General features: G+C 48.9%; 1 protein-coding gene across 2 annotated transcripts; it reads right to left on the reverse strand.

Annotated features, from left to right (window-relative positions):
• Window positions 1-8515: 8515 nt before the first annotated feature.
• Window positions 8516-39872, reverse strand: LOC115083680 (oocyte zinc finger protein XlCOF6-like). 2 transcript variants are annotated; one of them, XM_029587638.1, is made up of 5 exons: window positions 39738-39872; window positions 33029-33280; window positions 18652-19128; window positions 15398-15521; window positions 8516-14455 (listed from the first exon to the last, which is right to left on the reverse strand). In XM_029587638.1, the coding sequence occupies exons 3-5, from the start codon at window positions 19111-19113 to the stop codon at window positions 12654-12656; spliced, it is 2388 nt and encodes a 795-aa protein (XP_029443498.1). In that variant the 5' UTR covers window positions 19114-19128; window positions 33029-33280; window positions 39738-39872; the 3' UTR covers window positions 8516-12653. The 2 variants fall into 2 exon arrangements, with proteins under 2 accessions (XP_029443498.1, XP_029443499.1); XM_029587639.1 differs by lacking the exon at window positions 33029-33280.
• Window positions 39873-71424: the final 31552 nt, after the last annotated feature.

Raw genomic sequence — 71424 nt, forward strand, 5'->3', positions numbered from 1 at the left:
CTCTGGGCCAGCGTCACCCCCAGGAATTGCACCCAGTCTTTTGCTAGATGGAATGGTAATGTAGTCCTGATAGATTCAAAGCATTCCTGCGCCAGGGAAATATTTAGGAGCTCCGACTTATCTTCATTTACTTTGAAGCCAGAGAGTTTGCCAAAGGCCCGCATCTCCTGCAGCACGATCTGGAGGGAGGAATCTGGATCGGTCACGGTAAAGAGGAGGTCATCTGCGAACACGGAGAGTTTATAGGTAGAGGGCCCCACCTGCAATCCCCACCCCCCTTCCCCATGTCATCTGAATCATAGACTTCCTCATAAAAGCGAGTGCGAACCTCACCCACGTCATATAAAATCACCCCTGTGGCGTCCTTAATTCTAGTGATCAGGGATCGGGCTGCTCTCTCTTTAAGCTTCCTGGCAAGCATGCGCCCGGCCTTGTTACCAAATTCAAAATGTTTCTGGCGCAGCAAGTCAAGATGAAATGCTATTTTCGCTAGGTCAAGAGCTTGCAGCTTCAAGTTCAAGCTTCTTAGGGTCTAGGGAGCACATACGACCAGCAGCTAGTTTAGCAATGCGATGCATAAGGTGCAGACGCTTAGCTCTCCTCTCTTTTTTAAGTAAGCTAGCCCTGGAAATGAGCTTCCCCCGAACAACTGCCTTTAAACAGTTACAAACTAATCCAGGAGCTATATCCTCTGTGCAATTTAGGGTTAAGTATTCCTGAATATCACTAGTCAAGGACTCCACAAAGGTTTTGTCATTTAGTCGCCAATATTGTCTACCAGCAGGTCTAGTTGGGAACCGGACCTCTAACCAGATGGGAGCATGGTTTGACCAGGTAATGAGACCTTTTTCGGAATCAGTGACTAGCTCTATCATCAATTAAGGACATATAGATACAAGAATAGGATTGGTGAGTATGGGAGAAAAACGTATAGTTAAGATGGGTTGGATTCTGCAATCTGCCTGTGAGTCCGACCTCCAACCCCCATAGGACCAGTACTGTCTAAATAAGGCTACCTAGTGATGTTAAAATCGCCTCCAACTATTACTTGACCCTCTGCCCAAGTCTCCAGTAAAGAAGAGATACGGTGAAAAAAAGGACTGCTGGCCGGTGTTTGGGCCGTATAATGTAAGAAGTGTAAACAAAGTATTATCGATTAATGCTTTTAGGGCTATATATCTACCCTCAGTATCACACTGGATATCTTTCTTCTATCACTAGGGAACTGGAAAATAAGATCCCCACACCACAGAACTTCCGATGAACAGAAGCGGAAGTTAGGGATCGTTGGGGAAAGGATCTGTCCCAAAGTAAGCGTCCACCCTTTATAATAAATGGGTCTCCGGGCAAGAGATGACATTTGCTCACCCCTTTTTTGCGTCCTGAAAAAGTAATTTCCTCTTGGTTGGGGAATTCAGATCTTTTACATTCATAGAGATTATGCGTTAGCACCTGGCATAAAGGCAGGGACTCACCAAAATGGGTTGCTATAGAATAGGAAGCGTTAGGACAAATACCTCTTAGAGCCCTCACGTGGCAACCACCGGAGACGTGGAAAGTCCAGGGCCTCATAACCCTGCCCTTACAAACTACATTACAGGTCTGGGCGCAGTGGAAACATAACATTATCGGCGCGAGACGTTACTTCCATAATACCCATTTTTTTTACAATAAGAACTTCACGGCGGATTGGGATAGTGCGATTTACCGTGATTGGAAAATTAATGGCCTTACCATTTTGGGTCAACTATGGGGCAGGGATGGTTTACTACCTTATGACCAGTTAAGGGACAGGTTTCAGATTAAACATGTCCATCCTTATCCATACTACCAAATAATTCATTTTATTCAGAAAGAAGCTATAGGGGCAGAGTTATCTCAGGGTAGGGTGCAATTCGAAACCTGGTGCGAGCTGCAGATAGAATAAATGGAGAAATTACTTACCTGATAATTTTGTTTTCCTTAGTGTAGACTGATGGACTCAGGACCAATGGGTATAGTGTACTCCTGATAGCAGTTGGAGATGGATCAGATTTCAATCTGACATCAGCCCCTAGTACATATACCCCTGCAGGAAGTGCAACTCTTCAGTATTCTCCTCGAAAAGCATTGTGGATATATGTATGACTGAATAATTTGAATAACTTGATTAACTTTATAACTTGGTTAACTTAATTAATTTGAACTGGTTGAATTGGCTATAGCTGGAGACCGCCCGTGCTCTCAACCGAGAAACGTCGACACCCGGTAGGATGGTGTCCTAGATGAAGGAAAGCATGGCTTACCCGTGAATCACTCGCTCCCGGGGATGGCCCCCGAGAATCCCATGAGTAACGGCAGCCGTGGGTGGGATGCTGAGTCCATCTGACTACACTAAGGAAAACGAAATTATCAGGTAAGTAATTTCCTCATTTCCTAGTGTGTAGCAGATTGACTCAGGACCAATGGGATGTATAAAAGCTACTCACGAACCAGGTGGGAGGTTGCCCGTGACCCACTTAGTACCGCCCTTGCAAATGCTGTGTCCTCCTGAGCCTGAACATCCAGGCGGTAAAACCTGGAGAAGGTGTGGATGGAGGACCAGGTCGCCGCCCTGCAGATCTCGGCGGTGACAGCATCTTGGTTTCCGCCCAGGACACTGCCTGGGCTGTAATAGAATGGGCCTTGACTTGTAAAGGCGGTGGCTTGCATGCTTCTACGTAGGCCACCTTGATGACTTCTTTCATCCAGCGGGCTATGGTTGCTCGCGAGGCCACTTCCCCTTGCTTCTTTCCGCTGTGAAGGACGAATAGATGGTCCATCTTTCGTACGGATTCTGACCTTTCCAGGTATCAGACTAGGAGCCTACCGATGTTGAGATGGCATAGACTTTGAGCCTCTTCCTTATTCTTATGCTCATCTGGCAATGGTAGCGAGATGGTTTGGTTGAGATGGAAGTGAGACACCACTTGGGGAAGGAACGACGGAACTGTGGGTAACTGGATGGTTCCCAGGGTCAGTCTGAGGAATGGCTCTCGGCAGGTCAGTGCTTGTAGCTCGGAGATACGACGGGCTGAACAGACTGCCAGCAGGAAGGCTTTCAGTGTTAATAGTCGGAGAAACAGGCCGCAGAGAGGTCTGAAGTAGGTTCCTGCTAGGAAATCTAGGACCAGGTTGAGATTCCAAAGAGGCACCGGCCACTTCAGGGGTGGTCGGATCTGCTTGACTCCTTTCAGAAAGCGGGAGACATCCGGGTGAGAGGCTATGCTGCTGCTCTCGCTCTTGGTTCCAGAGCATGACAATGCGGCCACCTATACCTTTATGGAGTTGAGAGACAATCCCTTCTGTAGGCCGTTCTGCAGGAATTCCAAAATCGCAGGAATTTTGACCTAGCATGGTATGATGTCGCGGTCCTCGCACCAGGCTTCGAATACTCTCCAAATCCTTATGTATGTTAGGAATGTGGAGAATTTGCGTGCTCGGATTAGGGTGTCAATTACTGCCCCCGAGTATCCGCTCTTCCTTAGGCGAGTCCTCTCAATGGCCAGACCTTAAGAGAGAATCGAGCTGGATCCTCGTGGAGGATCGGTCCCTGTTGGAGCAGGTCTCTGTGTGGAGGTAGCGGCAGGGGGCTCCCTGTCAGCAGTCTTTGCATGTCTGCGTATCACGGTCTTCTTGCTCAATCCGGGGCCACTAGAAGTATTAGTCCCCTGTGTAGCTGTATCTTGAGGATGATAGCGCCCAATAGGGGCCACGGTGGGAAGTCGTATAACAGAGTCTCCTGTGGCCAGGTCTGTACCAGGGTTTCGATTCCCTGGGACTGGGGATCCCGCCTGCGGCTGAAGAAACTGGGTACTTGGGCGTTGGACCGGGTTGCCAGGAGGTCCATGGTTGGTGTTCCCCAACGGTTTACTGTCAATTGGAATGCTGTGGTAGACAGCCTCCATTCTCCTGGATCTAGACTTTCTCTGCTGAGGTAGTCCGCAGCGACGTTGTCTTTCCCAGCAATGTGGACGGCCGAGATCTCTTGAAGATTCACTTCCGCCCATGACATTAGGAGGTCTATTTCCAGAGACACTTGTTGGCTTCTGGTTCCTCCCTGACAGTTGATGTAGGCCACTGTTGTGGTGTTGTCCGACATTACTCTGACCGCTTTGTCTCGGAGTCTGTGAACAAACCTTAGGCAGGCTAGTCTGACTGCCCGGACATCTAGGCGATTGATGTTCCATCATAACTCTTCTTCGTTCCATTGCCCTTGGGCACTTAGCTCCTGGCAGTGTGCTCCCCATCCTCGTAGGCTGGCATCCGTGGTGAGTAGGATCGAGGTTGGTGAGGTTGGTCTCATTCCCTGGCTCAGATGGGCTTTTTGCAGCCACCATCGTAGTTGGGTCCAAACTCTGTCCGGGAACTGAAGCCGTACGGTGTAGTTCTGGGACAGTGGATTCCATCGTGATAGTAGTGAGCGTTGTAGGGCTCTCATGTGAGCTCGTGCCCATGGCACTACTTCCAGTGTGGATGCCATGAGGCGGAGGACTTATAGGTAATCCCATGCTGTGGGGCAAAGTTCGCTCACCAGGGTTCGTAACTGGGTCATCAGTTTTGATCTCCTTGGCGGTGTCAGGATGAACTTGTCTTGTTTGTTGTCGAACCAGACTCGCAAGTATTCCAGAAATTTGGAGGGCTGCAGGAAGCTCTTGTTTGTGTTGACCACCCACCAAAGGCTCTCCAGTAGAGTTTTGACTCTGTTGGTTGCCTGGTGGCTTTCCTCTGGGGATTACGCTCTGATCAGCCAATCGTCTAGATAAGGGTGCACGCGGATTCCTTCCTTCCTCAGTGTTGCTGCCACCACCACTATGATCTTGGTGAACGTCCGGGGTGCAGTGGCTAACCCGAAAGGTAGTGCCAGGAACTGGTACTGGCGGTCCAGGATTGAGAAGCGTAGAAAACGCTGATGCTCTTGATGGATCAGAATGTATAGGTAGGCTTCTGACAGATCCAGGGATGTAAGGAACTCTCCCGGTTGTTTCGCCCTTATTACCGAGCTTAGGGTTTCCATGCGGAAGTGAGGAATCTTCAGGTGACGGTTGACTGCCTTTAGGTCCAGGATGGGTCTGAACGTTTCTTATTTCTTGGGGACGATAAAATAGATGGAATAATAGATGTGGAAATAAATGTGGAAAAAAGGATTTGCACTCACAATGACGGGAGTAGCTGGCTTGTTACGGCGGTTACTACCCCAAACCAAATGTACCTGATACTTCACTCTCGACGCATATCCAGCATGGCTCTCTACTTCAACAGCATCGGAGAAAGACTGATACATCACGAATTTCCAGCATAGCTCTCTGCTTCAACGGCAGGGGAAAAGAAAAACTGATACTTCACGCATATCCAGCATAACTTCAACGGCAGGGGAGAAGAAAAAAGGATTCACACTCACAAAGCGGGGAGTAGCTGGCTTGTCACGGCGGTTACTACCCCAAACCAAATGTGCCTGATACTTCACTTTCGATGCATATCCAGCATAGCTCTCTGCTTCAACGGCAGGGGAGAAGAAAAAAACTGATACCTCACGCATATCCAGCATAGCTCCCTGCTTCAACGGCAGGGGAGAAGATAAACAACCAATAAGGGCTGTATAACATAATCTGGGTAAAAACAAATAAGCATGGGTGTAGCTTGCTTATTGCGGCGGTTACTACTCCTACTACCTCTAACTAATCAAGCTAGATATTTCACTTGGATGCAGCTCCTCCACCGCTCTCTACATTAATGGCGGGGGTGGAAGGGAATTAGAACCAAGAGCTAAGAGAAACAGATAAGTATGGAGAAGAAATGAGGGAAGCTTGCTGGGCAGACTGGATGGGCCATTTGGTCTTCTTCTGCCGTCATTTCTATGTTTCTATGTTTCTATGTCCTCCGGTAGCCGCATCAGTGGGAACTCGCCGCATTTGTTGGCTAGTTTCTCTAGTTTGCTTCCGAACAGGAGTGTTCCCTTGAAAGGCATCCTTGTGAGTCTTGTTTTGGAGGATGCGTCGGCAGACCAGTTTTGTTTTGGAGGATGCGTCGGCAGACCAGTTTTGGAGCCAGATTTGTCTTCTGGCTGCCACAGCAGATGACAATGCTCTAGCTGCTGTGTGTACCAGATCAGAAGCAGCGTCTACGAGGAACGATACAAGTGGTTCCAGGGCCGCCCCAGGAGTGTTGTTCCTGGTCCATACTAAGCAGGCGCGTGTCACCATCGCACAACAGGCCGCGATCCATAAAGACATAGTGGAGAGTCAAAGGACTGTTTGAGGATGGATTCCAGATGTCTGACTTGAGCATCCTTGAGTGCTGCTCCTCCCTCCATCGGGATAGTAGTGCGCTTCGAGACTGCGCAGACCATGGCATCCACTTTCGGACATACCAGGGGATCTTTGGCGGCTGGGTCCAGAGGGTACATGGCTGCCAGAGCCCGGCCCCCTTTCAATGTAGCTTCTGGGGCATCCCATTCCAGGTCAATTAGTTGCTGGACGGCTTGTAACAGTGGGAAATGGCGGGAGGTCTGATGGAGTCCCTCTAATAGTGGTCCTAGGTTCCCCTGAGATGCTTGTGTCTGGGATATCAAGCTCTTTTAAGCTGTGTGTGACCAAGTCTGGAAGCTCGTCCTTGGTGAAGAAGCATCTCATGGTTCAGTGGGGCTCTGTCCCCGGAGGGAGTTCCCCTTCCTCCAGGGGTTCTGAGTCCTCATCTGAGTTGTCCGTGTCCCCGAAGGTGGGACACACATCACCTCTGGTGTACTGAGCAGTATTGACCTGCAACAAATCTTTTTCTGGGCCAGTTTACAGCTAGAGAGTTCCGAGGCTTCATCCTCCAAGTGGTTTTGTGTATCCTCCCACTCTGTTTCCTAAGGCTGCTACATCCCTCTTGATCTCGGCCATGACACTGTGTATCTCCCTTTTTAGGCTCTCCATGTTACCACAGAGCTCCCCCAAACAGCTGATGAAATCGGTGCAGCTCGGTTTTGTGTCCTCAGCCCCGACGTTGCTGCTGTCGCTCACCTCCACAGCCGCCTGCATCTCACCCGTTTGAGCCTGCCTCCAGCTGCGCTGCAATGGCGGCAGAGAATTTCAGCAGGTCCGTTTTTTTTCGTTGGGTTGCCATTTCAGGACTGTGGGTGGCCTTCTATGGTGGGTGTGCGTGTGAATCTGCACCAGGATGAGCTGATGGGGAGAGATTATTTGTGGTTGGATTCGGAGCTCCGGACCCAGGCCGCCATCGTTAACAGTGATGTTACTTCCTCTAATCCTTACTTTATTCTGAAGCTTTAACCTCACAAAATACTAGGATTTGGTTTCACTCCAGTGTGGATCTTCTGATGACATGTGAGGTATCCTTTCTGATGAAAACTTTTCCCACACTCACTACAAGTATATGGTTTCTCTCCTGTATGAATTCTCTGATGGTATTTGAAGTGTCCTTTCTGACTGAAGCTTTTACCACATTCGATACATGTAAATGGTTTCTCTCCTGTGTGGATTTTCTGATGGCATTTCATTTCTCCCTTAGTCCTAAAGCTTTTATCACACTCCAGTTCCCGATTAAAATCCAGAACTGGACCCACCGTGGGGCACTCCCACCCTATATGATAGTAAGTGCCGATATGACCACACCCCCTCCAACACTCCTCTGAGTAAGAAGATCGAAATTTATGTAAAGCCACCGGAGTGTAGTGCCACCGATGAAGTATTTTATAACAATTTTCTCGTAGTCCTGTGGATATGGAGCACTTATGTATCAAAGCATATATAATATCCCAATCCTTATCCTCTAGGTGTGTCTTAAAATCCAGTTCCCAGACTACACGATGTCTGGGTTTGTCAGGTGGCTTACTGATGAGAAGAGCGTAAATTTTAGATATAATTCCTCTAATTACTGCAGCGTGTTTACAATAATTCTCAAATAACGTACCAGTCAGGCGGAGGATCCCCTTACACAACCCTCTGTGAACAAAATGATATAACTTAGCATAATGCAAAAAATCAATGCTGTCAAGAGAGTACTGTGCGCAAATTTGTGTACAAGACATGAGGGTACCCTGTTGCTGAACATGGTCTAAACTCGTGATGCCCGACTGTGCCCACTGCCTCAAATTCCTAGACGAATCAGAGGTAGAGTATACCGTGTTAGTAGACAGGTAAGTCATCAGGGAGTATGGTATGTTACCCACCAATGTATCTTTCCACTGTTGCCATATCCTAAAAGTAGTGTGTAATGCATAAGGAAAGTATTGATTGGGACCCCATGACGATCTGGGCTGCCAGGGCAAAGCCGCTATGGGGAAGGTGCCCAGCAACGCTTGCTCTAATCGGACCCATTGTGGTAGATCCTGAGAGCGGTGTAACCCAACTAGCGCTCGAAGCTGAGCTGCACCAAAATACCATCTTAAATTAGGAAGATTCAAACCACCCCTGGTCTTCGGTTGGTATAATGTGGCCCTGGCAATCCGAGGGGGGTGTTTGCGCCAAATGAAGCTGCATATAATTGGTTGCCATTTTTAAGCAAGGTGGTGGGCAGAAAAATGGGAATAGTGGTAAAGAAGTAGAGAAATTGCGGTAGCATATTCCTTTTAATAATGGCCAACCGTCCCAGCCAAGATGGATGTTGCTGATGCCACTTGTTGAGATCAGCTTGAATGGAGCATACGAGGGGGTCATAGTTTAATGCAAAGAGCTGCTTGGGATGTTAGCCTAATCGCACCCCCAAATATTTCAAAGAAGATGTTGCCCATTTAAAAGGGAATTTCCGGCTAAGGGCAGGCACCTCATCTGGTGGCAGAGTTAAATTTAGCAGCTCCGACTTATCGTAGTTTACCTTCATGCAGGAGACTGACGTAAACCCACTTAACTCAGACATAACTCCTTGTAAGGACACCTCCGGGTTCACAAGGGTAAACATTACGTCATCAGCAAAAAAGGATATCTTGAAATGAGAATCGCCTCTCCTTATACCCTGAACGTGGGACGCCTCCCGCACCCTGGTGGTGAATGGTTCCAAAAAAAGGGGCAAACAGCAGCGGTGACAGCGGGCACCCCTGACGTGTCCCCCGTTGCATCTCAAAAGGCTCTCCGTCCCTTCCATTCGCCTTGACTGTAGCTAGCGGCTGAGCATACAGTTTCCTCAGCCATGTCAAGAAGGAATTCCCGTGCACTAGATCGAAGGCCTTTTCTGCGTCCAGTGATAGGAGGATGGCTTGTGTATTTGAACTATGCACCAGGTCAATGATGTCAACAATGCGTCGAATGTTGGCCGCCGCCATACGGCCAGGAACAAAGCCCACCTGATCACTATGGACCAAGCCCGGCAGAACTCCATTCAGCCGGGCTGCTAAAATCCAAGCCAATATCTTCAAGTCAATATTAATTAAAGATATAGGTCTAGAAGAGCTACATTTGGTGGACGCCCTGCCGGGCTTTGCCAATACAGTGCTGCCAGCCGTATTTGAGTCCTTAGAAATCCACGCCTCCCCCAGTAATGAACTGTACATGTCAGTTAAAGGACCCACTAATGCCTTAGCGAAACAGCGGTGATAAGCCCCAGTAAATCCATCCAGGCCCGGTGCTTTGCCCGGCTTCAGCTGTTTGATAGCGGCATGCACATCCGCCGGAGTAATAGGCTTATCTAAAACGCCTGTTGGGCACTGGTAAGAAAGGGTAGTTGGACGGATTGCAGGTATCGGTCAATGTCCTCTTCATGTATAGATGTGTCACTAGAGTAAAGTCGGGAATAAAAGCCAGTGAAGGAGTCTCGTATGCCAGCAGACGTAGTAATAAAGAACCCCTATTCATTTTGGATCTTAGCTACTACAGTCTGTGCTTGAGCTGCTTTTAGACAGTGGGCCAGGTACCGCCCTGCCTTATTGCTCCCCTCAAAAAATTGTTGCTTCAGCAGGGTGAGATGGTGACTAATCGCTGAGGCCTCCAGGGATCTCAGCTTATCCTTAACTTGAATCAGTTTCTTATATAGAACCTCAGAGGGTGTGGCGCTATGTTGTTGGGTGAGAGACGCCAGCTCTGATGCCAGTAATTTATGTTGTTTGTCTCTGTCGTGATTGCAATGCGCAGCTCTAGCAATAAACAGGCCACGCATTACCGCTTTTGAGCACTCCCAGACAGTGAGAGGGGACATATCATCAACCTGATTTTCCCTGAAATAATCAGCCAAGTGTTTCATCATCTGCTCACTAAATTCGGGGTCTTTTAAAAGGCATTCACTGAGTCTCCACTGCCTATGCCCATTCTCAAAATCCGTGAGGCATATCTCCACCCAGATCGGGGCGTGATCTGTCCCATGTAATATTGTCAATGCCCACCTTATGGACCTGATTTTGCGTCAGGGCGGAGAAAAAGAAATAATCTATTCTGGATTATGTGCCATGTGGATGTGAGAAAAAAGTGTAAGAGCGTGAGTGCGGGTAATGCTTTCTCCAGATATCTATAAGACTCCATTTGTCCAAAAGATAAACGCCACTTATTCCTAAATTTGGAGGCTGGCCCAGACTTAGAGCTAGTGTCCAAGATGGGATCTAAAATGGCATTGAAATCTCCGCCTTGTGGGAGATCTCCCGCCAGGTGTTGGTGTAAGATCAGATCCAGCGTTTGCAGGAATGCCAATTGATTTGTATTAGGGAAATATACATTTAAGAGAGCGATTATGTGCTTGCCCACCCTAATTTGCAAAAGGAGATGCCTGCCTTGGGGATCCACTATCTTACAAAGTTCCTCATATACCAGGGATGAAGATAAGAGTATACCCACCCCCGCATATTTAGAGTGCTTGGTGCGAGCTGCCCAAGAACTGGAAGGGGATTGGGCGAAGCGAAGAAGACGTTCATGATGTTTGCGAACATGCGTTTCTTGTAGGTACACAATGGACGCTTTTTGCCTCTGCAGCTCTCTGGGTAAGAGAGAGCGTTTACGAGATGTGTTCAGCCCCCTGACATTGAGAGAAATGACCCTAGTCGCCATTCATGCAGTGTAAGGTCAGAGTAGAGCTGCCCACAAGTGCAGTTCCTGCCTTGACTGAGGCACGATGCCTGAACGGGCCAAGGCTGTGGCTGCGTATTATCCAGACTGATAATCTTAGGGCGTCTCTTCCCCAGCCAATCTAAAAAGAGAGTCCCATGTGTCCCTTTTACGTACCCATTCAGTCCAACAGTATCCCTCAAATGACCCTGGGGATACTTTGCCTGAGGGAGTCACCCGCATCCAATAGCGTACAGTCCCTTCTTCCCCCTGCCCCCAACCACCTAAGTGAAACACATCAGAAGCTGGAACTTAAGTAGCTGCATAACGAAATTCTTAGTGCTACATCTAAGCAAGAACCTGACAGATAAAGCAGAAAATCCTTATAGACAAACCAGGCTTTGAAGATACATGAAGCGAGTGCGTCCACATGCCCTGCTCCTCCAGGACTATAGAACACCATATAAATCATACAGTTCAGCCCTGTTCTTCAGCGTTGCTCGGATAATGCAGGGCGATGGTTGTCTGACTGTCGTCGGAGTCTTTTCCCCCCCTTTATCAGCCCGCTGCCATCTCGGTGCTGCATCCATTTTCATTGGATGCGACGGTGTTTTAGGGGCTTGAAAAGTAGTCGGGAGCTGCGCCTTGGTGAAGGCCTCAAATGCCTCTTCCATATTTTTGATTCTGTACATTACCTCCTTGGACTTGAAAGGATAATCCGAATGGATAATTCCAGCGGTACCGAATGTCATTATTCCTTAGGCTCACAGTAACGTCTCTCAATTCAAAGCGCTTCTTTAAGGTCACTGGTGCCAAGTCTTGAAAGAGCGAGATGGTTTGATTTCGCCATTTTAATTCCTTCAGTTGCCTGGCTTTTAAATACATTTGTTCTTTCACAGTAAAACTGTGAAAGCAAAGCACCAGATCTCTCGGGCGCTGGTCCCTCCTGGGACCCAGGGCCCTATGCGCACGTTCCAGCCGGACCTCTGGCGCTCCGGTCTCTGAATCAAGGGTTCCCTCCTGGGCTTGTGATAAGATATGATTGCAAATCTGTAGGGCCACTTCCGAGGCATCAGCAAACTCAGGATTGTCGGGTATCCCTCTGAAGCGTAAATTGTTGTGCCTGCTTCTGTTTTTCTAAGTCCTCTATTTTTTTCCTGTATCGCCTGCAAATCAGTATGAGCTTGTAGTGCACCGCGTATCTAAGAGATTAAGAGCATTCCCATGACTGTCAATGCGGGTTTCTAAATCGTCTACACGTGTCCCCAAGGCAGCCATGTCTTCTTTAAGACCCGCCACTGAATCCATAATATCTTGCTTAAATTGTTTTAAATCAGAGCGCAGTTCTATAAACCATTGTCTGGCCTCATCTCTAGTGAGGTGGTGATCTAAATGCGCAGTATGCCTACCCGACCTAGTGTCTGAAGTGTCCTCCGCTGCCGCGGCTTCCTCCGGGCCGGGTCCCTCGTGGTCGCCGCCATCTTGGATAGGGTCCGTTTGAAGTTTTTCATAAGAAAACTGCCGCAGGTCGGTGGTTTTGCGTTTGGCTGCCATGGAGAATGCAATGAAGGTATTCTTGCAGGTAGGAGGACTTCGTAGGGCGCAATTTCAGGTTATTTCGCCAAGTTTTAGTGGTTGTTAGGGCTCGGGGTTGGAGGAGCTTGGTAGTCAGACGTCCTTCCGCATCAGATGCTGAACAGCGCCCCCTCCTGTGTGGATTTTCTGATGGCTTTTGATGTCTCCCTTTCTCTTAAAGCATTTATCACACTCAGAGCATGTAAATGGCTTCTCTCCTGTGTGGATTTTCTGATGGCTTCTCATTCCTCCCTTAGTCCTAAAACATTTATCACACTCGGAACATGGAATTGGTTTGACTCCAGTGTGGACTCTCTCATGAAGTTTCAGTTCTCCCTTTGTCCTAAAGCTTTTATCACACTCAGAGCATGGAAATGGTTTCAATCCAGTATGGATTCTCTGGTGAGTCGTCAGGTTGCACTTATGCCTAAAGCTTTTATCACACTCAGAACATGGAAATGGTTTCAATCCAGTATGGATTCTCTGATGGATTGTCAGAGTGTATTTATGCCCAAAGCTTTTACCACACCCAATACATGTAAATGGTTTCTCTCCTGAATGAATTCTCTGATGGTGTTTGAAGTGCCCTTGCTGACTGAAGCTTTTACCACATTCGGTACATGTAAATGGTTTCTCTCCGGTGTGGATTTTCTGATGGCGTCTCATTTCTCCCTTACTCTTAAAGCATTTATCACACTCAGAGCATGTAAAAGGTTTCTCTTTTGTGTGGATTTTCTGATGGTGTCTCATCCCTCCCTTAGTCTTAAAGCATTTATCACACTCAGAGCATGGAAAAGGTTTCAATCCAGTATGGATTCTCTGGTGGATTGTCAGAGTGTATTTATGCCTAAAGCTTTTACCACACTCAGTACATATAAATTGACTTTCTACTTTGGAGATTTTCTTCTGTTGTGAATTGTCCGTCTTCCTATTCAAGCATTGTTCAGCCTGGCTGCAAGACAATGGTCTCGCATGACAATGTGTTTTTCCATCTCTTGAAAAGACTCTCTCATAACATAACATTTTACTGCATTCACTACTTGAATATGCTCTCTCTCCAGGTTGGAATTTTAGTTGTTCTGTGAAGTTTTCTTTCTGATTGAAGTTTCTGTCACCATCAGTAGACATGCATATTTCTTCTTCTCTCTGTGTTTTTTGATTTATTATTAGGCCTTGCTTTTGAATGATGTTTTCTCCACTTTCAGAAGATGAAAATGTTCTCTCTTCTGTCTCCATTTTCTGGTGATGTAATAAAGAAAACTCAGAGCTGTAAGATTCCCCATCTTGAGGGCAATGAGAGGGTCTCTTACCTGTGTGTGTACTTTGGTGTATTACTAAGGTTTCCCTGCTAGAAAAGTTTCTCTTACATTCAATACAACTGAAAGTATTCCCTTGAGTGTGGATTCTCTGGTGTAATTTCAGGGTTCCCTTCTGTTTGAAACATTTTTCACACTGAGAGCATGGAAAAGGTCTCGCTCCTGTGTGGGTTTTCTGGTGCAATACAAAATGACATTTCCTATCAAACGTTTTCCCACAGGTGTCACAGTGAAAGGATTTCTTCCTTTTGTCGTCTCGCTGGTGGAGGTCAGAAGTCATTTGAACACTCTTATTATTCTGGAAGGGTCTCTCTGCTCTCAGGTCTCCCTGGTGCTCAGGGATGTCTGTGAACTCCCTGTCACTTCTCTCACAAGCAGTGACTCCATCCGGTGACTCTCCTGCAGAGTCTTGCTCCTTCTTCTCTGATTCCTGATGACTTTGGCTCATGTCTCCCCCCTCAGTCCCCTGGGAAAGATTCTCACAGACATTTCCTGATTGTCCTGCTGTAAGTGTCAATACTATAGGGTGTTCTTCTCGATTCTCCTCCCTCTTCTCTTCCTGCATGACCTCACTGTCTGCTGGATATAAAAAGAAGGAATTAATCATGTGTCAGTGATAATGGCATGGAAAGCTATCAATGACCTCAGATATATATACATTCAATTACAAATAAAACATATAAAACAACATACGATAACATAAAATGGATAAATTAAAAACATCTTAGCACAATAAAGTTTTCAAACACTTTCTGAACTCTTAAATCACACTCCATCTTGAACTCAACTGGAAGAGCTGGAGATAGAAAAGGCCCTCTACATGTTAGTAGCAATCAGTATCCACGCGCAGAGGGAACAGAAGCAGCCCTGTCCCTTCAGCCCTCAATGATATTGGTGGCTCATAACCTCCTAACTTAGGAGACATCAAACACTTTATTTCTGAATATCACCATCAGTTTCACCTAAGAGCGACTCTGCACAGGGAGCCAGTGAAGATCCTTTAACATAGGAGTTGGGATCATACCTACCCCTGTCACTAATGTGACATTTTTATCCGAGCAGCAATAAAGCTGTGGCAATACAGGAACGCTGGAGATCACACAGGGCCCTCCTTTAGGATTCCTGTGGGGCTGGTTCCTCTGGGATTATTTATTTATTTTAAAACATTTTGTCATACTAAGCATTCCTAACATTTCCATCTTTTCTATTACATTATTTAAAGTCGTTTTCCAACCTTGCTTGTGTCTGCATAATTTACTTTCATTTTATTGAGGAAAAGCGATCTCAAATATCAGCACAGAGAGGAGATCTCAGGGATGAGGGGAAAAAGAGGATGAGGGGACCACGCATGGGGAGGGGAGGGGAGAGAGGACGAGGCATGGGGAGGGGAGAAGGAGAGAGGAGCAGGCCTCGTGCACCTATTGCTAAATCCAGCCCTGCTGAGGAGCTGACCCAGGAAAAATTGACTTTTACTACAACATCCCCTGTGCTTACTAAAAATGGAGATAATGCAATCCTTACCTACAGAGCTCAGGGTCTCATAATTCTCCTTCACATCCCTGGAAATCTCCTTCTGTCCTTCATCTAAACAACCCCCTTCCTCCTGGGAGAAAGAGACAGCGATGTCCTCAAACGTCACCGGCACCTAAAACACAAACCAGAAACGCTCAGGGACACGTGGAGGGGCTCAGCTGACTTTAATCTCATAACATTTTATCATGGAAGAGGGGACACCAGGACCCCTCATCCCCAGGAACTGCCAGACTTGTTCCCCTGGACTCAGTTTCCTTTCTGGACTTCGGGGTTTGCAAGTCTAATCCCAGAGACCCAGAATATCAAACGTCTCTGCCTGGATAAATCAGTGAATAATAAAACCCCAGATCTAACAGAGCATTATCCAGAACATCAGGAACATCTGATTCTGTCACATCAGGAGGGCTCACTGTGCTCTCATCCTCCTGGTTTGCTCAGTCCCTAACCTTGGGTCATCTTTGATGCCTCTCCCTCCTCCTGCACATCCAAAACACTGCTAAAGTGAGTCAGTTCCTCCTCTATAACACTCTTAAACCTATCCCTTCCTCTCTGAGCCAAAACCCTCCTCCCCTCGCTTACCTCCTCCTGCTTAGACTTCTGTAACTTGCTCTTTGCTGACCTCCTGCTGAATCGTTTTTCTCCTCTGCAATCTCTTCAACATTCAGCTGCATGACTTCTCATTCTTTAACCTCGCTATGATTATGTAACCCCTCTTCTCAGGTCACCATATTGGCTCTCTGTCCACTTCCACCTACAGTTCAAGCTTCTCTCCCTCCCCTACAAATGCACTCACTCTGCAGCTCCTCACTGCCTTTCTTCTCTTCTCTCTCCCTTCCTCGTGGACGCTGTTCCTCTAATCTGTGCCTTTCTCCTCCTCCACCACCTTCCGATTCCCTGCTTTCTGCCTCGCTCTGCCGAGTGCCTGGAAGAGACTTCCTGAGTCCTTGCATCTTGTTCCCTCTCTGGCCATAAGTGAATCCAGTTTAAAAACTCGCCTTATTGATGCTGCTTTTAAATCCTAAATTCTCTCTAAGACACTTCTTCCAGATTCTTGTTTGTCGTGCATGTTTGCCTTGATTAGACTGCAAGCTCCCTGGAGCAGGGACCGTCTCCTATGTGTGCATGTACAGCACTGGGTATGACTGGTAGTGCTTTTTTTTTTTTTTTAACATTTATTACTGATTGAACAACAAAACATATGCCTTACAATTGTACCATTTACAAGAGTGCAGATACAGAACATCTTACATTTATGTCCTCTTACTTTGCATACCTTAAACCCTACTAAAAGCATATAGTTTACTTTTGTTTTATTTTTCCCGTTTGACTTTATTTTATCCCTCTTCCCCCCCGTGTTTTGACCATCAATACTCAAATTCCGATTTATTAAGGGATAGTACTGTTCTTTACGCAGTCTTGCATGGTTAATGTTAGAGTAGTCCAATATTTGCTCCATATCGCATGACACTTTGCTATCGCCTCCTGGGATTTGGAATTGGCAGTCATATATTCAAACTGTAGGAGCTTGTAGAGTCTGTGTTTCCAACTATCTGCCCTTGGTGGCTCCTCTGTTATCCACTCAACCAGAATGGGTTGTAGCGCCACCAACAGGGCTTTTTTCAAAAATGTCTGGTCCCATTCTGACATTGCTCCTAAAGTGCCTTGGAAATATCGAAGTAAGCATACTTCCGGTGTCATCGGAATTGCAATCATTAACATTGTGCCTAGGGCCCTAGTCAGAACAAGGGGTCATGGGATGAGGGTGAAAGGGGGCAGACTCAGGAGTAAACTTAGGAAATATTTCTTTACAGAAAGAGTGGTGGATGCATGGAACAGCCTCCCAGTGGAAGTGATGGAGGGAAAAACATGATCTTAATTCAAGAAATCATGGAATAAGCACACGGGATCTCTGAGGGAGCAATGGGAATTGTAACGCTAAGTTATTTGGGTGGATGGGCAGACTAGAGAGTCCTATCGGGCCTTTTCTGCCATCATATTTCTATGAGATCAGAGCACCAAGGGAATTAGTATAGAGAGAGAAGAGAAGCGGGTCTAGGACAGAGCCCCGAGGTAACCAAGTGATAGTGGGATGGCAGCCGAGGAGGATCCACCAGAAGACATTAAACGTGCAATGAGAGAGGTAAGAAGAGAACCAAGACAGGAGGGAGAACTGAAATCCCAGGGAGGACATAGCATCAAGGAGGAGATGGTGATCAACAGAGTCAGAGCAGGAGATGGATCAAGGAGAATAAGGACTGAGGGAAGGCCTTTGGGTTTAGCCATGAACAGGTCCTTGGAGACTTTGGCAGGAGCTGTTTCTGGGGAATGTAAAGGACAAAAACCAGACTGGAGTGGATTGGGAATGGCTTGAGATGAAAGAATCAAGGTAGAGGCGGTGAACAGCAAGTTCAAGTAGTTTGGAAGTGAAAGGGAGGCGGGAGGAGGAAGCCGGGACGATATTTGGCAGGACAGGTAAGGAGCAGTGAGGGTTTCTGAGGAGTGGGGAGATCACAGCGCGTTTCAAAGCAGCAGGAACAGTAACAGGGGAAAGTGATAGATTGAGGAGGGGACAGATACAGCTCAGGAGCTGGCGGCAATGGGGTTAGAGGAGCAAGGACTGCAGGGGTGGCTAACTCTGGTCCCCGAGAGCCACAAACAGGCCAGGTTTTCAGGATATCCACCATGAATATGCATGAGATAGATCTGCATACAATGGATGCAGTGCATACAAATCTATCCCATGCATATTCATGGTGGATATCCTGAAAACCAGGCCCGTTTGTGGCTCTCGAGGACTGGAATTGGCCGCCCCTGAAGTAGTGAGTTTGGAGGAGGAAAGAAGATGGGCAGCCCCCGTCACTGTGACTTCAGTAAAGGAATAGAGGGTGGCGGGGGAAGGGAGAGGGTAGAGGTGACCTGGCTGGGAACTCAAGACTAAAAATGACCGAGGTTTAGAAAATCAGTTTTTGGGTTCAACTTCTTATTCCTCTATTTGTGGATCAGCAACAAAAGACAGAAAATCTTTATAAATGTAATGTTCATTAGAAAAGAAATTTGGTTAATTGGAGGAAGAGATTCCTTGGATATTTACAAAGCCTCCCCTAAATAATTATTAATCTCTTGGGAAATTTGATCATTCTAAAACATTTTTCCTTTGGCAACATTTTCTAACTTCTTAATGTTCCTACAGAGTGAAACACGATTTGAACGGATGTTGAAGAGTTTGAGAGTAAACATCCCACCTTGTTCTCCAGCGCCTGCAGCCGCTTAGCATGAGCAGAGATTTCCTTCTCCTGGGTCCCTGAGCGCAGCTCCAGCGAGGAGATTTCCCCTTGAATCCTTTCCAACTTGCTGCTCATTGTCGCTTCCAGCCGCACCAGAACCATCCACAGAGAACCCAAAGTCCTGGGCTGCAGGGGATCCAGAGCCCGCCCTGCCCCCTCCTCTGACCCCGGGGGCTCTGCCAGAGGCTGCACCGAGGAGGGATCTGGCTCTGGAGAAGGCAGAACTCCCAGTGCCGTCTTCATATCCTTCCTGTCCTGCTCCAGGCGAGGCGTCTGAGCTACAGACTGGGACTGCTGGACCCTCGCAGGTCTGGATCCCATCACTGAAGTCCCAGAGCCAACAAAGCCATCCATCGGTCCAACAGGAACATTCATAAGAGACGGGCGAGATTTTCCCTTTCTATTCGATGTACTCGGCATCAGAGACAGGTCAGGCTGAGGATGAGAGAAAGAGAGAATCTGGAGAGTTAACTCCCTCCTGTACCGGGCACTCTGGGAAGTAACACAAAACCCTGCAGAAAACACTCTCAGCACCTTTGTATCAAACCCATCACATTTAAACAGCGCTAACTCCCAAACCTCACACAGCTACAATCTAATCTATGAAACTGTAACACTGGAACGTAAGAACATAAGACCTGCCATACTGGGTCAGAGCAAAGGTCCATCAAGCCCAGTATCCTGTTTCCAACAGCAGCCAAGCCAGGTCACAAGTACCTGGCAGCATCCAAGGATTAGACAGAGTCCATGCTGCTTATCCCAAGAATAAGCAGGGGATTTCTGCAACTCTCCCTTAATAGTGGTTAATGGACTTTTCCTCCAGGAACTTGTCCAATAAGAAATTACTACTTCCCTGATCATTTCCTTTTCCTTAAGGTGGATAGATGGATTCAGGACCAGTGGGTTACGCACTTCTGCTAGCAGATGGAGACAGCGCAAACTGACGTCACAGGATTTATTCTCCTGCAGTCTCCCATGCCTGCCAGAATTGTCTTTAAAAGCAATTGTGGACAGAGCAGCAAAAGCCTTGATTAAAGCCCATAATAACCATTTCAATACTCAGCCAACATGAAATAATGAGCTCAGACAAGCAGCACATTAACAACTTACCAGTAATGCCCTGGAACACGCAGCCACTCAGGAGGAGCATCACACAATGAATTGGCAGCCGAGGGCCGGAAACTGAATCCATCTATCCACCTTAAGGAAAAGGAAGGGGAGCTGCTAAACGGAGAGGAGTGGGTCACCATTGTCCTTACCGGGAGAGACTTATTTAAAACGTTTTCATCCCTGGAATAGCAGCGGGACTCGGCTGCCCCGACCCAGAAGGAGGTCCCTCGGTCAAGTGAGCAGTTCGCGTCTGCTGCTATTAAAATCTAGCGACAGACGGCGCACCGCCGCCGTCGGCGCACGCTGCCTAAGCCGCGCGCTCCGTAAGGGGCGCGCGGCTTGGTCCGGCTTAGGCCGGCGAAGGCGAAGAAGGCGCCAGGAACTTTGCTCAAGGACTGTGGAAACCGGCTCCTACTCCTCTAAATCCGGATAACGTGTTGATTAACAGAAGCGTGAGTAGATCCCTAGTTTCATTGATAAATCGTATTGTGAAAAATGCCTCATACTAAATGCAAGGGAAAGGTCAGGCAGGACTCCTCAATACCTGCCAGACCAAATCCCACACAAGCAATGATAACTGGCTTTTACTCACCGTCGGGTCTTCCAACCCCGGAGAGGCCTATTATGGAGGCAGATAAGGAGCAAATATCTCCTCCATCAGGCGAAGTGACTCTCAGTCCCGGGGCACCAACAGTACCGACTCCCCCTCTGACTACTGGCTATACCATTGAACCTGGCTTTCTAGACATATGGAAGTCGATGTTACTAGAAAGTCCAATTGAGGAGGCACAGGGTATGAAGCCAGCTTTTGTGAGCGTGCTCGATGTAGCAGCTGGTCCATCATCAGAGGGAGAGCATAATGTCGGGGGAAATTTAAAGAAACCCAACGGAAGATCAAAAATTGCTGGAGAACTTATTTCTTCCCCACACATCGGGAACTCTGACAGACAAGAAAATATTGTGCATAACGTTTTGTCTTCAACCCCTATATTTACATTGTCACCCCCTAAACAGGTTTCCCTAGAAATGCTATGGCAAGCAATAACAGCTCTACAGACTAATATTACTAATTTAAATACGAACATTAAAGAGATGCAAAATGTGATATTAAATATAAATCCTTTGGTCACTAGTAATAGTGCTACAATAGTAAGAGTTGAAGAAGAACTAAATTCTGTAAAAAATGTACAGGCCAGTATTATTAAAGGTGAAAATATAATAACTAAGAAAATAGAATCCCTGGAAAATGAAGTTCGATACTCAAATCTTAGGATAATAAATTTTCCTAAGTGTAAGCTAATTTCATCAAGAGAACAATTAAAAAATTATTTTTTGAATGTTCTTTATCATCTGAAGATCTACCTTTAATCTCTAAAGCTTATTTTATAGGCCAGAGTAACCAAAATGGAAATATAAATCAAGAACAGCAGGATTTAACTTTAAATGTCACAGAATTGATTGAGACATCTCTTAGTGCCCAAGTGGAGAAAAGGGGTACCCTTGTGGTAAAATTTTCTCGGTCTGAGGACAGGGATAAAATTTTAAAATTTTATATGTTAAATAGGACCTCTCTCTACTTGGGCCAGAGGATCTGGATCTTTCCAGACATAGCAAGGGAAACCCAAGTTAGACAGAAAAAATTTATTACCCTAGCAAATATTGCAAAAACTTTTGGGATACGAACGGTAATAAGGTTTCCCTGTAAATGTGTAATGTGGGTGAAGGATAAAAAATATATATACTATGATCCTTCTGATTTGGAAAAATTCTTAGAAGAACAGAGGGCTCGTGAGGATGAGGATAGAAGTATTAGCCAGCAATAACTGTTTGGTTTGATAATATAGCCTGACCATACTTCTGTTATTATATAATTGAATTATTTTTCCTTAGAATTTATGCTCATTAGTAGCTCCCCAATATTGTTTGGTAAATGGAAAGGGGTGATTTGATTTATGAAATGGTCATTGTGTTCTAGGATGTTATTGGAATTATGTTAACCCCTCTCCTTGAAAATAATTTCATTGTATGAAAATTATAAGGAATGTTTTGATTTTATTTTGTGAACTAAAATCATAAATAAAGAATTAAAAAAAAAAAAAAAAGGAAAAGGAAATTACCAGGTAAGTAGTAATTTCTCATTTCCTAGCACGTGGACAGATGGATGCAGGACCAGTGGGATGTACCCAAGCTACTCTCGATTAGGGTGGGAGGCTGCTCGTGGCCCAGTCAATGCTCCATGTGCAAAGGCTGCATCCTCCCGGGCTGCACATCAGACAATAATACCTGGAAAAAGTGTGTAAGGAGGACCAAGTCGCAACTTTTTTTAAAGGAGTTAATAAACATGTGGATAAAGGCGTTTGACAAAGTTCCTCATGAGCGGCTTCTAGGAAAAGTAAAAAGTCATGGGATAGGTGGCGATGTCCTTTCGTGGATTGCAAACTGTCTAAAAGACAGGAAACAGAGAGTAGGATTAAATGGGCAATTTTCTCAGTGGCAGGGAGTGGGCAGTGGAGAGCCTCAGGGATCTGTATTGGGACCCTTACTTTTCAATATATTTATAAATGATCTGGAAAGAAATACGACGAGTGAGATAATCAAATATGCAGATGACACAAAATTGTTCAGAGTAGTTAAATCACAAGCAGATTGTGATAAATTGCAGGAAGATCTTGTGAGGCTGGAAAATTGGGCATCTAAATGGCAGATGAAATTTAATGTGGATAAGTGCAAGGTGATGCATATAGGGAAAAATAACCCATGCTATAGTTACACAATGTTGGGTTCCATATTAGGTGCTACAACCCAAGAAAGAGATCTAGGCGTCATAGTGGATAACACATTGAAATTGTCGGTGCAGTGTGCTGCGGCAGTCAAAAAAGCAAACAATGTTGGGAATTATTAGAAAGGGAATGGTGAATAAAACGGAAAATGTCATAATGCCTCTGTATCGCTCCATGGTGAGACCGCACCTTGAATACTGTGTACAATTCTGGTCGCCACATCTCAAAAAAGATATAATTGCGATGGAGAAGGTACAGAGAAGGGCTACCAAAATGATAAAGGGGATGGAACAGCTCCTCTATGAAGAAAGGCTAATGAGGTTAGGGCTGTTCAGCCTGGAGAAGAGACGGCTGAGGGGGGATATGATAGAGGTCTTTAAGATCATGAAAGGTCTTGAACGAGTAGATGTGAATCGGTTATTTAAACTTTCAAATAATAGAAGGACTAGAGGGCATTCCATGAAGTTAGCAAGTAGCACATTTAAGACTAATCGGAGAAAGTTCTTTTTCACTCAATGCACAATAAAGCTCTGGAATTTGTTGCCAGAGGATGTGGTTAGTGCAGTTAGTGTAGCTGGGTTCAAAAAAGGTTTGGATAAGTTCTTGGAGGAGAAGTCCATTAACGGCTATTAATCAAGTTTACTTAGGGAATAGCCACTGCTATTAATTGCATCAGTAGCATGGGATCTTCTTAGTGTTTGGGTAATTGCCAGGTTCTTGTGGCCTGGTTTTGGCCTCTGTTGGAAACAGGATGCTGGGCTTGATGGACCCTTGGTCTGACCCAGCATTGCAATTTCTTACGTTCTTATGCCTGAGGATCTGACCTGACAGGATTGGACGGGGCGGAGGACTGCGTCTGAAGAAAGGATTGCAATCCTTGAAAAAATTCTACCCAAGAAAAGGCAGAAGGATCCGTGCCAAAACCCAAAGGCATTTGTGCGGATCCCACTGAGCCGCCGTCCCTTGCAGAGGAACCAGTCAAGGGAGCTCCAAGGTCAGGGGTTCCTCCGGACAAGTCCTTACCCAGACCCAAGTAGACCTTGCACTCTCAATTGTGACCATCAATACAAGTGCAAGAATAAAGTGAGGTCCTGGGAAAGTTTTTCAAATTGGTTATTTATTTAATATTTTCATTGCGGCTACTCCTTATTTGAGATACAGTCCTTAGATGGAATCCCCCAACACGGTCCCGTGTTTCGCCACCCGGCTGCCTCGGGGGGGAATAATTTAAGCAAATATCTGAAAACACAAAGATACACAATACCCAGGATCTGAATTAATACCTCACGGACTCTTGAGATAAAGGTGCACAGTTTCATAAACAATTAATGTACAGATTCTCAAAGAACATACCTGTATCAAGCTGTCATGGATTCTGATCGGAGTGCACCTACAGCGTCTTGCCACAACGTTTAAAAGCGCTGCCAGTTGCAGACTCCATATTAGGACAATGATGTTGGCGCTTTAGGCCGGCGCTCATTAGACATCACAGCTGGCAAACTATTGAGGTGATTTTCGCGCTCAAAGGCAGCGCTTCTAAACGTTGTGGCAAGACGCTGTAGGTGCACTCCGATCAGGTATGTTCTTTGAGAATCTGTACATTAATTGTTTATGAAACTGTGCACCTTTATGTCAAGAGTCCGTGAGGTATTAGTTCAGATCCTGGGTATTGTGTATGTTTGTGTTTTCAGATATTTGCTTAAATTATTCTCCCCCCCCCCCCCCCCCGAGGCAGCCGGGTGGCGAAACACGGGACCGTGTTGGGGGATTCCATCTAAGGACTGTATCTCAAATAAGGAGTAGCCGCAATGAAATATTAAATAAATAACCAATTTGAAAAACTTTCCCAGGACCTCACTTTATTCTTGCACTTGTATTGATGGTCAAGTCCTTACCCAGGCCATCATCAGGCTGGGAAGAACCAGGCTTAGCAAAATCAGAGGAAGATAATTCTCCCTGAGCCTCTAAGCTGCGTTGACACATTAGAGGGCACTCCAGGCTGAGATGCCTGAATATGACAGGCAGCACAGAGAGAAAGGCGCTTAGGTTTCTTGGTCACTGGCGCCATTAATTCATCAGTACGCTTAACAGGCGACTGAAGATGTGCGTCCAGCCGATTCTCGCTGAAAACATTTAAGTGCACAAAAGTTAGGCATCTCAAGTCTATGCGCAGCAAAACTAAGCACACGGTCACCGCTCCAAACCTTGGTGCATAACCGTTGTTAGATTGTGCACACAGGCAGCGCACCCAAAAGAAACTGGGCGCATGATTCAGACCCACAGCCGGATGCACTGCGCACACCGACGGTCCTGTAGAGGGCAGATGAACGTGCAGAAAAGCGTGCAAAAACGCCACCGCAGCCTACCACGCGGTGCACAGGAAAAAGCCTAACAGCGGGGCCTAGCCCACCAGGGCTGCTCAACCTGCCAGGCTGCCCAGTTCCCTTAACCCCCACGGGTGCGGGAACGAATGTCGGAGCAGCGCGCCGAGCACAGAGATCGGAGGAAGTCCTACACAATCCCTCTACTCTGTCTCCGACTTTCTTTTTTTAAACTTATCTGAGCTCAGCCCTTCCCAGCCGAGTACAGACACGGTCTCCGGCTGCTGGGGAGAGGGTATTTGCAGTCACCACTGCGCTCGGCTTCCTTTAAGCTGTACAATCACGTAAGTCCATGCCAGCTGAAAAACCAGCTACCGGACCAAGGCCCACATCTGAAGGACCACAGAAATCACCTTAGGAAGTCTCAACTGAGAGAGGGACCATCTGGTATCACCGCAGCAGAGAAGAAAATTGGTTCTTACCTGCTAATTCTCATTGCTGTAGTACCACGGATCAGTCCAGACTCCTGGGTTTTGCCTCCCCACCAGCAGATGGAGACAGAGAAGTTTTGACAGACTCTGCCCTATATCCTGAGGTGCCACCTACAGTCTGTCAGTATTTAACTGTATGAAAGCAGAACTAGATAAACCTTTAGAACAAATGAACATCCCCACAGGAAACCGGGGGGAAGAAACCGGTAGTTAACACACTCACGGACTCTAAGATAAACAGAACCCGTGAGCGTATAAATAAGATTAATTCTGCAGAAATATTATCTTAAATAGTGAACAAGTGGACTCTCCAACATCCGAATACTGAAAAACGGGCGGGACTCTGGACTGATCCGTGGTACTACAGGAACGAAAATTAGAAGGTAACAACCAATTTTCTTTTCCCTGTATCTACCCGGATCAGCCTAGACTCCTGGGATGTACCAGAGCTCTTCCAGTTAGGGTGGGACCCTGAGAGTCCCGCTCGGATCACAGCTTCACCAAACCCCCAGAGTCTGGGGCTCAGACATCCAACCGGCAATGCCTCGCAAAGGTGTGCAACGACTTCCATGTAGCCGCCCTACAAATTTCTTGTGGCGAAACTTGCTGACACTCCGCCCACAAAGTTGCCTGCGAACAGGTGGAATGTGCTCAAAGCCCAACCTGGTGTGCTCGGCCTTGAAGCAGATTCGCCAAAGCAATAGCCTCCTTCAACCAGCGAGCAACCGTAGCCCTGGACGCCTTGTGTCCCCGGTTGTGACCGCTGCACAACACAAAAAGATGATCCAACACACGGAAACTATTAGTAACCTCCAAATAACACAAGAAAATGTGACGCACGTCCAGCTTCCTCAGATCTCTCGACTGGGGATCGGCACAATGCAAGTCAGTAAAAGACGGGAGCTCCACCGACTGATTCAAATGAAATGAGAATACAACTTTTGGAAGAAAGGATGGAACCGTTTGTAGTGCAATTCCCGTGTCCGTAATCCTCCAAGAAGGGTTCCCTGCAGGATAACGCCTGAAGCTCCGACACTCGACGAGCTGAGGAAATAGCCACATGAAAAACACAGTCTTTAACGTAAGATCTTTTAGCGTCGCCCTCTTCATTGGTTCAAAATGAGCCCCCCACAGAGCCTTGAGAACCACGTTCAAGATCCACGATGGACAAGGGTTCCTGACCGGCGGACATAAATGTTTTGCCCCTCGGAGAAAACGTGCTACATCCGGATGCACACCCAACGGTGCGCCACCAACTTTACCGTGGATACAACCGAGAGCCGCCACCTGCACCCGTAACGAACTGCATGAAAGGCCGTTCGCGAGCCCCGCCTGTAAGGAGGACAAAATATGTGAAACTGAGGCAGCAGTAGGAGCCACCCCCTGATCCATCCACCACATCTCAAAAATCCCCCAACCCCTGACACAGGCCAGGGAAGTAGAGGGCTTCCTAGACTGCAAGAGGGTAGCCACAACTGCATCCGAGTAGCCCTTGCTCTTTAAACACTGCCTTTCAAAAGCGATCTGCCTCTTCTAAACAAACGGGCCCCTGCCGAAGAAGGTTCGAGAGGTCTCGTAGCCGGAGGGGTCCGTCCACCACGAGATTGACTAGATCTGCAAACCATGGACGCCTCGGCCATTCCGGAGCCACCAAAATCACCTCCGACAGGTGAGATTCTATGCGCCGCAGCCAATCAGAGGCCATGGAGGAAACAGGTACAGAAGAACGTTCTTTGGCCAGATGAGAACCAGAGCGTCCACGCCCTCCGCTCCTGGCTCGTGGCGATGACTGAAGAAACGAGGAGCCTTGGCATTGCGAAACGTCGCAGATGAGGTCAAATGCCTCCGCCGAGAGCTCCCACTCCCCAGGATCGTGGCGATTGCGACTGAGAAAGTCGGCCTGAACATTGTCGACCCCGGCGAAATGAGAGGCTGCAATGCTGACCAAATGCGTTTCTGCCCAGCTCATCAACTGTTACGTTTCACCCGCCGCCAGTCGGCTCTTGGTTCCCCTTGTCAATTGATATAAACCACTGTAGTCGCATTGTCGGAGAGAATCCTGACTTCCCTTGCAGACTTGGTCGAAGGGCATGCAGAGCTAAATCGCACTGCTCTGGTCTTGAGACAATTGATCAACCACTGGGACTCCTCCCTCAACCACTGGCCCTATACTGACCTCTCCCGACACACCGCTCCCCAACTGGAGAGACTGGCGTCCGTGGTGACCACTGTCCAATCTGGGATCTCCAGAGATACTCCACAGCTCAAGTTGTCCTGGTTGAGCCACCAATCTAGACTGGAACAAGCAGACTCTGTAAGAGGCAGAGGAAGATGAAATTGCTCAGACACTGGGCTCCAACGGGAAAGTAACTGTTACAGTTTTGGCTGCAGTGCAACCGCCTCACCACCAGGGGTCCCTCTAGTGCTGGCTTTCCTGACAGGCCCAGTCCATCTCCTCTGTCCACTCTATGCTCTGGGTGTGCCCTTATAACCCTGCCTGACAGTTCCCTCGGGGCTTCGGCATCGAGCTCTCCTGGGCTCCCTGCTCTAGCCTTGCGCGGCCTTCGGGCCTTTCCTTGCTTTGCCCTGCGCGGCCTTCGGGCCTTTCCTTGCCTTGCGTGGCCTTCGGGCCTTTTCCTTGCCTTGCGTGGCCTACGGGCCTTCTGACCTGCCTTGCTCTGCTTACGGTGTGTGGCCTACGGGCCTTCTGTGTATGTGTGGCCTACGGGCCTTCTGACCTGCCTTGCTCTGCTTACGGTGTGTGGCCTACGGGCCCTTCTGTGTATGTGTGGCCTACGGGCCTTCTGACCTGCCTTGTTCTGCTTACGGTGTGTGGCCTACGGGCTTTCTGTGTGTGTGTGGCCTACGGGCCTTCTGACCTGCCTCGCCCCGCTTACGGTGTGTGGCCTACGGGCCTTCTGTGTGTGTGTGGCGTACGGGCCTTCTGACCTGCCTTGCCCCGCTTACGGTGTGTGGCCTACGGGCCTTCTGTGTGTGTGTGTGTGGCCTACGGGCCTTCTGACCTGCCTTGCCCTGCTTACTGTGTCCTGACCCAGCCTGAACCTAGACACTGCTTTCTGCCGCCTGCCCTGACCCAGCCTGAACCTAGACACTGCTTTCTGCCGCCTGCCCTGACCCAGCCTGAACCTAGACACTGCTTTCTGCCGCCTGCCCTGACCCAGCCTGAACCTAGACACTGCTTTCTGCCGCCTGCCCTGACCCAGCCTGAACCTAGACACTGCTATCTGCCGTCTGCCCTGACCCAGCCTGAACCTAGACACTGCTATCTGCCGTCTGCCCTGACCCAGCCTGAACCCAGACACTGCTTTCTGCCGTCTGCCCTGACCCAGCCTGAACCCAGACACTGCTTTCTGCCACCTGCCCTGACCCAGCCTGGACCCAGACACTGCTATCTGCCGCCTGCCCTGACCCAGCCTGGACCCAGACCCTGTATTAGCCATTCTTGTCTCTCTCAACCTGGAGCCACCCTTCTGGGTGGTGTTCACGACTCCTGACTGGAGCCCAGTCGTAACAGTAACACGGATTGCAGAGGTCTCATATGAGCAAAGGCCCAGGGAACCAACTCGAGGGTGAACGTCATCGATCCAAGGACTCGCAAATAATCCCAGACTCTGGAAGGATGCTTTGATAACAAATCTCGAACCTGTTCCTGCAGCTTGATGATTCGGTCCCCAGTTAGAAAGACTCGGCTTTGCTGTATGTTGAACCATGCTCCCAGAAATTCCAAGGACTGAGAGGGAAAAAGGTGACTCTTGGCGAAGCTGATCACCCATCCGAGTGATTCCAACAGCTGAAGCACCTGCTGAACCGCCGAGTGGCAAAGCAATTCCAACTTCGCCTGAATGAGCCAATTGTCCAGATACGGATGAAGGAAAAAAACCTTCCTTCCGGAGCTGTGCCGCCACCACAATCATTTCTTTGGTAAAAGTCCTGGTTGCTGTGGAGAGGCCAAATGGCAGGGCACAAAACTGAAAATGGTGGCCTAGCATGGCAAACCTCAGGAATTTCTGGTGGTTGGACTGGATGCCGATGTGCAGGTATGCTTCTGTGAGATCCAGAGACGCCAAGAATTCTCCCTTTCTCACCGACGCAATGACGGACCTCAGAGTTTCCATGCGAAACTGTGGAATCCGGAGGCATCTGTTTACTCTTTTTAAATTGAGAATGGGCCGGAAGGCGCCCTCTTTCTTTGGAATAATGGCCCCTTCGCTGTTCCACGAGAGGAACCTTTACAATTGCCCCACGTTTGAGGAGACGGTGCAATGTGTCCTTTACCGCCCGGCGCTTCTCAACATACGAGCAGGGGGAAGACGAGGAAACAATCTCAGAGGCGTTGAGCAAAATCTAATGCATAACCATGCTTTATCATATTGAAGACCCACTGGTTGGAAGTTAGAGTGGCCCATTCCTCATAAAATCGAGACAGTGTGCCTCCCACCACTGGAGCAGAGGAATAGACCAGCCTCTCATCATTGGGAGGACTTGACACCACTGGCGGACTGAGGAGCTCCTGGTCTGCTGAAGCGCCGGCCTCGAAAGGACTGGGACCAGGACTATTGTCTTCCTGATGGCTGTCGAAAGGAATATCCGGATGACCAGGATGAACAGAATCTCCGATTTCCCTGTAGCCGCGAGCAAGACGGAAAAGAGCCCCTTGATCTTGGCCTATCTTCTGGTATACCGTGTACCTTGTTCTCTCCCAAGGATTGAATCATGTCCTCCAGGTCTTTCCCAAAAATAAAGTTTTCCTTTGAAGGGCAAAGAACCCAGTTGAGCTTTAGAGGAAACATCCACTGACCAATTTCGTAAGCAGAAAAGCCTGTGGTCCGAAACAGCTGAAGCCATAGACCTGGCTGAAGTACGCAAAAGGTCATAAAAGAGCATCTGCACTATAAGCGACCGCTGCCTCGAGATGTCCTGCTTGCACCGTTTCGTCCACAGTTAGGGCGGTGCTATTTTGCAGTTGCTGAACCCAGCGAAGACCTGATCTCAAGGAGAAACTACTGCACATGGCAGCTCGAGCATCCAACACAGACACCTCAAATATCTTTTTAAGCTGCACCTCCAGCTTCCAATCCTGGAAATCTTTGAGCGCCGTCGCCCCCGTCACAGGGATAGTGGTCTTTTTTGTGACAGCTGATACCGCTGCATTCACTTTAGGGACACGGAGAAGGTCTAAGGCTTCCTCTGGTAAGGGATACAACTTGTCCATTGCCTGACCTTCAAACCCAGGTCAGGAGAATCCCACTCTTGGAACAACAAATCCGTAAAAGAGAGATGAAAAGGAAACCATTTGGTTGGACCACGCAGGCCCACCATGACGGGATCCACAGAACCCATCCGAGAATCCTCCTTAAGGGTTTCAAGTCCCAATTCTTCCAGAATGGCCAGAATTAATGAGCCAAACTCATCCCTGAGAAACAGGCGGACCACCTTTGGGTCATCTCCCTCAACAATTTGAGGACCTCTATGATTTGTAGGTAGATCCTGGTCCTCCTCCGGCTGCTTCCCCTGATGAGATGCCCCACTAGGCTTCTGAGCATCCTGCTCTGAATCCTCGGAGGACGAATCATCCCGCAGATAGGGGGATAAAGTCCGTAGCGGTCTCTTGGATTTTGGATCTCCCGCTGCAGCCGTAGGCCAGGACTCTTGACCTTATGGCTTCCTGGACAACTGGGCCCCACGTACCTTGGAACCCTCTCCAAAGCGCCTCCGAGCTGCCCTTCTGCAGCAACAATACAAAATCTGAAGAGAAGGAATCAGAGGAGGAGTCTGAAGCCCTCTCGGGGCTCTCCTCCGTCGGGCCAGGAGATTTATTTGAGTGACAGCCCCCCCTCGGGGGCTGTAGGCTGCGGGGAAAGAGGAGGAGAGGAAATCCCTTCCCCCTCCGGGAATGGTGCCAGCATGCGAAAAGTTGCCAAAATGGCCTCAGTTCCCATTCTCAGCTGGAATGGGTCTGCCGGCGGCGGTTGTAAACGCCCGGATAATGTAGAGCCCTTTCGCGACCAAGACACGCTTCCCCCGACAGACTCTGAAGAGCCTTCCCCTTCGGGAAGGCAGGCAGCACAAAGCCCACTGCGTGAAAGGCGCGCGCACATCTGCACAGGCTTTGCAGGCCGCACCGCAAGGCATCGCAAAGCGGCTGAGAAGAAATCAAAAACTTTATTTTTTTTTTAACTTTCCCGGGCGGCAGCGGCGGAGAACCTGCGGCAGAGGCAGTGAAACGGGCGCCCAAACCTGCAGCAGCGCTCTTACTTGTAAACCGAAGAGAAAGAACGGGTCCTGTCTGCCTCGGGGTGAGTGAGCTGGGCTCCCCGGTATCACCCCCGACTAAGGACCGACTAAGGCAGGGTTCTCAATCCCTAACAGCGGAGCCTCGATTCCAAGGAAGATGGTCCCCCTCAGGACCTGCCGACCCCCTGGAAGGCTAAAAGGAAAAAGCTCCTGCCGACTGACAAAGAGCATCCCCCTTTTTTTTTTTTTTAAGAAATACTAACACTGTAGATGAGATGGTTTGCAGCACTGAATACTCTGATACCGATTCCTGATATTTTAATAATTGACCAAGAATTTAATACTGTATTTTACAGTTTCCCCTCATATGCTGAAAATATTTGTTGGTAATTGTAATTTGAGGGGTATTGCCATTGAAATGTTGTAGATTGTTGTTAATTCTTGAAGAATAATGGGTATATGTCTTACATCTTCCTCTGTGAATAACAATTTCATTAGTCTCTGCTATGGCTTTGTCATCCCTAAGTTCTCCTTTTACCCCTTGATCATCTAATAGTCCAACTAACTCCCTCACATACTTTTTACCCCGAATATAATTAAAACATTTTTTGTTATGCCCTAAAGCAGCTATACAATGAGCTTTTTGTCAAATGTGAATTAGAAATGTTTTTTAAATTTATAAAAATATCTATTGGAAAACAAAACAAGCTGGACTGGTACAGATCCTTACACAACGACTAAACATTAGGTGAATCCCTCACCTGAGTCACACATGGAATATACAGACAGACCCTCACCAAATAAGGAATATCAAAATTGAAAAAAGCAATAAAAACTACAAATTAATAAACACTAAAATAAAATTACAGATTACATAGAGTACAAAGGACAAATTTTAGGTTTATGTACCTACAGTACCTGAATGTAAACCGATGTGATATCTCAGATCGAATGTCAGTATATAAAAATAATAAATAAATAAGTAAAACTGTAATGTATCAGAGGAGCCTCTCCTGGGCTAACTCCCCTCTTCTCTCTTTACCGGGGTGGTGCTTAACCCCTCACTCAGCTCCTATTCAAGCCACCTGGTCTTGTGGGGATTTTTCTTGGCAAAGCTTTTACCTCTAAACCCTAACATTTTAATGCTCAGGTTTTTTAAATCCAAATTAATGAGAAACCTCAGGGCAGCAATCAGAGCAGCTCATAAGGATGTTTGCATTTTGGGATTTAAAGACCTGAGCCCGCTTTGCTTTCCCTCCCCTGCTCCCTGTGCAGAGCCCCCTCCTATCTGGAGCTCCTCACACTCAGCGCTGCTGCTTCTGCTAGAAAATGTCACAGGGACACCGGGAAGAGAAGAAGCTGGAAAGGCACCGCTTACCCTCCGGGGCTGAGCTTCACTGCAACCGCTTATTCCTGGTTAAGGAAAGTAAATTGCTTTGTTATGAGCACGAGGTAGGGGAGAGACCTTCGTCTTCCACCTTCTGCAGGCTGCAGCCACCGTCCCCTTCTAGTGACCTCCTCCTCCTGCCACTTCTGATTGGCTACTGCTGCGATGAGTCATCAATCTGAGCCTTCTGGCTGGGGTGCTGCTTCAAGTGCGTCATCAGTCTGCGACTGCTGGCAGGGTTGTCTACAGCAAACAAAAAAGGAGCCGATGCAATAATCTGAGCGTTCAAAAACTGTGCTTGGGTTTTCAGCGCGCATTTTTAAAGCTCAGGTTACTGTTTTTTTTTTTTAACTCCAGATACAATGTTGAGATTACTTACCTGGTAATCTTGTTTTCCTTAGTGTAGACAGATGGACTCAGGACAAATGGGGATAGTATCCGCGTGCTAGCAGTTGGAGACGGATCTGACGTCAGCACAGGGGCGTGTATATATCCCCACAGGAAGCGCAGCTGTTCAGTAATCTTCCTTGCAAAAGCTGTTATGGATGTGTGTACTGACGCTCAATGAAAAGTAAAGAAAAAAGTGAAAACAGGCCTCCCCTGACCGATTGACAGTGGCCGGAGACCGCCAGCCTTCCCAACCGGAAGGCGTGGATATAGGCAGAGTGTACGCTCTTAGGAACACAAAAGTCAAAGGCGTACCCGGAATCAGTGAAACCCATGGACACAGGCAGCTGGGCGGGATGCTGAGTCCATCTGTCTACACTAAGGAAAACAAGATTACCAGGTAAGTAATCTCAACATTTCCTGGCGTGTAGCCAGATGGACTCAGGACAAATGGGATGTACCAAAGCTTTACACCCCGCCCGGGCGGGAGGCTGCCTGAGGACCATGCAGTACCGCCCTCGCAAAAGCCGAGTCCTCCATGGCCTGGACATCCAGACGGTAGAACCGAGAAAAGGTATGGAGGGAGGACCATGTCGCCTCTTTACAGATGTCCGCCGGTGACAGCATCCGGGATTCAGCCCAAGACGCCGCTTGGGCTCTGGTAGAATGAGCCTTAACCTGTAGAGGCGGAGCCTTCCCAGCCGCCACGTAGGCGGCTCTGACCACGTCTTTAATCCAGCGGGCAATGGTGGGCCGAGAGGCCGCTTCACCTTGCTTCTTCCCGCTGTGTAGGACGAACAGATGGTCTGTCTTCCGCAGGTCTTGAGTCATTGTCAGATACCTGGGCAGCAATCTGCCGATGTCGAGATGGCGTAATAAACGGCCTTCTTCAGATTTCTTCAAACCTACCGTGGTAGGCAAGGATATGGTTTGGTTAAGATGAAACTGTGAAACCACTTTAGGGAGAAAGGAGGGAACCGTCCGAAGATGGATAGACTCCGAAGTGATACGTAGAAAGGGATCACGGCAGGACAGCGCCTGTAGTTCAGAGACGCGGCGTGCGGAGCATACGGCCAGCAGGAATACCAACTTCAGGGTTAGAGACCGTAGAGACAAGCCCCGAAGGGGTCGGAAGGTGGATCCCGCAAGGAAATCCAGAACCAGATTAAGGTTCCAGAAGGGTATAGGCCACTTTAGTGGCGGACGAATATGCTTGACGCCTTGCAGGAAACGAGAAACATCAGGGTGCTTGGCGATAGTCTTGCCACCTCTCCTGGGTCCATAGCACGATAGTGCCGCTACCTGAACCTTGATGGAGCTGAGGGAGAGACCCTTCTGAAGCCCATCCTGCAAGAAATCCAACACAATAGGAATAGTGGCGGCATGTGGACTGGTGCCATGAGAGTCGCACCATGCTGCAAAGATTCTCCAGATTCGTACGTAGGTGAGGGAAGTGGAAAACTTGCGAGCCCGGAGGAGTGTAGTAATCACAGGCCCCGAGTAACCCTTTTTCTTCAGTCGAGCCCTCTCAATGGCCAGACCGTAAGAGAGAACTGAGCCGGATCCTCGTGCAGAATGGGACCTTGACGTAGAAGGTCCCGGAGAGGAGGCAGGGGGAGAGGCTCCCCTGCCAGCAGGCTTCTGAGGTCCGCGTACCAGGGTCTTCTCGGCCAGTCCGGGGCCACCAGAAGAACTAGGCCCTGGTGTGACCGAATCCTGTGGATGAGGGCACCCAGTAGAGGCCACGGGGGAAAGGCATATAGAAGAGTCCCCGGAGGCCACGGCTGGACCAGAGCATCGATGCCGTGCGAGCACGGGTCGCGCCTGCGGCTGAAGTATCTGGGTACCTGAGCATTGGACTTGTCTGCCAGTAAATCCATGGCCGGGATCCCCCAGTGATCGACAATCATCTGGAAAGCTGTGGGGGACAGCTGCCACTCGCCTGGATTCAGGCGTCCCCTGCTGAGGAAGTCTGCCGTGGTATTGTCCTTCCCGGCAATGTGGACGGCGGAGATGTCCCGCAGATTCGCCTCTGCCCAAACCATGAGTGGGGCGATTTCCAGAGATACCTGTCGGCTTCTGGTTCCGCCCTGACGGTTGATGTAGGCCACCGTGGTGGCGTTGTCGGACATCACCCTGACAGCTCTGTGCCGCAGCCGTGGAGCGAAACGAAGGCAGGCCAGTCTGACTGCCCGGGCTTCCAGGCGATTGATGTTCCATGTGGACTCCTCCCTGTTCCAACGCCCTTGCGCAGTGAGTTCTTCGCAATGTGCTCCCCAGCCGCTGAGGCTGGCATCCGTGGTGAGCAAGATCCACGTGGGCGAGGACATCCGCGACCCCCTGCTCAGGTGGTCGGACCGCAACCACCACCGCAGCTGGGTCCGAACATGGACCGGCAGAGGGAGGTGTGTGGAATAGGCTCGGTGATGGGGGCTCCAGCGAGAGAGCAGGGAATGCTGTAGTGGTCTCATATGGGCTCGTGCCCAAGGCACCACGTCCAGAGTGGAGGCCATGAGACCCAGAACTTGCAGATAATCCCAAGCTAACGGCCGACTGGTTCCCAACAGATACTGGATACGCTGCCGAAGTTTCAACTGTCTCTTGGACGTAAGACTGACCGTGTCCGCCCGAGTGTCGAACCTTACCCCCAGATATTCTATGGACTGGGAAGGCTGTAGGCAGCTCTTGCTGAGGTTGATGACCCAGCCCAAGCTTTCCAGAAGGGCGATCACCCTGTCGGTTGTCCGCAGGCTCTCCGCTCGGGACTTCGCCCTGATCAACCAGTCGTCTAGGTAGGGATGGACCAAGATCCCGTCCCGCCTGAGTGCCGCCGCCACAACCACGATCACCTTGGTGAATGTCCTCGGGGAGGTGGCCAACCCGAAGGGGAGAGCCCGAAACTGGAAGTGGCGGTCCAGAACCTTGAAGCGGAGGAAGCGCTGATGATCTGGATGTATCGGAATATGAAGATAGGCTTCGGACAGGTCTAATGCCGTGAGGAACTCTCCGGGCTGGACTGCGGCTTTGACGGAGCGCAGAGTTTCCATGCGAAACCTCGGCACCCGTAAGTACCGATTGAGGGATTTGAGGTCCAGCACAGGCCGAAAAGTGCCCTCTTTCTTGGGTACTATGAAATAAATGGAATAGTGTCCAGAATTCACTTCCCAGGCAGGCACTGGGAGGATGGCGTTCAAGGTCAGGAGCCTCGTCAGGGTGGCCGCCAATGCTGCCTTCTTGAGCGAGGAACATGAAGACTCCACAAACTTGTCCGGAGGAAGATGATGAAAGTCCAGATAATACCCCTCTCGGATAACTGCGAGGACCCACTGGTCCGACGTGATCTCGACCCATCTGGGGTAGAAGAGGGTCAACCTGCCCCCTATGGCTTCGTCCCCCAGATGAATCGGCAAATTCTCATTGTGGGATGCGACCGGGACCCCCGCCCGGCCCGTTCCCCCGTCTGCGCAGCCTGGACCGAAAGGACTGATTCCTGGCCGGAGGACGCGGCGTCTGGTAGCGCCCTCTATATGGAACAAATCGCTGTGAACCCCTGCCCCTGGAGGGCTGGGGACCGGAGCGCTGTCCCCTCCTGGACCGGTCTTCTGGTAGGCGAGGCACAGGAGAGGCACCCCAGGAAGCGACAAGCTTATCAAGGTCACTGCCAAACAGAAACGAGCCCTGAAAAGGCAATTTGGTGAGGCGAGACTTGGAAGGGGTATCAGCGGACCATGGCTGGATCCATAGGTGTCTCCTGGTGGCCACGGAAGACGAGATCCCCTTAGCCGTGGTTCGAACCAAATCCGATGCGGCATCGGTGAGGAAGGAAAGAGCGGGCTCCATGTCAGCCGCCGGAGCGTTGTTCCGGACCTGAGACAAGCAGGCACGAGTGACCACCGTGCAACAGGCCGCAATCCTCAAAGAAAGAGCTGCCACCTCAAAATTTTGCTTCAGAATGGCGTCCATCCGCCTGTCCTGGGGCTCCCTGAGGGCCAAACCCCCTTCCACAGGAATGGTAGTGCGCTTGACCACAGCGCTAATTAAGGCGTCCACCTGAGGGCATGCCAGGAGGTCCTGGAGAGCCGGTGCCAATGGGTACATGCCTTTCAGGGCCCGGCCCCCTTGAAATGAGGCCGCCGGTGCTGCCCATTCCAAATCAATGAGTTGCTGAGCTGCCTGCAAGAAAGGAAAATGGCGGGCTGTAGGACGAAGACCTTCCAGCAGGGGGTTCTGCGCAGAAGGAATCGAAGCACTGGGTCCAGTGATCTCCAACTCCGCCAGACACTGAGACACGAGGTCCGAGAGATCCTCCTTAGGGAAAAAACGCCGCATAGTCCTGTATGGCGCAATCCCCGGGGGGAGGTCCCCTTCGTCCGGGAGTTCGGACTCGTCCGGTGAAACCTCCTGGTCCGAGTGATCGGGACTGTCCAATAGCGGGAGGTCCCGCTCCCGAGAAGGCTGCGAGGGTCCCGGAACCGGATCCCTAGAGGCTGCCATCATGGTGGCAGCCGCAGTATGCGCCGGAGACGCCGCCCCCGTAGGAACCGCAGCAACCGCCGGAAGAACAGGCGCAGCAAGGACCGTAGGGGCAGGACGCGAAGCCGTCTGCATCTGGACAAAGGCATGAATTCCCTGAAAAAGATCCACCCAGGAAATGGAAGCCGCCTCAAAACGCCGGGGTACCAGATCCCCCGGGATTCCCGAGCGGTCGAGACCGCCTCCCAAATCCGGGGTAGCCGCAGGTGAACTATCAAAAAACTGCGGCTGAGACTGGTCCTGGCCGGAGGGTCCCCCGGCCGCCGCACATTGGGTACACAGGGAGTCGGGGTCAGTACCGCGCGTGGCACGCGGAGCAGAGGCCCAGAGCTGAAACGTCTAGGGCAAGTGGCGGCGCAGCTGCGGCCGCGGCTGCGAGCTGATCCATGAGCAGAATATAGCAAGCGTGCGCTTCCTATGCGGCAGCAATAGGCGCAGGCTAGAACAGGCGCACAATAGAAATAGGATGCGGCAGCAATAGGCGCTGAATAGAGCAAGCGCACAATAGCAAAGGCAAGCGGCAGCAATAGGCGCTGAGCAAAACAAGCGCACAATAGCAATAGGAAGCGGCAGCAATAGGCGCTGAGCAAAACAAGCGCACAATAGCAATAGGAAGCGGCAGCAATAGGCGCTGAGCAAAACAAGCGCACAATAGCAATAGGAAGCGGCAGCAATAGGCGCTGAGCAAAACAAGCGCACAATAGCAATAGGAAGCGGCAGCAATAGGCGCTGAGTAGGAACAGGCGCCCAATAGCAAGAGTATGCGACAGCAATAGGCGCTGAAAAAACAGCCGCACAATACGAAGCAGGTAGCAATATACACCTAAGGGCAGTCAATAGATATACAGCAGCAATATGCGGCACATACTCACAGTGGCAGCCAAGAGGCAAGAACAAGGAGGAAAAAAAAAAATAAAAGCCGCGCCCATTACAGGCGCGGAATACCTGAGTAAGGCCACAAATGGCGTCCTCCACGGCTTGCCACGCCGCCGGTCCTCTAGATAGCGGAGACCTGGGTGAAGAGACGTACGCCGTACCAAATCTTCAGCGCTGCCGGGCAGGATCACAGGCGGTCTCCGGCTGCGAGGGGAAAGGGCCGATACCTTTCACCGCCGTGGTTGAGGCACTGCACCCGCTACCTCGTCCACGCCGGGAGCGAGGGCCTCGGCGGGACCGAGGACTTTCACCTCTGGGGGACCATGGCAGTCACCCCGGGAAGCTCAACTGGGGGGCACGGCCAGAACGGCCCCTGAGGAGCGCGGGGCTCAAAAAGGTGTTGAAGAAAGGAAAAGTAGAATCTAGAAGAGAAGAAAACAAAAATGAAAGTAGTCTTGGAAAGCACGCTGAACCAGCGTGCAGGCACTCCAAACTGCTTTGGAGACGGAAATTACTGAACAGCTGCGCTTCCTGTGGGGATATATACACGCCCCCGTGCTGACGTCAGATCCGTCTCCAACTGCTAGCACGCGGATACTATCCCATTTGTCCTGAGTCCATCTGGCTACACGCCAGGAAACATATTTTAATGCTCAGGTTTTTTAAATCCAAATTTATGGGAAACCTCAGGGCAGCAATCAGCGCAGCTCATGAGGAGGACTGAATTCAGGGCGGGGAGGCTGCTGAGATTCCGAATCAGAGACCTGGCCCCGCTTTGCTTTCCCTCCCCTGCTCCCTGTGCAGAGCCCCCTGCCTGGAGCTCCTCACACTCAGCGCTGCTGCTTCTGCTAGAAAATGTCACAGGGACACCGGGAAGAGAACAGGCTGGAAAGGCACCGCTTACCCTCCGGGGCTGAGCTTCACTGCAATCGCTTATTCCTGGTTAAGAAAAGTAAATTGCTTTGTTATGAGCACGAGGTAGGGGAGAGATCTTCGTCTTCCACCTTCTGCAGGCTGCAGCCACCGTCCCCTTCTTCTAGTGACCTTATCCTCTTGCCACTTCTGATTGGCTGCTGCTGCGATGAGTCATCAATCTGAGACTGCTGGCAGGGCTGCTGCTTCAAGTGCGTCATCACTCTGCGACTGCTGGCGGGGTTGTCTACAGCAAACAAAAAAAGGAGCCGATGCAATTAATCTGAGCGTTAAAAAACTATGCTTGGGTTTTCAGCGCGCATTTTTAACGCTCAGGTTACTTTTTTTTTTTTTTTTTTTAATTCCCGATACAATAAGCTAATAATGCATCGGGAGTTAAAAACACCGAACGCACATTTTAACGCAGAGCAGCAGGCCGAGGAGGGGGAAGAAGAGGGAGGCACAATCGAGATGGGGAAGGGGAGGTGGTGGGCCAGCCCGGGGCCCCCGCTGCGGGACGGGCGCATTAAGGCGAGAGCGGCGGAGGGTTCTCGGGGTTTGGCTGCAGGTGTTGCACGGGGCTGTTCCTTTATTCTGCTTTGTGCCTCCTGCCCCGGAGAGCTTGCCGTGCCTGCGTTTCACAAGGCCTTTTCTATAAGTGTGAGCTATGTAATGGTAACCGCACCAGATAACCAGACGTATCCGGCTATCTGGCAGTTTCCCGCTGCACAATAGACGGATAAATCGGTACTTATCCGCTTAGGTGGCGGCAGTGAGTGCTGCCACTTACCAACCTGGATCTTTTTTTTCCCCTTTTAAATTATCTTTTCAATAGCACTGGAAACAACTCCAGCCTTGACCTCGGCGTTATGTTTCCAGCCCTAAAGGAGATGTGCTAGGAGGTAATACTTAATGCAGTCATTTGCATGGGATTTCCATGCGAGAGTGCTAAGTATTACTCTCCTTGTATGCACATTTTCTGCATGCAGAACTCTTTCCTTCATCGGGAGTAAGTTTTGCCTGCAGAAAAGGCACGCCCAAGTGTGGGTAAATCCGTGCATTCATCTGAACGCACTTTATTGTATCAGCTTGCGAGGGGGGAAGTAGCAGGCCGAGGAGAAGGAAGAGGGCAGCACCACTAAAGAAAGGTGGCCCAGGGACTCTGTAGTAGGACGGGTGCATTAAGGAGAGCGTGGCAGAGGTTTCTTAGGATTTGGGCTGGAGCTGTGCTGCTCACGACCTCAGTTACTGCAGGTGTTTGGGGAGCTGTACCTTTATTCCGTTTTGCTCCCCCTTCCCCAGAGAGCTGGCATTTCACAGGGTCGTTCCTTTATTCTGCTTTGTTTCCCCTTCCTGGGAGAGCTTACAGTGCTGGCGTTTCACGGGGCCATTTCCATAAGTGGTGGCTATGTAGTGGTGACCCCGACAGATAGCTGGATAAGTATCAGATGCTAAGGGAGAAATTCAGAGCATACGTTATCAGGCATTTAAACTAGAAGGCAGGGGTGGCAAGAGGTGGCCAATGAAATTGCCTTGTCACCCCCAAGAAATACAGGAATTGGGAGAATAAAACATTAAAATCAATCAACTCAAAAGAGCAGCAAGAGGAGAACAGTTGGAAAGCTATGACCACAAATGTTTGTAGTCTGGGTAATAAAATCCCAGAGCTGCAGGCCTGAATGGTGGAAATGGTCTTGGACAGAGTTGCTGTTACAGAGACCTGGTTCAATGAGTCTCATGATTGGGATATGACAGAAAAGGGGGAGGAGCAGCTCTTTATGTCAAAAACAATAGCCAAGCAATTCAATTGCAAGGAATGTGGGGTAGAGAAGAAGCATTAAGGACCATCCTATAAAAAGATGATGTCTCTTCCATTTTTACTGGCGTGATCTGCAGGCCACCAACTCAAACAGAAAAACTAGACAGAGATCTGGTCAAAGACATGAAAAAGATTGGAAAGAAGGAAGAATTCTTGCTTGCTGGAGATTTTAATCTGCCGTATGTAGACTGGAGAATCCCTTCTGCAGAAGTAGAGAGAAAGTGAATGCCCTGCAAACAAATGGCAATTGAACCCACAAAGGAGGGAATTATACCTGATCTAGTGCTCACTAATGGGGATACTGCCTCTAATGTCGCTAATGCCCACCTGAGCACCAGTGATCGTGAAACGGTATGGTCTGATATCGCAAACAGGATACAGAGAGGTCACACGAAGACCCAAGTTTTGAATTTCAAAATGGGGACGTACCTGGAGGTAGAACTAGAAGACTGGGAGAAAATGGGTGAGGTAGAACAACAGTGGGCCAAGTTAAAATAAGCTATTACAAAAGCAACAAATCTATATGTAAGAAAAGTAAAAGGAATAAGAAACTGATCTGATTCTCCAGTGAGGTGGCTGAAAAGATAAAGGCAAAAAGAACAGCATTCAAGAAGTATAAAGGTTCCCAAAAAGAGGAACACGGAAAAATATCTGGTGAAACTGAGGGAGACAAAGGAATCAAGAAAACAAAAGGTCAGGTGGAAGAAAGGACTGACAAAAAGGTAAAATGAGGTGACAAAACATTTTTCAGATATATCAGAAAAAGGTCCAAAGTGGTATAGTGAGACTGAAAGGTGTCAGGGATCAATGTGTGGAGAGAGATGAAGAAATGGCAGAAATATTAAACAAATACTTTTGCACCAGGCAGGCAAGTTACCAAACGATCCTCACATCCACCAGCCACCCAGCTATCAACCTTCCTAATAATTGAATCACTAACTACAACAACCATCCTAATCCTTCCCTCCTGGGCACATTCCCCTGGAGGCCTATCCTCTGTGCGAGAGGATACTGCGTCATTTTGAGGGCAGGTCCTAGCTACAGGATTGCTTCCTACCTCGTCAAGGTGATGCGCTCCTTCCAAGTGACCTTTATCCTCCAAGGCAGCACAGGGGCTACCAGATTGGAGGTGGGACTTGTCTATGATGTCCCTGAAGGTCTCCTCTCCATACCTCTCTGTCTCCCTCAGCTCCTCCAGGTCTGCTGCTCCAGGCTCCAGAGATCTGACTCGCTCTCTGAGGGCTACGAGCTCTTTGCACCGGGTGCACACATACATACCACCTCTCGCCAGCTGGGAGATAATCACACACGTGGCACTCGGTGCCACAGACTGGAAGTCCTCCCTCTCACTTCTGGACTATGGTCTGCATCTTAATTTTGTTGATTGTTATTGATTTAAAATTTCAAAGGGAGCAGGGATGCAAAGCTAACCTAAATTATTTTTAGTCTATGGAATCCTACCTAATAAACGAAGGATGACCGACGTGCCGCAAATGCGCAGTAGAGACCAGGTCTACCGCGCATGTGCGGGTGAGCACGTTGGTCTGAGCCAGAAAAAAAAGAAAAAAATGGCGGCGTCGAGTGGCAGCGGCGGCGTTGGGAGGCGGCGGCGTCCAGTGGTAGCGGCGGCGGCGGGTGGCGGCGGAGGCGGGTGGCAGCGGCGGCGTCCGGTGGTAGCGGCGTCGGGTGGCGGCGGGTGGCGGCGGCGTTGAGTGGCAGCAGCGGCGGCGGCGGCGTCCGGTGGTAGCAGCGGCAGGTGGCAGCGGAGGCGGGTGGCAGCGGCGGCGGCAACGAGGGAGGAGAGAGAGAGGGAGGGACTGACAGAGAGAGGGAGGGACTGAGTGAGAGGGGAGGAGAGAGAGGGAGTGGGACTGAGTGAGAGGGAGGGAGTGAGACTGAGTGAGAGGGTGAGAGGGAGGGAGGGAGTGGGACTGAGTGAGAGGGGGGACTGAGTGAGGAGAGAGAGAGGGAGAGGGAGGGAGAGAGGGAGGGAGAGGGGGAGGGAGTGGGACTGAGGGAGAGTGGGAGGGGGGAGGGAGTGGGACTGAGAGGGGGAGGGGGAGGGAGTGGGACTGAGGGAGGGGGAGGGAGTGGGACTGAGGGAGAGTGAGAGGGAGTGGGACTGAGGGAGAGTGAGAGGGAGTGAGAGGGAGAGGGAGGGGGAGGGAGTGGGACTGAGGGGGAGGGAGTGGGACTGAGGGAGAGTGAGAGGGAGTGGGACTGAGGGAGAGGGAGGGGGAGGGAGTGGGACTGAGGGAGAGTGAGAGGGAGGGAGAGAGGGGGGAGGGAGGGAATGAGACTGAGGGGGAAGGAGGGACTGAGTGGGTGGGAGGGAGGGAGGGAGGTAGGGGGTGGTGAAGAGGGGGAGATGAGAGACAGAGGGATGTAGCCCGTTTTAACGGGCTTAACGGCTTGTTATTTTATATTTGTCTAGTAATGACCCTCAAAACACTACAATTAATCTACCTATATCTTCCTAGCTACCCACCTTATTAACTCTTGTTTTGAATTAGATTCTTATGCATAAAATCTGCAACAAATTACTCCTACCAAACACAATTACTACGTCAAATCAAAACATACAAAAGCAGATAAGGCCTAGTAACCAGATAAGATATAGCAAGGTAAATGGCTAGAGTACAGTAAGAAAGTCTGAGGTGTGCACCATTAGGCAGGCGCTTCCAGTCCTCTTCTGGTGCAAGCGGTGCGGGGCCTCTGGAAGCTGGGGCTGTGGAGTTCAAAGCCTGGATCGCTCGCTGTGGCTTCTGGAGTCCTTCCCCTCGCATGACAGCTGACTCATTCCTGCCTGTCAATAGAGATTTCTGTGGACGGGAGGATGAATTAGCCATGTTTAATACGCACTCGTCTTCCTGAAGAGTTGACTATCTTACTAAAGGTTAAGCTCTGGAAGAGAATGAAGGATTCGCGCGGCAGTGTGTCCGGGAGGGAATTTCCGCTCGTGCTCAGTAAAGATTTTCTGAGCTGTGAGAGCTGGGTCCCTATTGATGCCGTCACCCACGCATTATGGTTAACTCATCCTGCTGTCTACAGAGAACCCTGTTTACAGGGAAGCAAACTTGCTTTGCTGCCTGCCCTCAGGGAATGATTATATATCCCATAATGCCATACGCACGACCCACCATCCTAAGCTGCTGCCTCACAGCTTCATGAGGCCTCATATATCGCCTCCTCCATTCCTGCACAGAGTTGCTATCAGGTCGCTGGCTTAGTGCCAAAATCTGGCCCAGCTACAGTGTAATTTTAATTAGGGTCTCCTTTTACCATGCACACCTCCGCTTCACAAACACACACACACATAGACTATTGCCCTGGCTCACGGATAGGGCAGCACAGCAAGGCCAAGTCTGAACTGCTGCTGCTCCATTCTCCTTGACAAGTTTCCCATCAGCCCCGCATCTTTCAGAAACCCACGTCCCTCATCCCCCCCCCCCCCCCCCCCTTAAAATGTACCCCACCGGTGCTCCAGCTCTTATCACCGCCCTGACCCAAAAGAGCCACGGCTGCCTGCGGCCTGAGACTCTCCTCCTTTTCTAACCGCAGCACGGGTTTGGATTACAGGTCCTTCCCCCGTTTAGTGCCCTCTGAATTCCCACCGCGGTCCAGATCAGCGCCGGCAGCGCCGTCTCGGCATCTCTCCTGCTCCCTCCTAAGCCTGACGCTGCCGCTGCTTCTGCTTAAATCACTTAGATGCTCTGCGGGCTGGAGAAGGCCGCTGGTGCTCGATACCTGACCAACCCCCCTCCCATGCCCTCACCAGCGAACTCCAGGTACAGACTCAATTGTGGCCACTCTCGGGGGCCCTCCTGACACTGCCTGTCAGTCCCTGAGGAGAAACAACTGCTAATAATAATTTGGGGGTGGGGGTTTCAGCCCAACTTTCCAGACAAGGTTCACTTTGCATCATTATTAATATTTGGGTGCCTTGAATCCCTGCCCCAAAGAGCTTACAATCCAAGGGCCTGGTTTGCTAAGGCTTTTCTCTCATCTTGTGTGGATGGGGAAAATGCTTAGCAAATGAGGTCCTCTGTTGTTCTCTCCAGCAACGGGAGATAAAGAGGGATATTTTCAGAGAGCCTGCAGTGGCTAAAGTTGGCAGGTCCTTTTTATCCAGAGACCTTTCAAAGTGCATTTAGGTTCATAAATCCGCTTTAAAAATTCACGGGTGTACGTGCACAAAGTTGCACGTGCTGGAAAGCAGGTTTATCTGTGCATATGGATTTAGATGCAATCAAACTGTGTGTGTGTGTGTGTGAGAGAGACCATGGGAGAGAGAAGCCTGGGTGTCATATGTGTGTGAGAGTGAGAGAGAGCGAGCATGTGGGAGTGAGCCTGTATGTGTGAGAGAGAGAAAGCGATCGAGCATGTGGGAGTGAGCCTGTATGTGTGAGAGAGAGATCCTGTAGATGTGAGAGAGAGCAAGCATGTAGGAGTGGGAGATTGAATATGAGAGGGAGCATATAAGAGTGAGAGCCTGTGTGTGTGTGTGTTATTCCCTCCTCCAAAACCCCTCACACATCCTGGCTCCCTCCCCATGGTTTATTCCCTCCTCCCAAACCCCTCACGCACCCTGGCTCCCTCCCCATGGTTTATTCCCTCCTCCCAAACCCCTCACTCACCCTGGCTCCCTCCCTATGGTTTATTCCCTCCTCCCAAACCCCTCACTCACCCTGGCTCCCTCCCCATGGTTTATTCCCTCCTCCCAAACCCCTCGCTCACCTTGGCTCCCTCCCCATGGTTTATTCCCTCCTCCCAAACCCCTCACTCACCCTGGCTCCCTCCCCATGGTTTATTCCCTCCTCCCAAACCCCTCACTCACCCTGGCTCCCTCCCCATGGTTTATTCCCTCCTCCCAAACCCCTCACTCACCCTGGCTCCCTCCCCATGGTTTATTCCCTCCTCCCAAACCCCTCACTCACCCTGGCTCCCTCCCCATGGTTTATTCCCTCCTCCCAAACCCCTCACTCACCCTGGCTCCCTCCCCATGGTTTATTCACTCCTCCCAAACCCCTCACTCACCCTGGCTCCCTCCCCATGGTTTATTCCCTCCTCCCAAACCCCTCACTCACCCTGGCTCCCTCCCCATGGTTTATTCCTTCCTCCCAAACCCCTCACTCACCCTGGCTCCCTCCCCATGGTTTATTCCCTCCTCCCAAACCCCTCACTCACGCTGGCTCCCTCCCCATGGTTTATTCCCTCCTCCCAAACCCCTCTCCCACCCTGGCTCCCTCCCCATGGTTTATTCCCTCCTCCCAAACCCCGCACTCAGCCTGGCTCCCTCCCCATGGTTTATTCCCTCCTCCCAAACCCCGCACTCAGCCTGGCTCCCTCCCCATGGTTTATTCCCTCCTCCCAAACCCCTCACTCACCCTGGCTCCCTCCCCATGGTTTATTCCCTCCTCCCAAACCCCTCACTCACCCTGGCTCCCTCCCCATGGTTTATTCCCTCCTCCCAAACCCCGCACTCAGCCTGGCTCCCTCTCCATGGTTTATTCACTCCTCCCAAACCCCTCACTCACCCTGGCTCCCTCCCCATGGTTTATTCCCTCCTCCCAAACCCCTCACTCACCCTGGCTCCCTCCCCATGGTTTATTCCCTCCTCCTAAACCCCTCACTCACCCTGGCTCCCTCCCCATGGTTATTCCCTCTTCCCAAACCCCTCACTCACCCTGATACATTACCTTCCTCCCTTCCACCACCACACAAACCCTTCACTTACTCTGGTTCACTCCCCTCATCCCCAGTTCACTCCCCCATTTTCCCTGGTTCACTCACTTCCCCTCCTCCCCAATCCCCAGTCAGTTTGTTCTCTTCCCTCCACCCTGCAATCTCAGGTTAACTCTCTACCAGCCCTCCCCTTGCCCATGGACCCCCTCACTCAGAGGACACTATCAGCAGACCTGGAAGAGAACAGAGACCCTGCAGTGTTCATGATACATCCTCCCTCCTCTCTTACTGCTTTGAACCAAGGGGTTCAAACTGCACCATTCAGGTCTCAGAGGAGGAGAAGGGAGGATGCACTGAAGGATCTGCAAAGCCTCCGTCCTCCTCCTCCTGTTTGTCCAATGGGAGCCAGTGAGTGAGGAGATCCAGGGGAGGGGAGCGGGGAGATTGTGCTGTCCATTGCCACTAATATGTCTCTTCTGGGGCAGGTGGGTGGGTGAGTAAGGGGTTAATGCACCATCCACTGCCATCAATGTTTCTCTTCTGGGGTGGGCAGGTGAGGGTAAATGCGCTATTTCACTGCCATCAAAGGTTTTGGTTCCTTGGCAAGGGCTGAATTTTGTGGCCCTTTCCACAGCCACACAATTATGGGAGTGTGGGGGCCCTAGCAGAGTGGAATGGGCAATTCTGACAGAGAGAAGGGTGAAACTGCAGAGTACCCTGAGAGGGGCACAGCTGGAGAGCACAGCGAGAGAGGGAGGAGCCTGAGAGTGCAGAATGAGAGGGGAGGAGCTCAAGCTCCATACAGACAGAGCTGGAGCCTACAAGGAGGGAGGGGCGGAGTTCAGTTTGAAAGCCGGAGATACAGGTATGGGGCAACTTTCCTCTTTATTATAGTCAGATTATTTTAATTAATTTGTACTGAACTGAATTCAGTTGCTCCTCCTCTGCCATCTTTCCTCTCCCCTCACCATCAGCCTCACATGGTCTCTCCCACCCCTCTTGTGATGTTAGGATGACAGGAGGTGACCTAATAAGAAGCAAAGCTGCCAGGGTCTCTCTAAATGCAAAGGATGGCAGCAAGCAGTGAGCATTTCTGCTGATTAGGGCTCTGGATATCAAGAGACCAACGACCTGAAGCCTCTGGAAATGAACTACAAGTGATAGGATAAAGGGGAGGAGCATTGACTGAAAATGGAAATAAACTACAATCTCTCTGCCTTATCTCCTGCTCTCCCCCTTCCATCTTACTCTTTCTCCTTTGCTGTTCTATACTTTTCCTCCCCTTTCTCTGTCTTGTTTGTGCTTCCCCTTTTCCTTTCCCTCACTTCTCCTTTTTAGCAAAATGCTTTTAGTGGATAATATTATTTCTCTCCCATATAAAATTCCCTTTTATTGCCTTAGAGTCATTGCTGCTGAGGGTCCCTGAGGGAGACAGAGCTGTGGGGTAATAGGGACAGACAGGGAGAGTTTGTACAGTCTGAGCTGATCTTATCCGCACCCTCACAGCAACTGAGACAGGGGCAGCATTCAGCTCTGCAAAAACCTTCACTTGAAAACCAGTTGGAGTTACTGTGAAATTCCTTTTCTTCTTCCCCTGCTTGTAATGCAGTTTATTTAAAATCCTTTGTATCACTGTTCTGCCTTCATAACAAGCTCTGTTTATTAGCACTGGGGATCCTAGGTAAGAGAGTTTTTCAGTGATTCTTGTATTTTTTGGATGTGCAGTCTTTATTTGTCTGGATACTGTGAAACCCCAGGCTTAGGGAGTCACAATGTCCTCAGAAAGCCCTCATGAAGGAGCAGGTGGTAGGGGACTTGGGAAACCCAGTTGGTGGGTGGGAGGCTGTCAGGAGAGAGGCACAAGTGCAGGAGCAGGCAAGGCCTCTGCAGTGCTTGCTGGGATCTTCAAGGTCCAAGCAAGTGAGCAAGGGTTTTAACCTCCGAGTGTCAGGGGGAGCAGTTTTTGCTTTACTTCTGCTATGAATGTTTTATTCCAGGAGGTAAAGGAAGAGATGTGATGTGTGCTCTTCATTCCTGCCATGAATATCTAATTCTGGGTGGCTGGGGAGGAGGCAGGAGCAGCTCTCGCTCTGTCTCCCCTGTGAACATTTAACTCTTGGGGTGGGAGGCTGCAGGAAGGAGCCAAGGATGAGGCAGGAGCTCTTGTGCCACTCTCCAGTCCTTCTGAATATTTAATTCAAGGACACGGTGGGGGATGAACCCAAGCTGTGGCAGCAGATCCTGCTCGCTCCTGCCATGAACATTTGATTATGGGGGGGAGGGGGAGGAGTCAGAGACTCGGAGCAAAAGCTCCCTCCATGAACCTCTGGTTTGGGGCTCTGGCAGGGGCTGCCTGAATAATCTCCCTGCCTGCTTTTTGTGAGGGCTCGGTGTTAAAGGAAAACTCTGCATATAGTTTTCCCCCTGTGTGAACCCCAAACCAGAAATATTTACAAAACTACACGGGGAAAAGCCCTCGCCTTGTTCTATGCTCCTACTTTTACTTGTGTAGAGGACGGGCAGTAATCAAACAGCCCATTTCTGTGGATAAAAGAGCGCTTTACCCCCAGAAATGGCTTTCATTATTGTCCTCCCTGTATATAATGGTGATGTGCGTTCAGCCTTACACATTTTAAAGTCTGAACCTTTCTTTATTTAACAGAGAAAGAAGAAGACTGAGTGACTGTACCCCTCCCCTCCCCCGACCTTGTCCTCCCCTTACCCTGTTCCCTTCCATGTGATCCCTCCCCTGCCCCCACTCCTCCATCCCCGTGTGAATGTGCATGAATGTGTATGTATGTGTGTGAATGTGTTCCCTCACCTTCCCCCGTCTTGTCTAACCTCCCACTCCCTTGCCATTTCCATCCTTCCCTCACCTTCCCCCCTCTTGTCTAACCTCCCACTCCCTTGCCATTTCCATCCTTCCCTCACCTTTCCCCGTCTTGTCTAACCTCCCTCTCCCTTGCCCCTTCCATCCTTGACCCCCTTCCCTTTTCTCTTTTCCCACCATCAATCCCATTTCAGAACCCGGTAAGTTACAGCCTCAGTCTGTCCGTTTTTTTCTTTAAATACCCATCTTCTCCCAAATGTTACTGAAAAGTATTGTCCTGTCTCAAGTTTGCCTGCCTTGTCCAAAATTATTGAAAAAGTGGTTCAAGGTCAACTCTGGGGCTTTCTAGAGAAGACGTTAGTGCTTCATGCTAAACCCGCAGGTTGCAGGAAGTGCTTCAGTGTGCAGACAGCACTCACGCTCCCTTTATGCAGCCCTAGAGGATTCTCCTCCTCTCTGTCAGCCCTGGTTATGTCTTTGTTACTAGTTTTAACAGGATGCATTTATTATGGATATTTATTTATAGCAGGGAATTATGTTTATTTTATTCTTTGTGCATTGCACTGATTTACTTTTGTAAGATTTTGTGATTAATCAAGTTAATAAATCATAATCATAATTAAAAAGAAAACATGACAAACAATCCAACAGGAAATCAGTAACAGTGAAATGAACAAAAAATCACAATGTCCAGAGCAAAATAAAATAATCTGAGTGAAATTAAACTCCACAGGCTCTTTCAAAGAGCCAGGTTTTGAGGCTTTTCCTACAAATCCTGAATTCTTTCTCACTGAGTAAAGACAGAGGAAGAGAATTCCAAAATATGCAGCTAAATAGGAAACCCCCTCTCTCTTGCATGCTCCACACCAATTTCTCTAGGAGAGGGAACTGGACATAATGCCGGCTGACATTAACGTAATCACCTTGCAGGCTCATCAGGAAGTAAGAGAGGCCATGATACCTGGAATTACAATAGCCTGAATGATTTAAGATTAGGGAATATGTTAGAGATTTGAGATCATGGACTTCCCAGTATGGTCTGAGCCTAAGAAAAGAAAAACAAATCTTTGTGCTAGAAGAGAAGTGAGGAGCAAAACTTAATGAGTTATCAACCTTGACTCTAATAAAGTAACACTGTTTCTTACCTGAATAGAAGGACCTGCCATGGGCGGGGAAGGAAGTGAATTTAATCAACATTTCTAGTAAAACAAATGCCCTCCGAGTTTCCTGGGTTTACCTTTACCTTCTTCCTCGCTATCAATCCCTGCCCCTTCCAGGTGGTGAGAGAGAGGAAGGTGAATAGAGACATTACTGATAAATATGTATTATTAATGCATCTAAATGGCAGATGAAATTTAATGAGAGCGAGCAATCCATTTTTTGGGAGGATTCTGCTGACCTGGATTGGCCTCTCTCGGAGACAGGATGCTGGGATTGGTGGACCTTTGGTCTGATCCAGAATGGCATTTCTTATGTTATTTATCTAGCTCCAGCAGCAGAGAGAGAATAACTGATGTTATTCCATTTATTTTTAAGCTCAGACACATTATCTAACCTTGCCGGCCTTTAGATGTAAAGTATTATGCACGTTACAAACTAGAGGCATCATCCTCTCACTGGCAGTGCGGCCCGATTGATGGGGAGGGTGCACAGTGCCCATGGGGGGACATTCTTGTAAGCTGGAGCAGTGAAATTGCTCTGAGGGGTGGGATTACCTGCTGGGGGATGCAGGATGGCCAAGGATTGTGCTCTATCACTGGCAGGTCAAGGGTAATAACCACAGTGTATGAGAGCCCCGGTGGGCAGGGGAGGGGGACATGCGGTCAAAGATTGGAGGAAAAGGGTTAGCTTAGGGCTGATAAGGGTGGGCTCTGGGGTCAGGAGGGGGTGAGGTCAAGGGTCATGGTAATGGAGGGCTCTGGGGCTGGAGTAAGCTCTGGGGTCATGGAGGGGTCGAGGTCAGAGATCAGGGTTCTGGGGTCAGGGGAGAGGTGGGTGTTTTTTTAGATTAAGGGGCAGCTCCTTCAGTGAGGGTAGGTCCTCTGGAGCTGCTCAGGGTAAGTTTTCAGGAAGCTGCTCAGTGCTGAACCGGCTAAGCTAAATTTGGGAACATTTCCAGCCGCCATGCTGTGATTGAAAATTATTCCAATAAATGTAATCAACTCTTGTGGCCACTCAGCAGCTCTTCTGAAAACTTGCTCCATACTTTGTATATAGAAATGGACATAATTAACTTTGTGATACCCAGGATCAATGCCTGTACCTCAGATGGAAAGTAGGACATCAGGAAATGCTCACACATCTCCTTTCTTTCTCTTTCTGGTTCCGCTCGTCCTGCAAACTTCTGCGCCTGTGCATCAGATGTTTCCCTGACCATCCCCTGTCGTGTCGTGTGATTGCCGTGACGTCAATAATTAGCATGTGGTAAGGAGCCTTTGCAAACATCACTTTCTGCCCTGTAATACTTTTAAAGGTCCTCGGTCAGCAGATTTGTCCGGCTGAGTTTGGAATTTAGCTGGACAAACCGCAAAGTGTTAAAATTGTGGGCTGATTGGTTAACTTACCTGGATAAAAAAAAGATGACCGGGTGTGGAACTTATGTTTAGCTGGGTAGCAGCGATATTGAGAGTTTCCCAGTTACATTGAACAGGGAAAGTCATACATGGGTAAGTCTAGCTAACTTCCTGCTCTCGGCACCGCTGCACGGACCTATTAGTTTATAAATATGAATGAAGAAACATTTTGTTGGTATTCAGGGGCTTCACAGTGCTAATCAGTGATTTCTCAGAGACGAGGAGTCCCTCAGAGCACAGGGAACTGTCTGCCCTCTATAGTTACTCCAGTGAGCCATAGCAAATGGCTTAGTCCACTCACTACCCTAAACTAGGTCCTCCTCTGGGAGGAGCTTAGACCTTAGAAAAGAGACCCAGAAAAGACAAAACAATAAATATAACAACTGAGGAATCACTAAATAGCAGTCAAATGTTTATTTATTAGCACAATCTGTGGTCATTGATTCAGATGCTGGTTGGTTGCTCCAGCTCTACCTGACACAAAAACCTGACAGAGCTGTGTGAGACTTGGTGCAGGACCCTGCTGATACCCAGTACTAACTCACCTGTCACATTCACAGAAACAGTGCTAATAAATGAATGTTTGTTATTATATATAAGAAAAGGATTTACAGTTAACTCAAAGGGCTTGAAAAACTGGAAACAGCAAAGAGAGGAAAAGAAAAAGAACAGTAACAACTGGTACTGAAGAGTTTGTCTGCAGAGTGAAATGCTGCCTCCTTCCCAGTCAGATGTGAGGGTCCTGTGCAACCTTTTCCTGTCACCCCACAGCTGTACTTCCCAGCTGAAACAGGTCTCTCTCTCTCTTTCTGCTAATTCCACCTCTCATTCTCTCAGCCCGTTCTGTCCCTCTAACCAGTGCAATGTCTGCTGAAACGAGCATCTCTCTCTCAGTGTTACAGTCTCTCTCTCTCAGAACTTAGCAGCAGGGTGAAGACATCGGTCCTGGGATTCATCCCCTCAGCTCCAGCTCCTGGTGCCAGGGGAACACTGCGCTCTTATACTGCCTCCTGCGGACCGGCTGAAGATCATCTGAATAAAAAAACCTTCTCTCAATATACCAGGCAAATAATACTGACAATTACAAGTCCTGCTCATCACCAAGAGTAATTTTCCAAGTGCGTGGCTCGACATTTGTGCTGTATCGGAGGACATTTGAAATTCTGCTGACTCCACCTTCTCCAGCTCTGCCTCAGCTCCGTCCCTGAAACGCCTCTGCTCGCTGGCTGTAAAAGTCTGGTGGTTCGAGCAGTGGGCAGGAGGCCAGGGCTCAAATCCCACTGCCACCACTCCTTGTGGCCTCAGATACAGATTGTGAGCCCACTGTGGATAGGGAAATAACTACAGTACCTGAATGTCATCCACTGTGAAGTGCCTGAAAGTTGGAATATAAATTAAATTAAATTTAAAAAAAACACCTCAGGCTCCTGAATGATTTACCCAGGTAAAGAATCACCTGAGCTAAAGAATTCTGAATTATCCCTATCAACTGAAATACAAACAAAAAAAGACTTTGAAATGTCTGGATGCCAATGCCAGAAGTCTAAGAAGGAAGATGGGAGAGTTAGAGTGCATAGCAGTAAATGATTAGATTGACATAAATGGCATCTCAGAGACCTGGTGGAAGGAGGATAATCAATGGGCAGTGCTATATCAGAGTACAAATTATACTGCAATGATAGGGAGGATCAACTTGGTGGGGGTGTGGCACTGTATGTCCGGGAGGGTATAGAGTCCAACAGTATAAAGATCATACAAGAGACTAAATGCACAATCGAATCTTTATGGGTAGAAATCGCATGTGTGTTGGGTAAGAGTACAGTGATAGGAGTATACTACCGTCCACCTGGACAAAATGGTCAGACAGATGATGAAATGCCTAGAGAAATCAGGGAAGCAAACCAATTTGGCAGTGCAGTAATAATGGGAGATGTCAACTACCCCAATATTGACTGGGTAAATGTAACATCAGGAATTGCTAGAGACATAAAGTTCCTGGATGGAATATCAATGAGAGAGGGAGCTATTTTAGATTTAATTCTTAGTAGAACACAGGACTTGGTGGGAGAGGTAACAGTGGTGGGGCCACTTGGCAATAGTGATCAGAACGTGATAAAATTTGAACTAATGACTCGAAAGGGGACAATATGTAAATCTACAGCTCTAACACTAAATTTTGAAAAGGGAAACTTTGATAAAATTAGGAAAATAGTTAGAAAAAACTGAAAGGTGCAGCTGCCAAGGTTAAAAGTGTACAACAGGCATGGACATTGTTTAAAAATGCAATCTTATTGCTGCCCCAATTTCTCTGCTTGAAATTCAGGCAGCTATCAAGTTGTTACCGGAGGGTAAATGTCCTGGCCCCAATGGGTTCCTTACTAATTTTAAGACATACTTCTTTTAGATTTCTCACCGTCTTTTCTTGGTTTTTAATGTAGCTGGTGGTGGGCACTATGGCTGATGCTACGATCACTCTCATTCATAAAAAATTCACCCCTAGTATACCTTACTGGCGCTCACAAATACGGGTTATTGCTGATCTAGAACAGCTACGGTACAGTCTTAAGGGTGAGAATGCTAAATATAGCACTATTTGGGGGCCGTATCTTGATTATTTGAATGATACTTAAGCTAACGTGTGGTGCCTCTTGGGGTTATTTCTTTTTATTTCCACTTTTATTGTCCCTCAGTCGTTTCCTCCCCTATGTACTCTCTTTTGGTATGTACCTCACTGCAATATGGGTTATTGCTTCTATGTACTTACATCTGTTTGTTTGGAAAACTATAAATAAAGAGTTATAAAAATACAATCCTAGAGGCGCAGTCCAGATGTCTTCCACACATTAAGAAAAGTGGAAGGAAGGGAAAACGATTACGGGCAAGGTTAAAAGGTGAGGTGAAGGAGGCTATTTTAGCCAAAAACCATCCTTCAAAAATTGGAAGAAGGATCCATCTGAAGAAAATAGGAAAAAGCACAAGTATTGTCAAGTTAAGTGTAAAACATTGATAAGACAGGCGAAGAGAGAATTTGAAATTAAGTTGGCCGTAGAGGCAAAAACTCATAATAAAAACTTTTTAAAATATATCCAAAGCAAGAAACCTGTGAGGGAGTTGGTTGGACCGTTAGATGACTGAGGGGTTAAAGAGGCTCTTAAGGAAAATAAGGCCATTGCAGAAAGACTAAATGAATTCTTTGTTCTGTGTTTACTAATGAGGATGTTGGGGAGATACCGGCGGTTACAGAGATGGTTTTTAAGGGTGAGGAGTCAGATGAACTGAACCAAATCATTGTGAACCTGGAAGATGTAGTAGGCCAGATTGACAAACTAAAGAGTAGCAAATCACCTGGATGGGATGGTATGCATCCTAGGGTACTGAAGGAACTAAAAAATGAAATTTCTGATCTATTAGTTCAAATTTGTAACCTATTATTAAAATCATCCATTGTACCTGAAGACTGCAGGGTGGCCAATGTAACCCCAATATTTAAAAAGGGCTCCAGGGGTGATCCGGGAAATTATAGATCAGTGATCCTGACTTCAGTGCCTGGAATATTAGTGGAAACTATTCTAAAGATTAGAATTACAGAGCACATAGAAAGACATGGTTTAATGGAACACAGTCAGCATGGATTTACCCAAGGGAAGTCTTGCCTCACAAATCTGCTTCATTTTTTTGAAGGGTTAATTAAAATGTGGATAAAGGTGAACCGGTAGATGTAGTGTATTTGGATTTTCAGAAGGCGTTTGACAAAGTTCCTCATGAGGCTTCTAAGAAAACTAAAAAGACATGGGATATGTGGCAAAGTCCTTTTGTGGATTACAAACTGGTTAAAAGATAGGAAACAGAGAGTAGGATTAAATGGTCAATTTTCTCAGTAGAAACGGGTATAACAGTGGAGTGCCTCAGGGATCTGTACTTGGACAGTGCTTTTCAATATATATATAAATGATCTGGAAAGGAATACGACGAGTGAGGTAATCAAATTTGCAGATGATACAAAATTATTAAGAGTAGTTAAATCACAAGATGATTGTGATAAATTGCAGGAGGACTTTGCGAAACTGGAAAATTGGGCATTCAAATGGCAGATGAAATTTAATGTGGAAGGTGTTGCATATAGGGAAAAATAACCCATGTAGTAGTCACGCAATGTTAGGTTCCTTATTAGGAGCTACCACCCAGGAAAAAGATCTAGGCATCATAGCGGATAATACATTGAAATTGTCAGCTCAGTGTGCTGCAGCAGTTAAAAAAGCAAACAGAACGTTAGGAATTATTAGGAAGGGAATGGTGAATAAAACAGAAAATGTCATAATGCCTCTGTATCGCTCCATGGTGAGACTGCACCTTGAATACTGTGTACAATTCTGGTTGCCGCATTTCATAAAAGATATAATTGTGATGGAGAAGGTACAGAGAAGGGCTACCAAAATGATAAGGGGGATGGAACAGCTCCCTGTGAGGAAAGGCTAAAGAAGTTAGGGCTGTTACCTTGGAGTAGAGAAGGCTGAGGGAGGATATGATAAAGGTCTTTAAAATCATGAGAGGTCTTGAACGAGTAGATGTGAATAAGGACTAGGGGGCGGGCACTCCATGAAGTTAGCAAGTAGCACATTTAAGCTCTGGAATTTATTGCTGGAGGATTTGATTAGTGCAGTTAGTGTAGCTGGGTTCAAAAAGGTTTGGATAAGTTCTTGGAGGAGAAGTCCATTAACTGCTATTAATCAAGTTTACTTAGGGAATAGCCACTGCTATTAATTGCATCAGTAGCATGGGATCTTCTTAGTGTTTGGGTATTTGCCAGGTTCTTGTGGCCTGGTTTGGCCTCTGTTGGAAACAGGATGCTGGGCTTGATAGACCCTTGGTCTGACCCATGGCAATTTCTTATCTTCTTACCTGCTAATTTACATTCCTGAAGTACCAAGGATCAGTCCAGAGACCTGTCCCCATCTGATGAAAGTGTTCCTCACTTTTGGATTTGGCTAAGCTGATTGAGCTGGCATTTGATATAAACAGAGTAATGAAAACTGTACATAGTTTGGTGTATGTTTATATTAAATCAAGGGGGCCTAGTTTGCAGGGGGCTCCAACTTTAAGTCTCTGTTCGCCCAAAGTTTATTGGGGTTTATTAAGGTAGACATCTTGACTTGGGTATAGGTCAATACTGAGGGACTGCAGGTGGCAGTCTTGGTTATGAAGCAGTGCCTCAAAGTTTTGTTCTCTGCTTCCATATGATGGTGTTATAATCTGGTATGGTTGTGGACCCTGGATCGTAGTGAGAGCTGACTCCGTCCACAGGGAGGAGCCCTGTGGGTACTCACTACAATAGGCGTGGCCTCAGCTGAGACGGACACAGAAGTACGAGACTTTATTAGACTAGAACAGAGTGGAATAAAGACACAGTCCAGAGCAGTAAGGTTGCTCAATGATGATATCCCTGGTAGTGGCCCGCAGAGCAGGGTACGCCAGGAAACTCCTCTCCCGATGACGCACCTCTCAGGGTAGATCCGGTAGTGGCCCGCAGCGCGGGGTGCCCCGAGAATCAGCGAGGAGTAGTTCAGAAAGGTGCAGAAGGTCAGCAGAGCAAGGTAGATGTCGGTACTCACTCTGCAGTGTAGAAGAAGGTAGCTGAGATGAGCACAGTAGTGGCCCGAGGCAAGGGGTACACCGGCGGTTCCATCAGGAAGATGGTAGAAACGAGAATTGTACCCACAAGCCTGAACTAGGCAGGATCCCAAACAAGGATAGTTGGATTCTCCAGGCAGGAAGGCCCTCCGAGGAGCGGATAGCCAGAACGTGACAAGGCCCCTGAGGAGCGGGTACCTAGGGTGTTCTAAGTCCAGGAGTTCAGGAACCAGTTCAGGGTAGCGAAGCGAAGAGTCTCCAAAAGGAGTGGAATAAGCAGGAAGGAAGTCCTTGCTAGCTCGTAGCAAGCATAGGCTGGAGGGATTAAATACACTGGCGGGTGACGTCATGCGGAGGGGACGCCCCCGAGGTTCCCGCCATGACGTGAATAAGAGAGGGCCTGGCGTGTGCACGTGTGCCCGAGGTAATCCCCGATTCAAGATGGCGGACGGGATTACCCACACCGTCCCGGGGACACCGGGGAAGGCGGGGTTTGCAGGCTGAGGCCGCCATGGCTCTGAGAATCGCTGGTGCAGGGAAAAGAGAGGTGAGCAGCAGAGGTCGCAGCCGTCTGTGACCGACGGGCGCAACAGTTGGTAGGGATGCGTAAACCCACTCATCTGGACCGATCCGTGGTACTTCAGGAACGAAAATTAGCAGGAAAGAGCCAATTTTCCTTTTGTAGACTGTATTAGAATAAGGCAAGAGAGGGAGCCTGGCAGAGCCATTCAGGAAGTCTATTGCAAGCATTCGATGCAGCCAGGTGTAATGCACAGAGTGGGAGGAGGGGTTAGAGGAGAAGGGCACAGACAGGAGGGACCTGCCTGATGAGCGAGGAGGAGGGGTATAAGGAGAGGTAAGAGGACAGGTAGTGAGGAGCTGCAAAATGGAGGAGTTTGAACATATGTGGGAATGGATAGAGGGTGAGAAGAGGGGTTATATGGGTGTAGCAGTCTGGTGACAGATAAAGTCATGCAGCTGGATTTCAGAGAGATTGTAGTGGAGAGAGATGGTTCAGGAGCTGCAGCTGAGGGTGGGGCTGCTTTCTCACCACTTTCTCTGGTGTTTGCAGGGCTGGAAGGAGCAGAAAAGAGTCAGAATAAAGGCAGAAACTTTCTGAAATCCCTGCAAGCCCCAGATCTGTTCCCTCCAGGAAGAGGAAAACCTTCAGCCTGAATCCATCCCTGCAGCTGCTGAAAATGGAGGAAATGCTGGCCCTGGTTTCTGATCAGCTAAAGAGATTCTTCTCTGTCCTCTTATACTCAGGGCACCAACACTTAAAGGGAAAGTTTATCCCAGCACAGTGCAAAGATCTTTACAGGCCTGGGAGGCTTTCAGTTCTGGTCAAAAGAATAGAGCCGGTTCCATGGCAACGCAGACTTTAAAGAAAAAGGGATCTTATGGGCCGAATGTCCCAAATGACATCCCCCACCCCCACCTCACACACCCCAGCTGTGACCATTGGCCCTGTTGGGTCAGGATCCTCCGCTCCCAAATCCCTCCTAAAAGGATTTAAATAGTAAAAGTGGAAGGAGCCAGGGCCGGCCTCCCCTATCCGCATACCTGGGAACTTTTGATTTCCAGTCACCCGTGAGATTCCCGTGAATGCCGGGGTGGGGCTCTGAATATTATCACCTAGCACAGGTGGAATGGTGGAAATAACTCAGCTTCAGCGGGCAAGCCTTGTCATAAGGATGGAGGACACCAGAATTCCCAAATTTGCGCTCTCTGGCCAAGTAAAAAGTGGACCTGGATCATAAGGAAAACCACACCTCAGATTCAAGGGCATCGAGTACAGCCTCGAAAACAGTAAGGAAGGGAGGACACGGCCTCGACAGGACCAGATGGAGGCAGCTCTGTCACTTGGCTCTTCAAAGCTTGGAAACCAAATAAACACAAGTGGAAAAGGGAAAGAATGAGAAGAGAGAGCTTTATCTGCACCTTCCCCTGCAGCTTTCACTTACACCATCTGTGCTCTCACTGTTTGCCTCAGGGATTGCTCTTCTGTCATCAACAGACATGAAATGACCTTGGGCAAAGGGAGTTGCTGATTTCCTCACAGCTCCTTAACGTCTGTGCTCCTGTTAGTCCCCTTGAAGTCTGCATTAAAATGAATGACCTGTAACCCAGACTGACCTGATGAATTGCGTTACTGGTAGCTTGCATTAACACACGCTTAATGCGCATTCATGTTTGCAATGCTGTTAACACACCTCAGCACACTGGTCCCCTCCACCAAGTGCAGGGCTTGGTGGAGGGGACCAGTGTGCACACTGGTCCCCTCCACCAAGTGCAGTGCCCTGGTGGAGGGCCAGGTCACCAGGGCACTTGGAAATTTCATACCCTGACGCTGCCACAGTTGCTGCTTCGCCATTACCACAACTGTTCCCTGCCCTTCAGCACCGTCCAGCTCTACGGGTCTGAGCAGTGCCGTGCTTGGACTCCCACACGGGTCTCTCAGTCTCATGAGAGGAGACTGCGAGAGCAGTGCAGTAGTGGGGGCAACGTCAGGCTCTAACTCACAGAGATAGATGCGGTGCTGACCAGACAGGAACAACTGCTGCAGGGGAGGCAGGAAGAGGTGAGGGAGAGGGGTAACTCGCTGGGGTCTGAGCTTGCTGCTGGGGATAACTGAATGGAGCTGGCTTGTTACGGGGAAGGGGGTGACCGGCTGTGGGGTTAGGGAGCTTATGGCAGGAGGATGGAAACAAGGTGAAGGATTGAGAGGAAGGGAGACTGCTGGGCACCCACATTTAATTCACTTCTGGCACAGTGATGTACAGGAAACAATCCCAAATGGTTTTGGCTAAAGTGGTGAGGGCACAGGAGGCTGACAGCAGCAGCTGGGACAGAATGGAGGACTTATTAGCAAGTCAGAGAAGAAAAGGAGAGGAAGACTACACTGCAGGATAGGGAGAGTGAGCAGGCAGGAATGAGAGGTGAGGAACAAGATTAATGATAGAGGAGAGACTACACTGCAGGATAGGGAGAGTGAGCAGGCAGGAATGAGAGGCGAGGAAGAAGATTAATGATAGAGGAGAGACTACACTGCAGGATATGGAGAGTGAGCAGGCAGGAATGAGAGCGAGGAAGAAGATTAATGATAGAGGAGAGACTACACTGCAGGATAGGGAGAGGGAGCAGGCAGGAATGAGAGGCGAGGAAGAAGATTAATGATAGAGGAGAGACTACACTGCAGGATAGAGAGAGTGAGCAGGCAGGAATGAGAGGCGAGGAAGAAGATTAATGATAGAGGAGAGACTACACTGCAGGATAGGGAGAGGGAGCAGGCAGGAATGAGAGGCGAGGAAGAAGATTAATGATAGAGGAGAGACTACACTGCAGGATAGGGAACATGAGCAGGCAGGAATGAGAGGCGAGGAAGAAGATTAATGATAGAGGAGAGACTACACTGCAGGATAGGGAGAGTGAGCAGGCAGGAATGAGAGGCGAGGAAGAAGATTAATGACAGAGGAGAGACTACACTGCAGGATAGGGAGAGTGAGCAGGCAGGAATGAGAGGCAAGGAAGAAGATTAATGATAGAGGAGAGACTACACTGCAGGATAGGGAACATGAGAAGGCAGGAATGAGAGGAGAGGAAGAAGATTAATGATAGAGGAGAGACTACACTGCAGGATAGGGAGAGTGAGCAGGCAGGAATGAGAGGCGAGGAAGAAGATTAATGATAGAGGAGAGACTACACTGCAGGATAGGGAGAGTCAGCAGGCAGGAATGAGAGGCGAGGAAGAAGATTAATGATAGAGGAGAGACTACACTGCAGGATAGGGAACATGAGAAGGCAGGAATGAGAGGAGAGGAAGAAGATTAATGATAGAGGAGAGACTACACTGCAGGATAGGGAGAGTGAGCAGGCGGAATGAGAGGCGAGGAAGAAGATTAATGATAGAGGAGAGACTACACTGCAGGATAGGGAGAGTGAGCAGGCGGGAATGAGAGGCGAGGAAGAAGATTAATGATAGAGGAGAGACTACACTGCAGGATAGGGAGAGTGAGCAGGCGGGAATGAGAGGAGAGGAAGAAGATTAATGATAGAGGAGAGACTACACTGCAGGATAGGGAGAGTGAGCAGGCAGGAATGAGAGGTGAGGAAGAAGATTAATGATAGAGGAGAGACTACACTGCAGGATAGGGAGAGGGAGCAGGTGGGAATGAGAGGCGAGGAAGAAGATTAATGATAGAGGAGAGACTACACTGCGGGATAGGGAGAGTGAGCAGGCAGGAATGACAGATGAGGAAGAAGATTAATGATAGAGGAGAGACTACACTGCAGGATAGGGAGAGTGAGCAGGCAGGAATGAGAGGTGAGGAAGGAGATTAATGATAGAGGAGAGACTACACTGCAGGATAGGGAGAGTGAGCAGGCAGGAATGAGAGATGAGGAAGAAGATTAATGATAGAGGAGAGACTACACTGCAGGATAGGGAGAGTGAGCAGGCAGGAATGAGAGATGAGGAAGAAGATTAATGATAGAGGAGAGACTACACTGCAGGATAGGGAGAGTGAGCAGGCAGGAATGAGAGGCGAGGAAGAAGATTAATGATAGAGGAGGGACTACACTGCAGGATAGGGAGAGTGAGCAGGCAGGAATGAGAGGCGAGGAAGAAGATTAATGATAGAGGAGAGACTACACTGCAGGATAGGGAGAGTCAGCAGGCAGGAATGAGAGGCGAGGAAGAAGATTAATGATAGAGGAGAGACTACACTGCAGGATAGGGAACATGAGAAGGCAGGAATGAGAGGAGAGGAAGAAGATTAATGATAGAGGAGAGACTACACTGCAGGATAGGGAGAGTGAGCAGGCGGGAATGAGAGGCGAGGAAGAAGATTAATGATAGAGGAGAGACTACACTGCAGGATAGGGAGAGTGAGCAGGCGGGAATGAGAGGAGAGGAAGAAGATTAATGATAGAGGAGAGACTACACTGCAGGATAGGGAGAGTGAGCAGGCGGGAATGAGAGGTGAGGAAGAAGATTAATGATAGAGGAGAGACTACACTGCAGGATAGGGAGAGTGAGCAGGCAGGAATGAGAGGCGAGGAAGGAGATTAATGATAGAGGAGAGACTACACTGCAGGATAGGGAGAGTGAGCAGGCAGGAATGAGAGGCGAGGAAGAAGATTAATGATAGAGGAGAGACTACACTGCAGGATAGGGAGAGTGAGCAGGCAGGAATGAGAGACGAGGAAGAAGATTAATGATAGAGGAGAGACTACACTGCAGGATAGGGAGAGTGAGCAGGCAGGAATGAGAGGCGAGGAAGAAGATTAATGATAGAGGAGAGACTACACTGCAGGATAGGGAGAGTCAGCAGGCAGGAATGAGAGGCGAGGAAGAAGATTAATGATAGAGGAGAGACTACACTGCAGGATAGGGAACATGAGAAGGCAGGAATGAGAGGAGAGGAAGAAGATTAATGATAGAGGAGAGACTACACTGCAGGATAGGGAGAGTGAGCAGGCAGGAATGAGAGGCGAGGAAGAAGATTAATGATAGAGGAGAGACTACACTGCAGGATAGGGAACATGAGAAGGCAGGAATGAGAGGAGAGGAAGAAGATTAATGATAGAGGAGAGACTACACTGCAGGATAGGGAGAGTGAGCAGGCGGGAATGAGAGGCGAGGAAGAAGATTAATGATAGAGGAGAGACTACACTGCAGGATAGGGAGAGTGAGCAGGCGGGAATGAGAGGCGAGGAAGAAGATTAATGATAGAGGAGAGACTACACTGCAGGATAGGGAGAGTGAGCAGGCGGGAATGAGAGGAGAGGAAGAAGATTAATGATAGAGGAGAGACTACACTGCAGGATAGGGAGAGTGAGCAGGCAGGAATGAGAGGTGAGGAAGAAGATTAATGATAGAGGAGAGACTACACTGCAGGATAGGGAGAGGGAGCAGGTGGGAATGAGAGGCGAGGAAGAAGATTAATGATAGAGGAGAGACTACACTGCGGGATAGGGAGAGTGAGCAGGCAGGAATGAGAGATGAGGAAGAAGATTAATGATAGAGGAGAGACTACACTGCAGGATAGGGAGAGTGAGCAGGCAGGAATGAGAGGTGAGGAAGGAGATTAATGATAGAGGAGAGACTACACTGCAGGATAGGGAGAGTGAGCAGGCAGGAATGAGAGATGAGGAAGAAGATTAATGATAGAGGAGAGACTACACTGCAGGATAGGGAGAGTGAGCAGGCAGGAATGAGAGATGAGGAAGAAGATTAATGATAGAGGAGAGACTACACTGCAGGATAGGGAGAGTGAGCAGGCAGGAATGAGAGGCGAGGAAGAAGATTAATGATAGAGGAGGGACTACACTGCAGGATAGGGAGAGTGAGCAGGCAGGAATGAGAGGCGAGGAAGAAGATTAATGATAGAGGAGAGACTACACTGCAGGATAGGGAGAGTGAGCAGGCAGGAATGAGAGGCGAGGAAGAAGATTAATGATAGAGGAGAGACTACACTGCAGGATAGGGAACATGAGAAGGCAGGAATGAGAGGAGAGGAAGAAGATTAATGATAGAGGAGAGACTACACTGCAGGATAGGGAGAGTGAGCAGGCGGGAATGAGAGGCGAGGAAGAAGATTAATGATAGAGGAGAGACTACACTGCAGGATAGGGAGAGTGAGCAGGCGGGAATGAGAGGAGAGGAAGAAGATTAATGATAGAGGAGAGACTACACTGCAGGATAGGGAGAGTGAGCAGGCGGGAATGAGAGGTGAGGAAGAAGATTAATGATAGAGGAGAGACTACACTGCAGGATAGGGAGAGTGAGCAGGCAGGAATGAGAGGCGAGGAAGGAGATTAATGATAGAGGAGAGACTACACTGCAGGATAGGGAGAGTGAGCAGGCAGGAATGAGAGGCGAGGAAGAAGATTAATCATAGAGGAGAGACTACACTGCAGGATAGGGAGAGTGAGCAGGCAGGAATGAGAGACGAGGAAGAAGATTAATGATAGAGGAGAGACTACACTGCAGGATAGGGAGAGTGAGCAGGCAGGAATGAGAGGCGAGGAAGAAGATTAATGACAGAGGAGAGACTACACTGCAGGATAGGGAGAGTGAGCAGGCAGGAATGAGAGGCAAGGAAGAAGATTAATGATAGAGGAGAGACTACACTGCAGGATAGGGAACATGAGAAGGCAGGAATGAGAGGAGAGGAAGAAGATTAATGATAGAGGAGAGACTACACTGCAGGATAGGGAGAGTGAGCAGGCAGGAATGAGAGGCGAGGAAGAAGATTAATGATAGAGGAGAGACTACACTGCAGGATAGGGAGAGTGAGCAGGCAGGAATGAGAGGCGAGGAAGAAGATTAATGATAGAGGAGAGACTACACTGCAGGATAGGGAACATGAGAAGGCAGGAATGAGAGGAGAGGAAGAAGATTAATGATAGAGGAGAGACTACACTGCAGGATAGGGAGAGTGAGCAGGCAGGGAATGAGAGGCGAGGAAGAAGATTAATGATAGAGGAGAGACTACACTGCAGGATAGGGAGAGTGAGCAGGCAGGAATGAGAGGCGAGGAAGAAGATTAATGATAGAGGAGAGACTACACTGCAGGATAGGGAGAGTGAGCAGGCGGGAATGAGAGGAGAGGAAGAAGATTAATGATAGAGAAGAGACTACACTGCAGGATAGGGAGAGTGAGCAGGCACGAATGAGAGGTGAGGAAGAAGATTAATGATAGAGGAGAGACTACACTGCAGGATAGGGAGAGTGAGCAGGCAGGAATGAGAGATGAGGAAGAAGATTAATGATAGAGGAGAGACTACACTGCAGGATAGGGAGAGGGAGCAGGTGGGAATGAGAGGCGAGGAAGAAGATTAATGATAGAGGAGAGACTACACTGCGGGATAGGGAGAGTGAGCAGGCAGGAATGACAGACGAGGAAGAAGATTAATGATAGAGGAGAGACTACACTGCAGGATAGGGAGAGTGAGCAGGCAGGAATGAGAGGTGAGGAAGGAGATTAATGATAGAGGAGAGACTACACTGCAGGATAGGGAGAGTGAGCAGGCAGGAATGAGAGATGAGGAAGAAGATTAATGATAGAGGAGAGACTACACTGCAGGATAGGGAGAGTGAGCAGGCAGGAATGAGAGATGAGGAAGAAGATTAATGATAGAGGAGAGACTACACTGCAGGATAGGGAGAGTGAGCAGGCAGGAATGAGAGGCGAGGAAGAAGATTAATGATAGAGGAGGGACTACACTGCAGGATATGGAGAGTGAGCAGGCAGGAATGAGAGGCGAGGAAGAAGATTAATGATAGAGGAGAGACTACACTGCAGGATAGGGAGAGTCAGCAGGCAGGAATGAGAGGCGAGGAAGAAGATTAATGATAGAGGAGAGACTACACTGCAGGATAGGGAACATGAGAAGGCAGGAATGAGAGGAGAGGAAGAAGATTAATGATAGAGGAGAGACTACACTGCAGGATAGGGAGAGTGAGCAGGCAGGGAATGAGAGGCGAGGAAGAAGATTAATGATAGAGGAGAGACTACACTGCAGGATAGGGAGAGTGAGCAGGCGGGAATGAGAGGAGAGGAAGAAGATTAATGATAGAGGAGAGACTACACTGCAGGATAGGGAGAGTGAGCAGGCAGGGAATGAGAGGTGAGGAAGAAGATTAATGATAGAGGAGAGACTACACTGCAGGATAGGGAGAGTGAGCAGGCAGGAATGAGAGGCGAGGAAGATTAATGATAGAGGAGAGACTACACTGCAGGATAGGGAGAGTGAGCAGGCAGGAATGAGAGGCGAGGAAGAAGATTAATGATAGAGGAGAGACTACACTGCAGGATAGGGAGAGTGAGCAGGCAGGAATGAGAGACGAGGAAGAAGATTAATGATAGAGGAGAGACTACACTGCAGGATAGGGAGAGTGAGCAGGCAGGAATGAGAGGCGAGGAAGAAGATTAATGATAGAGGAGAGACTACACTGCAGGATAGGGAGAGTGAGCAGGCAGGAATGAGAGGCGAGGAAGAAGATTAATGATAGAGGAGAGACTACACTGCAGGATAGGGAGAGGGAGCAGGCAGGAATGAGAGGTGAGGAAGAAGATTAATGATAGAGGAGAGACTACACTGCAGGATAGGGAGAGTGAGCAGGCAGGAATGAGAGGCGAGGAAGGAGATTAATGATAGAGGAGAGACTACACTGCAGGATAGGGAGAGTGAGCAGGCAGGAATGAGAGGCGAGGAAGATTAATCATAGAGGAGAGACTACACTGCAGGATAGGGAACATGAGCAGGCAGGAATGAGAGGCGAGGAAGAAGATTAATGATAGAGGAGAGACTACACTGCAGGATAGGGAACATGAGCAGGCAGGAATGAGAGGCGAGGAAGAAGATTAATGATAGAGGAGAGACTACTACTGCAGGATAGGGAGAGTGAGCAGGCAGGAATGAGAGGCGAGGAAGAAGATTAATGATAGAGGAGAGACTACACTGCAGGATAGGGAGAGTGAGCAGGCAGGAATGAGAGGCGAGGAAGGAGATTAATGATAGAGGAGAGACTACACTGCAGGATAGGGAGAGTGAGCAGGCAGGAATGAGGGGCGAGGAAGGAGATTAATGATGGAGGAGAGACTACACTGCAGGATAGGGAGAGTGAGCAGGCAGGAATGAGAGGCGAGGAAGAAGATTAATGATAGAGGAGAGATTACACTGCAGGATAGGGAGAGTGAGCAGGCAGGAATGAGAGGTGAGGAAGAAGATTAATGATAGAGGAGAGACTACACAACAGGATAGGGAGAGTGAGCAGGCAAGAATGAGAGGTGAGGAAGAAGATTAATGATAGAGGAGAGACTACACTGCGGGATAGGGAGAGTGAGCAGGCAGGAATGAGAGATGAGGAAGAAGATTAATGATAGAGGAGAGACTACACTGCAGGATAGGGAGAGTGAGCAGGCAGGAATGAGAGGTGAGGAAGGAGATTAATGATAGAGGAGAGACTACACTGCAGGATAGGGAGAGTGAGCAGGCAGGAATGAGAGGCGAGGAAGAAGATTAATGACAGAGGAGAGACTACACTGCAGGATAGGGAGAGTGAGCAGGCAGGAATGAGAGATGATTAAGAAGATTAATGATAGAGGAGAGACTACACTGCAGGATAGGGAGAGTGAGCAGGCAGGAATGAGAGGCGAGGAAGAAGATTAATGATAGAGGAGAGACTACACTGCAGGATAGGGAGAGTGAGCAGGCAGGAATGAGAGGCGAGGAAGAAGATTAATGATAGAGGAGAGACTACACTGCAGGATAGGGAGAGTGAGCAGGCAGGAATGAGAGGCGAGGAAGAAGATTAATGATAGAGGAGAGACTACACTGCAGGATAGGGAGAGTGAGCAGGCAGGAATGAGAGGCTGAGGAAGAAGATTAATGATAGAGGAGAGACTACACTGCAGGATAGGGAGAGTGAGCAGGCAGGAATGAGAGGCGAGGAAGAAGATTAATGATAGAGGAGAGACTACACTGCAGGATAGGGAGAGTGAGCAGGCAGGAATGAGAGGCGAGGAAGGAAGATTAATGATAGAGGAGAGACTACACTGCAGGATAGGGAGAGTGAGCAGGCAGGAATGAGAGGCGAGGAAGAAGATTAATGATAGAGGAGAGACTACACTGCAGGATAGGGAGAGTGAGCAGGCAGGAATGAGAGGCGAGGAAGAAGATTAATGATAGAGGAGAGACTACACTGCAGGATAGGGAGAGTGAGCAGGCAGGAATGAGAGGCGAGGAAGAAGATTAATGATAGAGGAGAGACTACACTGCAGGATAGGGAGAGTGAGCAGGCAGGAATGAGAGGCGAGGAAGAAGATTAATGATAGAGGAGAGACTACACTGCAGGATAGGGAGAGTGAGCAGGCAGGAATGAGAGGCGAGGAAGAAGATTAATGATAGAGGAGAGACTACACTGCAGGATAGGGAGAGTGAGCAGGCAGGAATGAGAGGCGAGGAAGAAGATTAATGATAGAGGAGAGACTACACTGCAGGATAGGGAGAGTGAGCAGGCAGGAATGAGAGGCGAGGAAGAAGATTAATGATAGAGGAGAGACTACACTGCAGGATAGGGAGAGTGAGCAGGCAGGAATGAGAGGCGAGGAAGAAGATTAATGATAGAGGAGAGACTACACTGCAGGATAGGGAGAGTGAGCAGGCAGGAATGAGAGGCGAGGAAGAAGATTAATGATAGAGGAGAGACTACACTGCAGGATAGGGAGAGTGAGCAGGCAGGAATGAGAGGTGAGGAAGAAGATTAATGATAGAGGAGAGACTACACTGCAGGATAGGGAGAGTGAGCAGGCAGGAATGAGAGGTGAGGAAGAAGATTAATGATAGAGGAGAGACTACACTGCAGGATAGGGAGAGTGAGCAGGCAGGAATGAGAGGCGAGGAAGAAGATTAATGATAGAGGAGAGACTACACTGCAGGATAGGGAGAGTGAGCAGGCAGGAATGAGAGGCGAGGAAGAAGATTAATGATAGAGGAGAGACTACACTGCAGGATAGGGAACATGAGCAGGCAGGAATGAGAGGCGAGGAAGAAGATTAATGATAGAGGAGAGACTACACTGCAGGATAGGGAGAGTGAGCAGGCAGGAATGAGAGGCGAGGAAGAAGATTAATGATAGAGGAGAGACTACACTGCAGAATAGGGAGAGTGAGCAGGCAGGAATGAGAGGTGAGGAAGAAGATTAATGATAGAGGAGAGACTACACTGCAGGATAGGGAGAGTGAGCAGGCAGGAATGAGAGGCGAGGAAGAGATTAATGATAGAGGAGAGACTACACTGCAGGATAGGGAACATGAGCAGGCAGGAATGAGAGGCGAGGAAGAAGATTAATGATAGAGGAGAGACTACACTGCGGGATAGGGAGAGTGAGCAGGCAGGAATGAGAGGCGAGGAAGAAGATTAATGATAGAGGAGAGACTACGCTGCAGGATAGGGAGAGTGAGCAGGCAGGAATGAGAGGCGAGGAAGAAGATTAATGATAGAGGAGAGACTACACTGCAGGATAGGGAGAGTGAGCAGGCAGGAATGAGAGGCGAGGAAGGAGATTAATGATAGAGGAGAGACTACACTGCAGGATAGGGAGAGTGAGCAGGCAGGAATGAGAGGCGAGGAAGAAGATTAATGATAGAGGAGAGACTACACTGCAGGATAGGGAGAGTGAGCAGGCAGGAATGAGAGGCGAGGAAGGAAGATTAATGATAGAGGAGAGACTACACTGCAGGATAGGGAGAGTGAGCAGGCAGGAATGAGAGGCGAGGAAGAAGATTAATGATAGAGGAGAGACTACACTGCAGGATAGGGAGAGTGAGCAGGCAGGAATGAGAGGCGAGGAAGAAGATTAATGATAGAGGAGAGACTACACTGCAGGATAGGGAGAGTGAGCAGGCAGGAATGAGAGGCGAGGAAGAAGATTAATGATAGAGGAGAGACTACACTGCAGGATAGGGAGAGTGAGCAGGCAGGAATGAGAGGCGAGGAAGAAGATTAATGATAGAGGAGAGACTACACTGCAGGATAGGGAGAGTGAGCAGGCAGGAATGAGAGGCGAGGAAGAAGATTAATGATAGAGGAGAGACTACACTGCAGGATAGGGAGAGTGAGCAGGCAGGAATGAGAGGCGAGGAAGAAGATTAATGATAGAGGAGAGACTACACTGCAGGATAGGGAGAGTGAGCAGGCAGGAATGAGAGGCGAGGAAGAAGATTAATGATAGAGGAGAGACTACACTGCAGGATAGGGAGAGTGAGCAGGCAGGAATGAGAGGCGAGGAAGAAGATTAATGATAGAGGAGAGACTACACTGCAGGATAGGGAGAGTGAGCAGGCAGGAATGAGAGGCGAGGAAGAAGATTAATGATAGAGGAGAGACTACACTGCAGGATAGGGAGAGTGAGCAGGCAGGAATGAGAGGCGAGGAAGAAGATTAATGATAGAGGAGAGACTACACTGCAGGATAGGGAGAGTGAGCAGGCAGGAATGAGAGGCGAGGAAGAAGATTAATGATAGAGGAGAGACTACACTGCAGGATAGGGAGAGTGAGCAGGCAGGAATGAGAGGCGAGGAAGAAGATTAATGATAGAGGAGAGACTACACTGCAGGATAGGGAGAGTGAGCAG

This window comes from Rhinatrema bivittatum, chromosome 2, assembly GCF_901001135.1.
Source record: "Rhinatrema bivittatum chromosome 2, aRhiBiv1.1, whole genome shotgun sequence".
NCBI lineage: Eukaryota > Metazoa > Chordata > Amphibia > Gymnophiona > Rhinatrematidae > Rhinatrema > Rhinatrema bivittatum.

Excerpts from the sequence above, each read along its gene's own strand:
- LOC115083680 (XM_029587639.1), bottom strand. The coding sequence starts at position 19,113 with ATGCCGAGTACATCGAATAGAAAGGGAAAATCTCGCCCGTCTCTTATG. Across the intron at positions 15,522-18,651 it reads TGCAGGCGCTGGAGAACAAG|GTGCCGGTGACGTTTGAGGA; the intron begins GTGGGATGTTTA and ends TTTGTGTTTTAG. Across the intron at positions 14,456-15,397 it reads TGAGACCCTGAGCTCTGTAG|CAGACAGTGAGGTCATGCAG; the intron begins GTAAGGATTGCA and ends TTTTATATCCAG.